This window comes from Schistocerca serialis, chromosome 3 (genome assembly GCF_023864345.2).
Source record: "Schistocerca serialis cubense isolate TAMUIC-IGC-003099 chromosome 3, iqSchSeri2.2, whole genome shotgun sequence".
Lineage (NCBI taxonomy): Eukaryota > Metazoa > Arthropoda > Insecta > Orthoptera > Acrididae > Schistocerca > Schistocerca serialis.
This window is the reverse complement of record NC_064640.1, coordinates 169,175-241,263: the sequence shown is the minus strand read 5'-3', so window position 1 is coordinate 241,263 and position 72,089 is coordinate 169,175.

Sequence of the window (72,089 nt, the reverse complement as noted above, 5' to 3'; positions counted from 1 at the left end):
TAACATCCCAGACTGCCTTGCTTTTATTCCCTGCATTATATATAACTGTGTAATTAAACGACTTTTTTGCAGCTATCAGCACCTTCCTATAGATCTTTTTGTATCTATGATAGAAATTTAAGAATTCTGGATCATTGTGACTCTTTTTCATGGAAGTGAGGTATTTAAGTGTTTGGGAGGACTTCTTAATACCTGCTGTTATCCATCTACTTTTGTGTGACATTGATACAGACATGCATACTTTTGGAAATGCCTTTTCAAAGTTCAATTTAAATAATGTGGATTCTTATTCACATTGGTTTCCTTATACACTTCATCCCAGCATTGTTTTGCTAGTTCCTTTGAAAAATCTTTTATTTTCATTTCTGATGGATGTCGTTCATAGGTTTGTAGTTTAGGGAATGATTTGATGTCTCATTTTACTGTTGTTATTTGACAGAGATGGTCTGATAATCCGAGATCTTTTACAGCTACATCACATTTTTCCCTGTCCATATTTGTGGCCACATGGTCAATTACTGATGAAGTCATTGTAGTAACCCTTGTTGCACTATTGACCAATAGGGACAGGCCAAAACTTTGAATTATATTTATGAGGGTGCTGCTGGATTCATTTATGATATTCATGTTGATTTTAATGTCCCCACACAGAATTGTGCTGAGCTTTGTACTTGAGACTTTATTTAGAAATTCTTTTAATTTATTGAAAAACAGTGTCCACACTATCACTGGGAGATCTATACACACACAAAATTATTAATATCTAGGTGATATCAAGCCCTGTTAATTCAAACTGCTGGAGATACTCTTTAGGCAGGGGAACCTGTTGTCTGGATTTATCCTAAAAAACTCCTACTCCTCATACTGATGACAACAGGTATTTGACCATGTGTGGCCTGAGATCCACCCCCTATACTTTCACGAATCAGCTGTACCAATCTTTCTTTGCCAGTCCTGTTTAGGTATAGGCCACACCTAGTGAAACCCCCTCTGGCGATAGTCCCGACGGGCACCAGAGAAATGTGAGCAAAGTTGGCTACCCTCAGAGCAATCCCTAACCCCACATTGATTCGCCTCACATCTCCATCAAGGTGTGGCCAACTGTGACACTGGAACAGCTCAACAAAGTGTACGTCGGTGCCATGAGTCAGGGAAGCTTTCTTGCCCAGGTCACCACCTATGTCATATGCACCATCCCTGTCCAAACTGTTTCCCGCCCCACCCACTATCACTACATGGTCTTCTTTTGTAAAGTCCTTACATAAATACCCTAAGTCCTCTATTGCATGACTTAGCCCTGCATTTGGCTGGAAGATACTGGTGGTCTGGTATGCTGCCCCTAAACTTTCCTGTAACTCGAGGCCTACAACTCACCCATGGCTACCATGGCTACTACCTAGCAGCAGCACTTTCTTCTTCCTAACATTTTGTATATTTCTAAGCTTCTTGGCCTCATTTGAAGTGTGCTGCACATTTCTTGCTCCTCTTTCTACCAGAGGCTGTGGCAGTGGTAGACACACGTTTTTGGGGTTGATGATAAAACTATCATGATCACTTTCTCTTTCTTCCTATCCTCCTACAAGCTGCCAGTTCGCAACCACCCTCCTCCTCCCTATCTCTCTTGATCCTTATCAGTTCCATCCTTGCTTCCTTCAACTGTGCCTCAAGGGCGCAGATTTTCCTTTCCTGTACCCCAATCAATATGTTCCTTGCATACTCTGCAGTTCTAGGAGAGAGGCTCTTCTCTTCTCCCAACATTCTCCCCACTGCATCTCCCCCCACCTCTCCCTCCTCCAGTGAAAATATTTCCTACAAGATTAGCAACAAATCCCTCTACTCACAACGCTATAACAGCTTCGACATTTCTCACTCATGATCAGTTTTGAAAGAATAATTAAGTTTTAAATTTGTCAAGGACACAAGATTGGCTATATGTAAACAAAAACAACACGAAGGTCTTACGTGCCGTTATTGTTGTTTTTGTACTGATTTAGAGATACAATGACAGAAGAATGTATTAGTAATTACGTTGCTGTTAGAGAATTTACTTTAGTGTTTGGTCAGGCTTTAAATGTATATAACTCCAAAAATTTATGCCTTGATCACCTCTAACTAGTAAACAATATGAAATGTGTTAGTTAAATACAATTTTAAAAAATTTAATTATTCTTTTATTGTGACAATAGACAATGATAAACTAGTAGCTGTCTTTCTTAAACGAATTTTGTACTATCAAGAAAACTTGAATAGAATTTTTTGTGTTTTGGCATGCAAAATTTCACATTATGTCGCAATTATCGGGACTTAAGTTTCCACGAAGGTGTTTTTTTTTTTTAAGAATAAGCTTTATGGGGACGCAAATTTTCAGTTGTGTGACAAGAATGGACACTACAAGAAATATACAGAACAAAGGAAATTTAAATTTGACACTATTTCCTCAGTACCGCAGGTTTGCATGTTGGCCAGTGGGTATTTGGAGCAAATCCATTAATACTCAGATATGAAGATTTGTTTACCTTTGACATTATGGAATCATGTTTCTATATCTGCTCCATCCCTCCATACCCCCTCCCCACTCCCCAGTGGAAGGGGGTCACAATTATTTTGGGAGTTTGTGCATGGAGCACATGAGGCTTCTAGTAATTGGATCCTTTCTACTTTTCAAATCTGCATTAACTTTCCCATGCCCGTCCATCCCTGTCCTCAATCCCTCCCCTCTTCCCCTTCTTTACATCTCTGTTTCCTTGCTTACATTGGCCTGGCTATCTTTTTTTTCTATCCCTGACAGTATTATTATTCTTGCTTTACACTTTCCTTTTTGGAGTTTTTGGTCCCTCTTTGGGGATTCAACTCCTCTAAATTTTGTCTCCATGTTGTGAGCCAGCTGAGGAACAACACCATACATGAAGTCTTTAGCATGTGGTCTACCACCTCTTCCATTTTTTACCTGAAGCCATTTTCCTTTTTGTGCTATACAGCTAGCACAGTAGTCATTTCATGTGCTTGGAGTGTTGTGTACTCTTCTGATGGAGACCTCTGAAAACACAGGGATGACAGTTCTGATACATGAGCTGCTACCTCCCTGTGTATGCCTAGGAGTAGTGGCTTGTCATTCTGGAGCATTGGAACTCCAAGCAACAGCCCCTATGCCATGTGGGCCTTGGTGTGGCTGAGTAGTGCACAAGGGGAGAGCCCTCGATTGCTTTTGGTGCTATCAGGGTGTACACTTTGTGTGCTGCGGCTCTTCCGAAATACGATCAGCTTCGCCTTGTGTCTACGACATCTTCCATTGACTCTGTTACATCCTTTCCCCCTCCTCCTCCTTACCCCAGTGATGCCTCACTCTTCTCTCCCTCTCCCCTGAACACAACTTCCTCCGCTCCAACTGTTGCTCCTTTCATCCAGCAGAGAAGTGCCTCTTCTCTGGTGTCTGCTGGTGATAGGGCCTCTTGTCAGTCCAAGAGTCTGCTGGTACACATGGGCCGTGGAGCCGTCAGTGCTAGCATCCCTAAGGTTGCCTGGTCTCTCTTTATAGAACTAGCAGAAGTGTGTGTGTGTGTGTGTCTCTCTCTCTCTCTCTCTCTCTCTCTCTCTCTCTCTCTCTCTCTCTCTCTCTCTCTCTCTCTCTCTCTCTCTCTCTCCAGTGTTAAATATCCTTTTCCTCATCACTATTAAAGGACTTGTGACCTCCGTCAAACTGTTGGTCACCCCTGCTCTGCATGTGGATGACTTCTGTGTCTGAGTTATTTAACACTTGGTGGCCTTTGTGAAGTGACAGTTCCAGGGTGCCAAGTGGTATGCTTCTGCATGTACCTTCTCACACAGTTTTCAGTTATCTCCTCTTAAATTGTGCGTGGTGCATTTGTGTCGCCATATTGTGTTCGATACCTTCTGGAGCTCTATCTCGAGACCCGTTTCTGATTGTGATCCCCCAGTTCCATTTCTCGGGTCTTCTTTTTGACAGGAAATTTACTTGGTCACCCCATATCCGCCTTCTGGAAATTGGCTGTCTCCATAAACTCAATGTCCTCCACTTCCTTTCCCACACCTCTGGGGGGGTGGGGGGGGGGGGGGTGCAGATTGTTTGACTCCTCACCATCTTTGTTGGGCCTTAGTTTTGTCCCATCTGCTCCATGGTTGCCAAATTTATGGCTCAGCTGCTCCTTCCATACTGATCCTCTTGGATCAGGTCCACCATTGTGGTATCTGTCTGATCATCAGTACCTTTTGCACTAGCCCTATTGTTTCCTGGTTGAAGCTGGGGTTGTCCCCCACTCGCTGCCCTTTTGGTTCAACAGTCTAAACTTCTTGTTTCCTATGCCATCACCATCTTCTCTTTCCCCTCACACCCCTTCTATTTTATATTTTAGCAGCTCCAGGACATTGCCCACCCTTCAGGTGAGTTTAGCAGTTTGGCTCCACCTTGCTGCTCCTTGCCATGATTTTTATCTTCCCTCATTGTCCTGTTCCCCATTCTCTCCAAACACCTCCTTCCCCTTGGTTAGTTCCTTGATCCCAGATTCAGAGGGATCTCTCCTGGGGGTCTTTGTTCCATAGTTGTTCTGCCAGCTTTTATGGGAGTTTCAGGCTGCTGTTGTGTTTTAATGTAATGGCTCTAGGCTCTAAATCTGCTAATCGCAAGGGATGTGCCTTCATGCCTTCTGCTGGCAAGTAACACCATCTCTTACCTGCCACATGTTGCATGTGTACTGCATAGCTAATGACCATTTACCAGACTCTTTAGTATGTTAAACAGTCCTCTCTCACCCATGTTATGTGCAGACTCGATAAGTGCCCTTGAGGCTATCAGACAGTGGTTTTCCCTCCCTCTTCTTGGTCTATGACATCTTGACCATGCTGGTTGTTCAATTGACTTTCTTTGGGTTCCCACTCATGTGGGTATCCCAGGTAATGAGCTGCTGATCCTGTGGCTTGGGGGTGTAGCCCTTTTCTGTGACCTCTTTGGTGCTGGGTTTGCAGCTTCATGTCAAATTCCTTTTTGCTCAGCCTTGAGCTGACTCTTGGAGGCCAACCCCCTGCCTAATAAACTTATTGTGATAAGGGGACTCTTGCCGCATGGCCCACTGGGAATCTACCCTCCTCTGCTATCTTTGTATTGGTCATACAAGGTTGAATCATAGCCTCTTACTCCATAATGATCTGTTCCCTCACTGTCAACCATATTTTATGAGACTCCCCTATCATTTGGCCTTTTGCACTAAATACGCTCTTCCATTCTCCATTGTCACAGATGGTAGCAGACAACCTTACATACTTACATCTATCTTTGGTTTTCATCATAAAAGTGGTTTGTCCCCTAGATTTAAGTACCTGAATTCTTTTCCACAATTGGAGACCCTCAGTTTGGAAGGCCTTCATCACTGCTTTCATGCTGGTCAGGTTTTCCTCTCCATTTTGTTTTGTATTTTGTGTTGTTTCATCCCCACCCACTCTTCTTGTGTCATCTCCCCCTGGTGTTGTCCCCATTGTGTTGCAGTCATGGTATGAAGTGGGAACTGGGGTGGGTTAGCAGCGATTCCAGCACCATGTCACACATAGCGCCATTGGGGTGTCTTATGATCTTCCCCTTCCTCCCTCCAGTTCTTTACTCTTCCTGCCACCCAAGTGTTCCATCTGCATCTTCATTTGCCTGTTTTGCTTTGCCATCGACTAGATTGTGCTGTTGGTTTGCTGCTCCCACAGTCTCTGCCACTTTGGATCTTGAGACTAATGATGTCACTGTTTGGTCCCTCTCCTCATTCAGACAATCAACCAGCATCTGCAGCCAGCAGGCAAGCAGACTAGGTATCTGATCTGTTAGCGTCTGTGTCAGGGTGTTACTAGCATTAATGACAAGTTTGAAATTATTACTTGTTTCCAAATACAAATAGGCATTTTTGTTCCCTGATAAATTAGTTCCAGTAATAAATGTAAATTTAATGAAGAAAAGTGTGCATTTTGCAGAAATGTCGGTTGGTATTGTGACCAGTTATGTATTACGTGTTATATTGTGTTAAAAGTATCTGAAAAAAACTGTGATGCATCTATAAACTGTGAAAAAGAAACCATGTTGACGATCGGTAAACAGAACAGCATGAGTTCCGCAAATAAAAGCAAACAATCCGAAGTTTGTGTGAAGTGTAAGACATTCGACGTATTTAGTGATGGGAAGTGCATCTCTTGTTATTTAATTATGAAGGTGGTAGTAAAAAATGAGAAACTCAGTGTTTGCTTAGCATCAACTTCATCATACAGCCACGAAATTGCGCTTCAAGAAATAACAAACAGCAAACTATGCTCATGCAGAAAGAAAGTCGTTACAGGTATTATGTGCTTTAAGTGTAAAATTGTTTATCATTATAACTGTGCAAAGGTGGACTCAAAACAAGAGATATGGAAATGTGATAATTGCGTAAAAGTGGGCACTATAGACAGCAAGGAAGAAATAATTTCCGTGTTGTTAGAAGAACTACAAAGACTGAAAGCTGAAAATGTCACATTGTCTGCCAGAAGTCAACAGAACAAAAGTGAATCCCAAGACGAGAGCACAAATTGTCACCAGCCCAAGAAGATACCAAAACATCTCGTTTCTCAGCAGTTATATCATCTGAATACAAGCAACCGTTTTAGTGCCTTAAGTGATAAAATTGATGAAACAGAGAAATCTACTCAGGTGGTAGGACGAGACAATGTTCCTAAAAATTCGACAAAAAGACCAATTGAGAGTCAGCCAACGAATAAGATTTTATTACTATCGGACAGTCATGGGCGAAACTGTGCATCATTGCTAAATGAATTTTTGAAACCCAAGTACTACACATCATCTGTTGTTAAACCAAATGCATGCCTCAGTGGTGTAGTTGAAGGGGCATCAGATCTTACTAGTGATTTCAATTTGGACGATGCAGTTATTATCCTTGCAGGAATAAATGACATTCGTAAGAAAAACAACTTTATTCCAGACTTAGAAAAGTTGACTGCAGCACTTGATCATACAAAGCTATTGTTATGTACCGTTCCCTACTGTTATGACAAGCCAGAAGTCAACGAAACAGTGTACAGATTTAATGAATATATAATGAATTTGTCATCTAATTTTGTTAATGTGAAAGTAATTGATGTCAATTTATTCTTGCAAAGGCCTGATTACACTAATCATGGACTACACCTGAACAAAACAGGAAAGCTCAGACTGTGCAGGAACATTGCTTCATCAGTATCAAACCCATGGAAACGGTGTGATGTAGTAAAAACACTTACAACCAGCTCTGCAAGAAAGGTCAGATTTTGTACCGGTACTGTAGAAACCAATTCATGCCAAGATAGACAGGGAACCAATGTGAATACAAGAAACAGATGTATAGCTGTGTCTCACCCTGTCACTGCCAATGACATATTAATACCATATGATGAAGTTCCACCCAAAGAACCTCAAGGACTGGAAAATAATTCCGATGCAGTATCTCCAAGGATAAAAGGTAATCCCCGATTTTCTACGAGAGAAAGAAGAATTCCAAAAAGAAACAGTGATTTTTTATGGCCAGCACCCACCAGACCTCGCCAACGACATCTAGTGAACAAATCTCCAGCTGCGACATAGGTCTTAATGTATCCAACACAGTTTTGAGTGCAACGGGGACTAACGGTGTTAATGGACAAGCAGACCAGCAGAAGGACAGTAGAGGTAGCTATAAGAATCTTATTATTCTTCATCAAAATATCAGAAGTCTCAAAAGTAAATTAGAGTTTTTATCTGTAAATTTAGGGGACATGGACACTGTTGACCGTCCTCATGTTTTATGCCTTACTGAGCATCATGTAACAGTTGGAATTGATGGGCTGCAGCTTGATGGGTATGATCTAGCTACTCATTACTGCAGAACAAGTAAGGAGAAAGGCGGTGCTGTAATTTATATAGACAGTAAAATCATTTATAAATCTTTAGATCTAAGTAAGTATTGTGTAGATCAACATTTTGAAGTTTGCGGGACTGAAATTTCTGCAAAGGACATGTTACTTACTGTGCTTGCAATTTACAGAGCTCCAGCAGGGAAGTTTTGCATCTTTATGAATAAGTTAGAATCTCTTTTGACCAAATTGTTCTCTAAAACTAGAAATTTAATAATTGTAGGTGACTTTAATGTCAACTTCTTAACTGATAACAACCTCAAAACTGACCTGGACCACTTAATGAATTCTTACAACTTGGCTGCGATGGTTACCTGGCCCACTAGAGTTACAGAAAATTGCAAGAGCCTTCTAGATAATATTTTCATTGACAAGAATAGAGTCAACAGTGCTAGTGTGAGCAAAGTAATTTATGGCCTGTCTGACCATGATGGACAACTTCTGAAAGTAAATAACATCAGTTTGTGCAATAAAATCTCCCACACCTATAGGTCCTATAGATGTATAAACACTGAAACTGTGTCTGCCTTTAACGACTATTTGTCACAGATAGATTGGGAGCCAGTGTACAGCACATCAGATGTTAATGATAAATTTAACCTTTTTTTAAATGAATTTATATCTGTATTTGAAATGGCTTTCCCAAAAAAAACTGTCAGAAAGAACAATGAGGTTTCTTCCAGTAAACCATGGATTACTGGAGGTATAAAAATTTCTTGCAGGACTAAGAGAGAGTTACATGCCTCACTAAGAGTATCAAATGATCCCCTTGAAAGGTCTCATTTTAAGTTATATTGTAAAATTTTAAAAAGGGTGATAAACAAATCCAAGAGCCTGTATATTAAGTCTGAAATTGATAAATCTGAGAACAAAATAAAAGCAGTTTGGAATGTTATAAAGAGAGAGTGTGGCAAGAGTAACAAGAATGTTAATACCACAGAGATAAGCTATAAGGATGAGGTTATTCATAATCCTGTAACAGTTTCCAACATATTCAACAATCACTTCATAACTGCAGCAGAACAAGTAGGTTGTAACGGTTCCTTAAATGCTGCTACACATTTATTACACAGAGCTAACCCTAACACGTATGACCCAATTTGTATTGCCCCAGTTACTATTACTGAAGTTAAAAATACCATCAAGGCCTTAAAAAATAAAAATTCCACTGGTATTGACAACATTTCACCAAAAATACTGAAGCATTGTAGTGACCACATATGTCAAGTCCTGTGTCACATTTTTAATGAGTCTATCCAGCAAGGTGTTGTCCCAGAGAGATTAAAGCTTGCCGTTGTGAAACCACTTTTCAAGAAGGGTGACAAAACTAATTTATCTAACTAGCGTCCAATATCACTACTAAGTAGTTTCTCAAAAGTATTAGAGAAACTAATGTATACAAGAATTGTAGAACATCTTAACAGCCACAACATACTCAACAGAAACCAGTTTGGTTTCCAAAAAGGTAGATCAACTGAGCAGGCTATTTGTTCTCTCACAAATGAAATTTTAGAGTCAATAAATAATAAAATGTCACCTATTGGAATTTTTTGTGACTTGTCTAAGGCCTTTGACTGTGTGGACCACAACATTCTCTTACATAAGGCTAATTTTTATGGCTTGCGAGGTAGCATTGGTAGATGGATAGAATCATATCTGCAAAACAGAAAACAGAAGGTGATAATTAATGGTGCCAATGATAGTCCCATTTCTTCTGATTGGGGCACATTAAAGTGTGGTGTGCCTCAGGGGTCCATCCTAGGACCTTTGCTTTTCCTTATCTTCATCAATGATCTCCCACTTTGCACAGACACCGAGTGTAAATTTACTCTTTTTGCCGATGACACCACTATTCTGCTTGAAAGTCGAACTAACAGTGACCTAGAAAATAAATGTAATGCTGTACTCGTTGACATCCTACACTGGTTTAAGTGCAACGGACTAACTCTAAACATTCAGAAAACTCAGTATATGCAATTTCACACATCTCAACAAGAAAATGAAGTATGCCACTTAAACTGTGGTAACCAAAATATACTACACTGTGAATCATCTAAGTTCTTGGGCATTCTAATTGATGGCAAGCTGAACTGGTCTGAGCATATCTTAGACCTACATAGAAGGCTCAGTGTGGCAACTTATGCTCTGCGTGTAATCACCCCCATTGGTGATGAGGACGCTACTAAAGCTGCCTACTTTGGTTATTTTCATTCTATCATGTCGTATGGCATAATATTTTGGGGCAACAAGCCTTTAGCCAAAAAAATATTTACTGCACAGAAGAGAGCTGTTAGAATCATGAGTGGTGTTCATCCAAGATATTCTTGCAGAAGTCTGTTTCATAAGTTACAAATATTAACACTTACCTCTCAATTCATATTTTCTTTGATGATTTTTGTTTCTAACAACCTATCTCTTTTTAAAACTAATAGTGAATGTCATGATCATAATACTAGGTCTAAAAATGATCTACACAGGGATCTGAAACATTTAAGTCTTGTTCAGAAAGGTGTTCATTATTCAGCCACAAAAATTTTCAACTCCCTTCCATCAGGTATTAAAGATCACATTAATGTCTTACCTACTTTTAAATGTAAATTGAGAGAATACCTAATGGTAAATTCCTTCTATTCTCTTGATGAGTATCTACAGATAAAGCAATGATTTTTTATACTGATAAAAATTTGTTTGCTATAGATCACATTAACTGTTTAATTTGGAAAATGTACTATATTTCCTTTTTAGGTATTGTTTTATATTACTTGAGCTATACCTTTGATTTGATTTTAACCTACAAACTTATTCATAATCTTATGGTACATTTTTGTCATTTTATATATGTGTATTATATCTTTTTTTTTTTTTTTTTTTTTTGTGGTTTTTGGGAGCACAACTTCAGTGGTCATTAGCGCCCTGACTACTCTAAGAATGCACCGCGAGGCACAAGTTGACAACAACAACTAAAAGGGAAAACACAATAAAAGACAGACTGACAGGCATAGGACTAAAAAACATCATCAAATGTCCTTAGCGAGGTTTGTCAAATTGATAAAACAAAGAACACGAGCAGCTGCTCGTGGGTCATCCGCTAAAATGGCATCTAAAGTATTAGGCAGGTTAAGATCGAGGCGCAGTGTGTTAAGATCTGGACAGGACATTAAAATGTGTCTAACCGTCAGCAAGTGCCCACATGGGCAGAACGGCGCCGGCGCAGCCGTCAGCAGATGGCGATGGCTGAACCGGCAGTGTCCAATTCGTAACCTTGCTAAAACGACCTCCTCCCGCCGAGAAGGGCGTGAGGAGGACGTCCAAGCCACGGGAAGAGGTTTTAAGGCCCGAAGCTTGTTGTCGGTAAGTGCAGCCCAATCGGCATGCCACAGCGACACAACGCGCCGACAAATGACCCTGCTAAAATCGGACGAAGGGACACAACAAGAAGCTGTCCGAGGCTGGAGGACCGCAGCCTTGGCCGCGGCATCTGCAGCTTCGTTCCCAGGGATACCGACATGGCCAGGAACCCACATAAAGCTAACCGGCGTACCGACGTCCACCAGCTGCTGAAGAGAGCGTTGGATCCGGTGTACGAAAGGGTGAACCGGGTACGGATCACTGAGGCTCTGGATGGCGCTCAGGGAATCTGAGCACATGACATAAGCAGAATGTCGGTGGCGGCAGATGTAAAGAACAGCCTGGTAGAGGGCAAAGAGCTCAGCTGTGAAGACCGAACAATGGCCATGGAGCCGGTATTGGAAACTTTGTGCCCCAACAATAAAGGAACACCCGACCCCGTCATTGGTCTTAGAGCCATCTGTATAAATGAAAGTCATGTCGATGAACTTCGAACGAAGTTCCAAAAAACGGGAGTGGTAGACCGAACCGGGGGTGACCTCTTTTGGGAGCGAGCTTAGGTCGAGGTGAACGCGGACCTGAGCCTGGAGCCAAGGTGGCGTGTGGCTCTCGCCCACTCGAAAGGTTGCAGGGAGTGAAAAATGAAGGTGTTGAAGGAGGCGACGAAAGCGAACTCCAGGGGGGTAGCAAGGCAGAGACATACAACCCGTATTGAAGGTCAAGAGAGTCGTCAAAAAAGGAACGATAAGACGGATGGTCGGGCATTGACAGTAGCCGACAGGCATACCGACAAAGCAGTATATCGCGCCGGTAGGTGAGTGGCAATTCGCCAGCGTCAGCATGAAGACTCTCTACGGGACTGGTATAAAATGCTCCGATCGCAAGTCGTAAACCCCGATGTTGTATGGAGTTGAGGCGGCGTAAGATGGATGGCCGTGCAGAGGAGTATACGAAGCTCCCATAATCCAGCTTGGAGCGGACGATCGACCGATATAGACGAAGTAGGACGGTTCGATCCGCTCCCCACGACATACCACTGAGAACACGGAGGACATTTAAAGAACGGGTACAACGGGCGGCCAGATATGACACATGTGGAGACCAGCTAAGTTTCCTATCAAAGGTAAGGCCTAAAAACTTGATTGTCTCCACGATTGGGAGAGCAACGGGACCGAGTCGTAAGGACGGTGGAAGAAACTCTTTGTAGCGCCAGAAGTTAATACAGACCGTCTTCTCGGCAGAAAAACGGAAGCCACTGGCGATACTCCAGGAGTAAAGACGGTCAAGAGAACGCTGAAGACAGCGCTCCAGGACACGTGTACACTGCGCGCTGCAGTAGATGGTAAAATCGTCCACGAAAAGGGAGCCTGATACATCAGCTGGGAGGCAATCCATTATTGGATTGATCGCGATGGCGAAGAGAGCGACGCTCAAAACTGAGCCCTGTGGCACCCCATTCTCCTGGCGAAAGGTGTCGGACAGGACAGATCCCACACGTACCCGAAACTGTCGATCCAGTAAAAAGGAACGAATAAAAAGAGGGAGGCGACCGCGAAGGCCCCATGTATGCATGGTGCGGAGAATGCCCGCCCTCCAACAGGTGTCATAAGCCTTCTCTAAATCAAAGAACACAGCCGCGGTCGGGCGCTTCCGCAAGAAGTTATTCATAATGAAGGTCGACAAGGTAACCAGATGGTCAACAGCAGAGCGGCGCCTACGAAATCCACATTGTACATTGGTAAGTAGGCGTCGAGACTCGAGCAGCCAAACCAATCGAGAGTTAACCATTCGCTCCATCACTATACAGACACAGCTGGTAAGCGAGATAGGTCGATAACTGGAAGGCAAGTGCTTGTCCTTCCCCGGCTTAGGAATCGGGACAACGATAGACTCGCGCCAGCATGCGGGAACATGTCCCTCAATCCAGATGCGATTGTATGTACGAAGAAGAAAACCTTTACCCGCAGGAGAAAGGTTCTTCAGCATCTGAATATGAATAGAATCAGGCCCTGGAGCGGAGGACCGTGATCGGCCAAGTGCGGTTTCGAGTTCCCGCATGGTGAATGGGGCATTATAACTTTCACAATTCGAGGAGCGGAAGTCAGGTGGCCTAGCCTCCTCTGCCTGTTTGCGGGGGAGGAAGGCAGGGTGGTAATGAGCGGAGCTCGAAACCTCGGCGAAAAAGCGGCCGAAGGCATTGGAGACAGCCTCAGGGGCCACAAGGACTTCATTCGCGACCTTCAAGCCAGAAACTGGGGAGTGGACCTTAGTGCCAGATAGCCGGCGCAGGCTACAACAGACAACAGAAGAAGGAGTAAAACTGTTGAAGGTGCTTGTGAAAGCAGCCCAGCTGGCTTTCTTGCTTTCTTTAATAATACGACGACACTGAGCACGTAATCGTTTATAATTAATACAATTCGCCACTGTAGGGTGGCGTTTAAAGGTGCATAAAGCACGTCGACGAGCACGTAAAGCGTCTCTACATGCTGCGGTCCACCAGGGGACCGGTACGCGACGTGGAGAAGAAGGAGGGTGAGGGATGGAATATTCAGCAGCAGCGAGAATGACTTCCGTGAGGTGTGCGACCTGACGATCGCAGCTTGTGAAGGTTTGATCCTGAAAGGTCGCCCTGGAAGAGAAGAGCCCCCAGTCTGCCTTGGAGATGGCCCAACTAGAGGAGCACGGAGAGGGAGTACGCTGCAGGAGATGGATAACACACGGGAAGTGGTCGCTCGAATATGTATCAGCAAGTGCATACCACTCAAACCGGCGTGCAAGTTGGGGAGTACATATAGAGAGGTCTAAATGGGAATAGGTGTGAGATGTGTCCGAAAGAAAAGTAGGGGCGCCAGTATTGAGGCAGACAAGATCGAGCTGGTTGAAAAGGTCTGCTAACAAGGAGCCCCTCGGGCAGGATGCTGGAGAGCCCCAAAGGGGATGGTGGGCATTGAAGTCTCCAGTTAACAAAAATGGTGCAGGTAGCTGAGCAATAAGTTGCGTCATGTCTGCCCTGGTAACGGCAGATGACGATGGAGCGTAAACGGTACAAAAGGAAAACGTAAAAGTGGGGAGAGTAATGCGGATGGCAACTGCCTGCAGGCCGGTGTGCAACGTGATGGGATCGTAGTAAATATCATCCCGGACCAGCAACATAACCCCTCCATGAGCTGGGATACCTACCACAGGGGGTAGGTCAAAACGCACAGAGGTGTAGTGTGCCAAGGCAATTTGATCGCATGGGCGTAGCTTCGTTTCCTGGAGGGCTACGACGAGCGGACGATGCAAGCGGAGCAGCAACTTCAAGTCCTCTCGGTTGGAGCGAATGCTGCGAATATTCCAGTGAATAAGTGCCATCGTAAGAAAAGGAAGATGATAGAAGTGGTTACCTCGAAGGCCGCTTAGGGCCTGGCTTCAAGCGAGCACTGCCGCCGCTATCAGGAGGCGGACAGTCATCGTCCATGGGGTCTATAGGGTCATCGGCCATCTCGGGAGGATGGCCGGGAGGGGGAGCTTCCTCCGCCGGTGAACGGCCAGATGTTCGGCTACCAACGGTGCGGCCAGGCGAAACGGATGACGGCCTGGGGCGGCAACCGCTGGGTGGCGCAGGAGAAGAAAGGCGCCGCGGCGGAGAAGGAGAACTGTGCTTCCTATGCGCCTTTTTAGAAGGACGTTTGGTGGAAGTACCGGTCGAAGGCTGGGAGGTCGAGGGACGGAGGAAGTCTGCACGGGATGGTTCCTTCTTGAAGGCCCGTGCATCTGACTTCGGGGTCTTCGACTTAGCAGAAACTGAGGAAGTGGCTGGTGTCTGTGGGGTGACGGGAGGAAGAGGAGACGTCGACCGCGCGATCTTAGCACTGGCCGAACGGACGACCGTGGTGCTGAAGGTCAGATCGCATGTCTGGGTTGCTACCTCCCGGGTAGTCCGAGGAGAGGCGAGGACAGTACTGGATTTCCCCGCTGGGAGCAGCGTGGGCTTCCTACTAGCCAATAGCTTGCGAGCAGCCGAGGTGGACACTTTCTCTTTGACTCGAATTTCCTGGATACAGCGTTCTTCCTTATAGACAGGACAGTCGCGGGAGGATGCGGCATGGTCACCCTGACAGTTCACACAACGAGGAGATGGAGGTGGACAGTCACCCTCATGGGCATCCCTGCCACAAGTGACACATTTAGCCGCGTTGGAGCAAGACTGTCGAGTGTGATTCAAACGCTGACACTGGTAGCAGCGCGTAGGTGTCGGGACATAGGGGCGAACAGAAATAACCTCGTAGCCCGCCTTGATGCGCGATGGCAGCTTAACACTATCGAAGGTCAAGAAAAGTGTCCGGGTCGGTACAAGGTCATTGTTGACCTTTTTCATGACCCTATGGACAGCCGTCACACCCTGCTCAGCGAGGAAAGATTGAAGCTCCTCGTCAGTCAATCCGTCGAGGGAGCTACTATAGACTACACCACGAGACGAATTCAAAGTGCGGTGGGCCTCCACCCGGACAGGGAACGTGTACAAGAGTGTGGCCCGAAGCAGTTTTTGCGCCTGAAAGGCACTCTCAGTTTCTAGTAATAAGGTACCGTTACGCAACCTGGTACAAGATTTGACAGATCCGGCTATGGCACCTACGCCCTTCTGAATGACGAAAGGGTTGACAGAGGAAAAATCCTTTCCGTCCTCAGATCGAGAAACTACGAGGAACTGTGGGGCAGGCGGTAGTACTTTTGTCACTGTTGGCTGGTCACGTTTCCGTTTTTGGGTCGAAGTCGAAAGCGATGGAGTAGAATCCATTGCGGAGGAATCCCCCATGATTGCCAGCGTCTCCGATGGCGCGCTCCTTCCTTGTGGGGACCCTCTCAGAGGGCACTCCCGCCTTAGGTGAATGTTTACACCTCAGGTCACACCTCCCGAGAAACAGACGGAGGGACCAATCGGCATGGTCAGAAGGTATCAGCGCAGGCAATCACCCCTCCCCGGGCCTGGCCTTTACCAGGGGGTACGCGCGTGCCTTACATGTCTACCCAGGGCGGGGACTTACGCGTTACCCCGTCACCGGCTACGCGTGCGAACGCGTGGGTCGGCCTTCAGACACGCACAGGGAGGAAGGAAGAAGAGGAAAAAGAAGAGAGAGAGGGAGAAAGAGGACAGACTGTCTCAAACGCCGAGGCGGAGACCAGAGAAGGCAAGGAGAAGAAGGCAATGAGAAGGCAAGGAGAAGAAGGCAATGAGAAGGAAAGGAGAAAAAGTCAATGAGAAGGCAAGGAGAAAAAGGCAAGGAGAAAAAGGCAATGAGAAGGCAAGGAGAAGGCAAGGGAAAGAGTAAGGAAGACAGTGAAGTGGAGAAGAGCAAGGAAAGGAACCAACAAAAGGAAGGAAGAAACGAGAAGTGAAAAATCAAAGAGACCACGATTATAGGTCGTGAAACCGTCCGTCTCCGGACGCAGGCGCTAACTACCCCCGTGAGGGGGATGGACTCCTTTTAGTCGCCTCTTACGACAGGCAGGAATACCTCGGACCTATTCTAATCCCCGGACCTGCAGGGGGGGTATTATATCTGTTGTATGTAATCATGACTCATTCCACATCCTTGTGATTTATCACAATACGGATTAATGGAATACGAAATAAATAAATGAATAAATAAATAAATATATGCCTAAATTTAGGAAATAATGACCAGTTAAAAACAGATCATTCTGGAATATGAGTTATTTGGTTACAGATAACTTTTGAAATAGGGGGATTTTAAAAAAAAAGTAAAATTATACTGCAAATTGGAACAAAATAGGCTTTCAGTTGAGTTATATTGCTACATTCAGAATTACTCATTCCTAATTCCAACTGCATGTGTTTATACTGATACTGAAATTATTATTTATTCGCAAAATTCATTTTTTGGTAAATGAGTTACATTATCAGGAAAATTGATTGTGAACAATCAGGTGTTAGTATATTCCTTGCTAGAATATGAAAATATTTAATCTGTTTAACAGTTGTACTAGTGTTACTCATCTAGCTAGATCAAAAATAAATATATATTACAAGTTGATGATTGCAACTCACTCTGTTGTAATTTTGGCATGGTTCTCAAATGTGTGGCCATCACCAGCAGTGCACTGAGCCTCAATCACAGTCATCACTGCCCAGCACGGCTTGGGAGGGGATTGACTCAGCGATGCTAGCATTCTAGGCTGGTGGCACAAGCCGCATCAGTTTCTGGTGGTCCCACGTGTCAGCAGAACTGCCGCACCAGAGGCTGGTGGAGAAGGAAGGAATATCGACGTTTGACATTCTTTGCAAAAACAGACATAATGTCTTATGGGATAACAGCAATCAGTGATTTTATAATGTTACTTTAAATCCGTCTTGATTGCAAATTTTTTATTATTCATATGACCAGTTTCGGTTCATTCAGAACCATCTTCAGATCTGTAAAAATAATTATACTAATTTACTATTTCACGAAAGCAAATCTTTTTCATCCTATCTAATCAATATCAAATGTACCAGAACGTACCTGATATTTAAGTTACAGGAGTAACCCGTCCAATTCAGCAGAAGATGGTTCTGAATGAACCGAAACCGGTCATATGAATAATATAAAATTTGCAATCAAGACGGATTTAAAGTAACATTATTTGACATTCTGTCAACAGTGAGGTCGTCAGAGACAGAGCATAAGCTCTGATGGTTTCAAGGATGGGAAAGAAAATCATCGGCCTTGGCCTTTCAAAGGAACCATCCCAGCATTTGCCTTGATTGATTTAGGGAAATAATGGAAAACCTAAAACTGGATGGCAGGACATGGAATAAAGCCATCATGTTCCTGAATATGAGATCAACACGCTAGCTAATGTGGTGTAAACCTTCATCCAGAAGTGTTCTCAGTAACTTTGTTTCTTCTGTATCAGGAACTGCCATGGGTAGGCAGCTTGAGGACTTTGTTTTCTTTGCTGAAAACAGTCTCCTCTGTGGTGCACGTTTTCTCTTGTGACTCCTTTGTGGGCTAATGAAAGAGATACTACTACTGGCATGAACAGCACCTACACTAGCCTTCAATGAAGTTACCATTTTGTTGGCCAGCTGAACTTGAGTAACTGACATACCAGAAACAATTTTTGCCAGTACCTCTGTGTCAAAGGAACTGACTGGCTTCAGAATTTTCTTCTCTCTCATTAATGAAAGAAATGCCTCCAACATTTGTAACTAGTACATCTGGTAATTCAGAAATTTCAAACGGGTTTTCTTCTGTACTCTCTACATGGCAAACATTATGTATATGCTTGGACATATCTAACTTAATGCTATAATCAATACATGCATAGTAATATCTATGAATGCTTACTTCACAGTCAGTGCACACTAATTTGGATTACAGTGGATAATATTTTCATCCAAAAGGCAAACTTCAAGTGATTTTGTGACTGGTACTTCCCAACCTCTGCCTACCTTTCTAGTTGAGTCTTTATTCATCAAAATACTGAATTTGTGCTTATGGTGAATGTTTTTCATTTTACTTGTTAGTTTTTCTTTCACAATGACAATGAGCCTGTCAAACAGATTTGCTGTTACAAGCAACGTGAATGCAAATATACCTTTAGCCAAATGTTTCACTGGCTTTGCATTACCATGTAGAGGAAGTGGTGGTAAAGTGGCCCCTGCAACAAATATGCCCCCCCTTAATATCTTAATAAAATTTAGCTGACCTCTAGTGGTGATAGCTGGAACTAGTGTACTAGTATGCTCACTGGCCTGTAGGAGCACTGGAAGCAGGTCAGTACAGTGGTTGAGTGACTGTGAGGTTATATTTTTCAAGCTCCTGTTCAAAATTTTGAGAGGTATGTGAATTTCACTTTATTAATGTACCATTATTGGTTAATACTTAGATGCAGGCACAATGCATACAACCTAGTAAGTATTGGCATCAGTTTCAAATAGAATAAAAGGTGTGGTATTATTGCATTTTTAAGCTGTTTACACTAGTTTACAAGATGTAAGTGATTGTAATATGGCCCCCATTGGTGCTTCTAATGTGGACCCCAGGGTCCATATTATAAGCAGACCGTAAAATATTTTTATTTCTGTTTTCAGATGCCTAGGACTAATCTGGCACCTAAATGAACTCCCAAAAGGCAGGTGTGGGATGAAAACAAAATGCGAGAGGCAGTGTCTGCTGTTGTAGGAAAAACGATGGGAGTTAAAAAAGCAAGCATCGAAACATTTTGCTGTCCCAAAAACAACCCTGCGCCAGTATGTGTATGAGGCTAATACCTCACGGATGGCAGATGTTGAAACTAAAAAGCTTGGAAGAAAACCAGCTCTACCAGCAGCCCTAGAAAGTGAACTAGAGGCTTACTTACAGTATATGGAGGCGAAAATTCTATGCTTTTACTAGTATGGATGTTAGAAAAATGGCCTACCAACTTGCAGTTAGGAATGGAATTGCAAAAAACTTCAGAAATGAAACAGCTGGAAGTGCTTGTCTTGAGCATTTTCTTCGACGTCATCAAGATAAGCTTTCAATTAGAAAGCCAACTGGAACATCATATGCTCGAGCAAAAGGCTTTTCCCATGAGAGAGTTAACTCATTCTACGACTTGCTATAAGCTGAATACTGGAAACATAAATATCCAGAAAATCGTGTATGGAATGTTGACAAAACAGGCCTTAGTGTAGTTCAGACTAAGATACCACAAGTAATTGCAAGCAGAGGTAAACGCCAAATTTGTTCTCTGACTGCTGCAGAGTGTGGGTCTCTAGTAATGGTCATCTGTTTGCTGAGTGCAGGAGGTCCTTGGTCCTTGTGTTGCCCTGATGTTCATATTCCCAAGAACGGAGGAGGGGGGAGACCATTGTTTCAACTGATTTGCTGTACAAAAAAGAGTTAGAAGCCATTATTAAGAAAAAAGAGGAAAAGAACTTTGCCAAAGACCCCCTAGTGAGATAAGCCTCTACATCCTTACATTTGTTCTCTAGCCATGCCTGCTTAGTCATTTTGCACTTCATGTTGATCTCATTTTTGAGACGTCTGTGTTCCTTGTTGCCTGCTTCATTTACTGCATTTTCATATTTTCTCCTTTCATCAATTAAATTCAATATCTCTTCGGTTACCCAAGGATTTCTAATACGCCTAGTCTTTTTACCTATTTGATCCTCTGCTGCCTTCACTACTTCATCCTTCACAGCTACCCATTCTTCTTCTACTGTATTTCCTTCCCTTGCCAAAGAGACACACTATATCATAGGATCCAACAGGTTTGCTTTCATGGAGCATCCACTGCCAAATATTCTCGCTGTAGTGAGTCTTAAGTGCACCCATAAATGTACGATCTAGTGGTTGCAGGACTAGAAAAATTAGCCTCAATAACTTGGTCATTCTTAGGCGACAGTTCATTGTTACAATTTGCTGAAACCTGCCAGCTTGATCATCCAACCTGTTGGCGTCGTCTTTTTTAGCCAGTGTGCTAGGTGAAGGCAATTCCAATCGTTCAGCTCCAGATATAATAAACCTCTTTATCTGACGGCCTATCAAGTCCGATGTCAGTCTTGTCTTCCGGGAGGAAGTCTGCATCAGTGAATACGGACGGGTCCGTGGGCCATACTCCAGTAGCTTCGAAACCTTTGATAGCGGTTTTCATTGTTGCACTTTTGATGAAAGCTGAACCAAAAACCTTTGAAATTTGAGAGACCACCGCGGCCTGCACATCCCTCGGTCCATACGCGGAGTCAGTGGAGGGGAGGGGCGACTGGTATATATACCACACCACCCGCTGGCCTAGGACGTCAGTCAACAGGAGTAACCTGATGATAATGGCACGCTACGCCGTGACTGGAACACGATAGTAGGAAAAGGAAGAGAAGGAAACGTAGTAGGTGAATATGGATTGGGGTTAAGAAATGAAAGAGGAAGCCGCCTGGTAGAATTTTCCACAGAGCATAACTGCATGCCCGAGAGACCTTCAGGCACATTCATATTATATTAATATCCAGAAAAACTTGAATTTCTTATCATTACTGAATTTCAATACAGTCTAACATGTGTTGGACTGTGACGATACGGTAACAACTTTGATACAGCTTCCAGTTTGCGGAACTGGCGGCTGTTTAGGGGAGGCCCTTTGGGCCGGACTTAATCCGGGTGAAATCCTGGCGCTAAGGGCACGTGTCGGTTATGCCGTCGGCACACGGACTGTTCATTCGAATGTAGAGCATTCAGAATGCCGAGTTTCTACCGTCATAGCATGGCAAACGCACGCTGGGAAGTCTTTCCAAACGTGCGGAGCAATATGTAGCAAGACAGATATTCTGAAAGTGTGTTTGAATATTGACCAACGAGATGGAAGAACGCCGCGTACGTCACATGCACGCCATCTTTCTTCAGTACAGACTCGCCATACGCCATACTGGCTTTGAGTTGATGTTAGTTTCAAGGTATAGTCTGTCTGTAAACTCAAGAGCGAACAGCGCTTTCCGTGGGGCAAGTGGCCTTTTCCGGAAGAACCCTGCCACTGGCCTACAGGGGCACCCAAAATCAGTTGCCCGTTACCTGTCTAGCGGCGTAGATCGGCGTGCAGTGATGTACAATGCGTCGTTTCTGTTCGTGAGGTCTTAGTTGCCAGTGTCAGTCAGTTAACTTTGTGTAGGCCCGACTCACTGATATACTTCGGTATCCGGAAGTGCTGGATATCCGCCTTGCATTGCAAGAAAATTGAAGAAAACGAAGAGGAGCTATTTGCGGAGTACATGTCCCCACCATGTTATAGTTCTGGGTGGAGATTTTAATTTGCCAGATATACCGGGTGATCAAGAAGTCAGCCGGCCGGGGTGGCCGAGCGGTTCTAGGCGCTACAGTCTGGAACCGCGCGACCGCTACGGTCACAGGTTCGAATCCTGCCTTGGTCATGGATGTGTGTGATGTCCTTAGGTTAGTTAGGTTTAAGTAGTTCTAAGTTCTAGGGGACTGATGACCTCAGCTGTTAAGTCCCATAGTGCTCAGAGACATTTGAACCATTTGATCAAGAAGTCAGTATAAATTTGAAAACTGAATAAATCACGGAATAATGTAGATAGGGAGGCACAAATTGACACACATGCTTGGAATGACATGGGATTTCATTAGAAAAACAAAAAAAAAAGAAAAAACATCAAAGTTCAAAAAATGTCCGACAGATGGCGCTTCATCTGATCAAAATAGCAATAATTAGCATAACAAAGTAAGACAAAGCAAAGATGATGTTCTTTACAGGAAATGCTCAATATGTCCACCATCAATGCTCAACAATAGCTGTAATCGAGGAATAATGTTGTGGACAGCACTGTAAAGCATGTCCGGAGTTTATGGTGAGGCACTGGCGTCGGATGTTGTCTTTCAGCATCCCTAGAGATGTCGGCCGATCACGATACACTTGCGACTTCAGGTAACCCCAAAGCCAATAGTTGCACGGACTGAGGTCTGGGGACCTGGGAGGCCAAGCATGACGAAAGTGGCAGCTGAGCACACGATCATCACCAAACGACGCGCGCAAGAGATCTGTCGGACATTTTGTGAGCTTCGTTTTTTTTTTGTTCTAATGAAACACCATGTCATTCCAAGCATGTGTGTCAATTTTTACCTCTCTATCTACATTATTCCGTGGTTTATTACGTTTTCAAATTTATACTGACTTTTTGATCACCCGGTAGACTGAAACATTCATAACGGGTGGCAGGGTCAAAGAATCCAGTGAATTTTTTTTTAAGTGCTTTATCTGAAAACTACCTTGAGCAGTTAAACAGAGAACCGACTCGTGGCGATCACATATTAGACCTTCTGGTGACAAACAGACCCGAACTATTTAAAACAGTTAACGCAAAACAGGGAATCAGCGTTCATAAAGCGATGATTTCTGCCGTAAATAGAAATATTAAAAAAGGTAGGAAGATTTTTCTGTTTAGCAAAAGTGACAAAAAGCAGATTTCAGAGTACCTGACGGCTCAACACAAAAGTTTTGTCTCAAGTACAGATAGTGTTGACGATAAGTGGAAAAAGTTGAAAACCATCATACAATATGCGTTAGATGAGTATGTGCCAAGCAAGATCGTAAGAGATGGAAAAGAGCCACCGTGGTACCACAACTGCTGCGGAAGCAAACATAAACATAGCCAAAGCCTTGCAAACAAACAAAAATTACGCGAAGCGAAATGTAGTGTGACAAGGGAGGGCTCTGCAAGAGGCGTTCAATGAATTCGAAACTAAAGTTCTATGTACTGACTTGGCAGAAAATCCTAATTTTGGTCTTATATCAAATCGGTAGGTGGATCAAAACAAAATGTCCAGACACTCTGTGCCCAAAACGGTACTGAAACAGGGGATGACAGACTAAAGGCCGAAATACTAAATGTCTTTTTCCAGAGCTGTTTCACAGAGGAAGACTGCATTGTAGTTCCTTCTCTAGACTGTCGCACAGATGACAAAATGGTAAATATCGAAATAGACGGCAGAGGGATAGAGACAAAATTAAAATCGCTCAAAAGAGGAAAGGTCGCTGGACCTGATGGGATACCAGTTCGATTTTATACAGAGTACGCGAAGGAACTTGCCCCCTTCTTGCAGCGGTGTACCGTAGGTCTCTAGAAGAGCGTAGCGTTCCAAATCATTGGAAAAGGGCACAGGTCATCCACGTTTTCAAGAAGGGACGTCGAACAGATGTGCAAAACTATAGACCTATATCTTTAACGTCGATCAGTTGTAGAATTTTGGAACACGTATTATGTTCGAGTATAATGACTTTTCTGGAGACTAGAAATCTACTCTGTAGGAATAAGCATGGATTTCGAAAAAGACGATCGTGTGAAACCCAGCTCGCGCTATTCGTCCACGACACTCAGAGGGCCATAGACACGGGTTCCCAGGTAGATGCCGTGTTTCTTGACTTCCGCAAGGCATTCGATACAGTTCCCCACAGTCGTTTAATGAACAAAGTAAGAGCATATGGACTATCAGACCAATTGTGTGATTGGATTGAAGAGTTCCTAGATAACATAACGCAGCATGTCATTCTCAATGGAGAGAAGTCTTCAGAAGTAAGAGTGATTTCAGTTGTGCCGCAGGGGAGTGTCGTAGAACCGTTGCTATTCATAATATACATAAATGACCTTGTGGATGACATTGGAAGTTCACTGAGGCTTTTTGCGGATGATGCTGTGGTATATCGAGAGGTTGTAACAATGGAAAATTGTACTGAAATGCAGGAGGATCTGCAGCGAATTGACGCATGGTGCAGGGAATGGCAAATGAATCTCAATGTAGATAAGTGTAATGTGCTGTGAATACATAGAAAGAAAGATCCCTTATCATTTAGCTACAAAATAGCAGGTCAGCAACTGGAAGCAGTTAATTCCATAAATTATCTGGGAGTACGCATTAGGAGTGATTTAAAATGGAATGATCATATAAAGTTAATCGTCGGTAAAGCAGATGCTAGACTGAGATTCATTGGAACAATCCTAAGGAAACGCAAACCGAAAACAAAGGAAGTAGGTTACAGTACGCTTGTTCGCCCACTGCTTGAATACTGCTCAGCAGTGTGGGATCCGTACCAGATAGGGTTGATAGAAGAGAGAGAGAAGATCCAACGGAGAGCAGCGCGCTTCGTTACAGGATGGTTTAGTAATCGCGAAAGCGTTACGGAGATGATAGATAAACTCCAGTGGAAGACTCTGCAGGAGAGACGCTCAGTAGCTCGGTACGGGCTTTCGTTGAGGTTTCGAGAACATACCTTCACCGAAGACTCAAGCAGTATATTGCTCCCTCCTACGTATATCTCGCGAAGAGACCGTGAGGATAAAATCAGAGAGATTAGAGCCCACACAGAGGCATATCGACAATCCTTCTTTCCACGAACAATACGAGACTGGAATAGAAGGGAGAACTGGTAGAGGAACTCAAGGTACCCTCCGCCACACACCGTCAGGTGACTTGCGGAGTATGGATGTAGATGTAACGAGCGTTCGATCGTCTGTAATGTTATGTTACAGCGTGTGTTAAGGAGGTGACACGAAAAGGACTGTTGGCTACTGTTAACCGTTCCAAGCAAAGGGCTTCAATTTATGGAAACGTCAGCCTCGCCACAATAGGACGCTTAAGGACGGAACGCGAAAATAAACCGCGTGGTTTACAGGGATCGCCACGAAGGAAAACTAGTAATTTTGGGAGGAAACCCGTCGTCGTAGACAATTTCATAAAATCGATCCTTCCAGAAACGTTGGAGGACTTTTACATAAACCAAAAAATAGTGCCGACATTACGGAAACTACTTATTGCCGCTACGGTCACAGGTTCGAATCCTGCCTCGGGCATGGATGTGTGTGATGTCCTTAGGTTAGTTAGGTTTAAGTAGTTCTACGTTCTAGGGGACTTATGACCACAGCAGTTGAGTCCCATAGTGCTCAGAACCATTTGAACCATTTTTTAGAATTCCATACACTTTTTCTTAAAACAAACTTTATTAAACATTTTCTAATCTGTTTTTACACATAACAAATAATCGTTGATGCTACCAAAACACACGTATCCTTTTTGACAGCTGACAATAGAGCAAATAGCCAATGTGTATAACATTGTACACACAGACACGTTTACGAAGGCAGTGACAAAAATGTAGTGCAAATCGGACTAGTACAACACACGAAATTGTAAATTTCTTGTTACTTTTTAAACATTCATCGTGTTGCAAGACTTGTTAAGTTTCAACGCAGTCCTTAAAGAAAACTTCTATCCTTTAGTAGAAACACAAAGTGAGAATAATTCTTAAATTCTAAAGATTCATTGCGCTTTATGGGGTAGCAGCAGAGGAACATACATTCACATGAACAGGCATTCGGTTCCCATGTTCGTAGAAGAATCCTGACTTACGTTTATATGTTAATATTATTTACTCTATAGCGTTGTGTTTCGGAAGAAGCTATCGTCTTTTGTATTCTTTACGGTATTAAAACATTTGTCTAAAAATTAACGCTGCCGGGCCGTATATGTACACGGGGTCGCCACCGATTTAAAGCGCGCGCCGAGGTAGCTGGTAATGTGATTCTTGTTTGCGCCTCAACAGATCCAAATATTTTTATTACTAGTCTTCGTTTTTTCTATTAGGATCTGATACTTTCTTTTCAGTGCAATAAAAGTATATTCTCTAATATTCGATGTTACGTAAGTATAAGTACGTTCCATCTGAGGAAGGAGTTTGTTCGAATGGTTTAATCTACAAGACAGATTGCACTACTTGCAGTAAGATATTTCACACTTTCTTGTTATAAGTTTTCTTATTTCACATGTTGTGAAGATTCTGCTGCTGAATAGGAACAGTTATAAAGTAAGACTTTGAATCGCGCTTTTTGTTACGGAACTTTTAGAAGCTGATGTCCTTTCTGACTGGACTTGACACTTCTCTTCCTGCCTTATAACATGTCCACGGATACTACAGGCAGAACAACGTGACTCTCACATGGACAAGAGAGCAAAGGCGCGTTTTAACAGCGCTAGCTTAAGAATTTTACACCCATCCATTTTGTAAAGTGGGTGATAGAGAGAAACGTGTGACGAGGGCCTCCCGACCGCTCGCCTGGTGCAAGTCTTTCGATTTGACGCCACTTCGGCGACTTACGCATCGATGGGGACGAAATGACGACGATTAGGACAACACGACACCCAGTCCCTGAGCGGAGAAAATCTCCGACCCAGCCGGGAATCGAACCCGGGCCCTTAGGATTGACAGTCTGTCACGCTTACCACTCAGCTACCGGGGGCGGACAACCGGGTGATGTGTGACCCAGATGCAGCCGACGGCTGCCGCTGGCGAGCGCTGCGATTGCGTGTACCACATTGAGACGCACGTGCTGTATGCACGAGTCACATCGTTTCAGGGCGTTCAGCACCTCTTTGAACTTGGCACGCTCAACACTGGCGTTCACAACACCGTCCGTGTAGTGACGGCATTACGCTTCCCTAGAACAGTGCGCGGAGATCAGCGCAAATACTGTTGAGTGGTACTTCTGATAGGTAAATAAATTAGTGAAATCAATGTGAAGTGGAAATTAGAAAATAAATGAAAAACTTAGTTTAGCTTAGAAGAGTTACACACTGGCAAACAGCGGGCAGAGCAGCAGAGGCAATGGCCGTCAAGTCAGCACGTTCAGGAGAAGCCATCGCCCTCCCCACATAAGCAGAAGCTGTCGATTCAGGCATTAGGGCATCGCCCGTCCGGCTCACGTGTTTCTCAGTTGTCGCATGTGATCAAAGGCCCTCGCCTACATTCCGAGAGCCAATGACCGACGTTAAGAAGATTCTTCGCGAAGCTTTTCGACGTAACAGAAGAGGCAATGACCGTGAAGTCGTTCACCTCCAGTGAACTGAAGTGAATGAATACGCGAGACGCAGTGGGCCCGACAGTAGTAGCTTTCAGTTCAGTTCCGGTACAGTCGGTACTGAAGACCGTCATGCAGGAAGAGACTACATCGTACACAGAAGCACCGAGTCCGCTGCTGTAATGGAATAGCGAGCAGCAGCCTCGGCGCCAGAAGACAGAAGTTAGAAGGTATTTGAGACCTGATTTTTATGTACTCGAGTGACTCGTGAGGACGGGAAGGAGACGGCCTCACATCAGCAGTCACGTGTGACCTGGGACGAAGATCTGACAGCCGAAGACTGGCAAGCGGGAGTCCGTTGTTCGAGTCCGGGACACTGGCCTTCTCCCGCCGCGCCGCTCCGCTGGCCGACACACGACACACGCGGCCGCTTAGAGAAGAGAAACACTGGGACGCCACATCCGAGGTATCACCGTCCGATTCACAACTTCGTCCTCAATAATTAAACGGGCCACCTTGCGATGCGCGTCTCCAGTCAACTGGGCGAAACGGCGACACGAGATACACACCACCGTGCGTAATCAGACTCCGCCGCTCACGCAAGCAGAAGGCTTTTCAAACGACACAGCTGCCGCTCTCACACCCAAAACAATCCAGTAAGGAAACCATTGTACAAAACTTTCGATAAAAGTTATCTTATGTAAAAATGCCTTTTGATTCTACCTCATACCTGAGCCAAGGAAGAACCCACCCTGCACAAATGTTGAGAGAGGAAAAGTAATTTATTTAGTGTTTTTCACCCTGACATAATGCTTTAGAATCAAATGCCCTTTGCAGTAATGCTCATCCTGACAGTTGACCAGCAGCAACAGAGAAAACCTAGTTACAATACGGAGTAGCGGGGAGCAGAGAGTATTCGTCGTGAAAGGGTACCGTTGAGAATAACGACGACTATAGATACGGCGTGTCCTCTGTGACAGGGGATGAAAAGCAGTTCGCTATAAAATTAACGAAGAATGTTAACAAGTTAGAAATTACTACAATAATAGTGATTGCGATATTTCTGTCCGCAGTTTAAAAAATGGTTCAAATGGCTCTGAGCACTATGGGACTTAACATCTTAGGTCATCAGTCCCCTAGAACTTAGAACTACTTAAACCTACCTAACCTAAGGACATCACACACATCCATGCCCAAGGCAGGATTCGAACCCGCGACCGTAGCAGTCCCGCGGTTCCGGACTGCAGCGCTAGAACCGCACGACCACCGCGGCCGGCCGCAGTTTAAACTGAGTAGGTGAGCGAGTAAGGTAACCAGGAAAATAACAATAACTGCAGTTGTGCTGTAGCATACAATGTAAAGAATTTCAGGCAAATAGTGTCAGATTAAGTAATACTACAGTTAACGGTAACAGTCGAAGACACTAGTAGGAAGACAATTGCGGAGTTACAGTTACAAGAACAATAGGTAAAGGCACAGAAACAGAGATAGTTGCAGAGTTGATACAATTTCAAGATAGTATTCAGAGAAGGAGAGATGTTGCAAAAGATTAAATTAAGGTGAGAGGTGTTAAGGTTTCGCTCTGGCTCGCGTAGTTTCTCTTAATGCTCTTCAGTCCTGACGCGTTTGTAAATGCATTCTTTTCAGGGGCTGTCTTAATTACGCTGCCGTCCAGAGTCCGTACATTCTGAAGGCCGAAATGGGGTGTGGCGCTGTTTTAAATCCTTAGACGGTACTTTGTAAGGTCTTGTCTTATTGCAAGCCCTGTCCTTGCTAATTTTTTTTTCCTTGTGGCTGAAGACCTGCGTCTTTTTTCGGTGTGAGACAAACTTGACAATTATTAGACGAGATTTCGAAGCACCTTGTAATCTACGCACCATCCAATAACTCCTACCAATGTCTACCTTACCTATGTCAGTGCCTAATATTTCTCGTGCAACCTGTATAAGGAGGTCGTCTGTGTCTTCCGGCTCATCTTCGCTACGCCAAACAGCCGCACGCTATTTCGCCTTTTTATGTAGACTGAAGGTGAAGTGAGGAGAAAGGAAATGGAAGGAACTATTAAGGTAAGCTGCCCTGGGAGCTTACGCGGAATCAGCGGTGATGCGGGAAAATGTATGCCACACTGGGACTCGAACCCGGGGTCTCCTGCTGACTAGCTGTCGCGTGAACCACTGTGGCAGCCGGACGCGGCGCCGAGTGCTGCCTCGGCACCCCCCGAGCCCGCCCACACCCCCTACCGGCAGTCCCCGGCTGTGCCCTCCGCTCTCCCTACTCTGAGATTCCCGCGGCAGGTCGAACGCAACTGTGCGTCCGCACTCAGTGTGGTAGATTCATTGCTCGTAGAGGCGAATCAGCTATATGAAAGCGTGTTGTCTGTTTATTCAAACATGTCAGAAAGAACAGACATCGCGTATCCCTAATATTTCGCCTTTACTACCCTCTCGGAAATTAGTCACACTCAAATTATTCTCGGGACCGAGAGCTGTCTGAGACTCCAAGTATAAAGCTCTGAAATGTTTACCGATTCGTGAAACGTGAATCGAAAAGACATATTCAACGCCACTGAAGGGGAAGCGTTTACCGATTGCGACAAATCGTTGTTTCTACTCAAGTCGGATTTGAGTGTGGCTGTGAAGTTATCTGGTAATGTATGACAGGTCTAGGTGAAAAGAAGGTAATGTTGGATGTTATTACCGGCCTCCCGATTCCGTCGAGACAGAGTTATTCAAAGAAGGTCTACGCTCAGTAGCGCGGAAGTACCCAAATCGTACAGTATTAGTTCCGAGCGTAGACTAGGACACCTATGGATTCGTTACAAGGTTTCCACATAAGTAGCCTTGCGAAGTACCGTTGAACACGTTTTTTCGAAAACTGTCTTGAGCAGCTAGTTCGAGAGCGCACATACATTGCAAATACACACATAAAAAAAATCTGCATGACCCCGGTTCCCAGAACTCCTGAAGATAAACGTTGACTGTGGATATCGTATCACACACACAGTCCCTTTGACTGTTTAAAGATGTCACTAAACCCGACCAAAGATGTGAGCAACCGTGTATGAGCAGCGCCTATTACACAGACGGGGTCCGACAGCCGATCCGTTCCATTCATTCCACCACAAAGTAGGTACACGGCTCGTGTTGTCTGTAGTTCAACCGTGCCTAGACCGTCAATACAGCGGTCCGCATTGTTAGTTTGTGCCAGGAAGAGCTCTCAACAAGGGAAGTGTCGAGGCGACTCGGAGTAAACGAAAGCGATGTTGTTCGGACATAGAGTAGATACAGAGACACGGGAACTGTCGATGATATATCTCGCTCAAGCTGCCTGGGGGCTACTACGACAATGGATGACCGCTGCCTACGGATTATGGCTCGGAGGAACCCCGACAGCAACGCCAACATGTTGAATAATGCTTTTCGTGCAGCCACAGGATGTCGTGTTACGACTCAAACTGTGCACAGTAACCTGCACGATGCACGTCTTCACTCCCGACGTCCGTGGCGAGGTCCATCTTTGCAACCACGACACCGTGCAGCGCGGTACAGATGGGCCCAACAACATGCTGGATGGACCTCTCAGCATTGGCATCACGTTCTCTTCACCGATGAGTCTCATATATACCTTCAACCAGACAATCGTCGGAGACGTGCTTGGAGGCAACCCGGTCAAGCTCAACCCTTTAAACACACTGTCCAGCGAGTGCAGCAAGATGGAGGTTCCCTGCTGTTTTGGGGTGGCATTATGTGGGGCCAATGTATTCTCTGGTGGTCATGGAAGGCGCCGTAGCGGCTGTACGATACGTGAATGCCATCCTCCGACCGATTTTTTAATTTTTTTTTTTAATTTTTAGTGCAACGATATCGGCAGCATACTGGCGACGCATTCGTCTTCATGGACGACCATTCGCGGCCCCATCGTCTTGTGGCTGACTTCCTTCAGGATAACGACATCGCTCGACTAGTGTGGCCAGAATGTTCTCCAGACATGTGCCGGCCGGAGTGGCCGTGCGGTTCTAGGCGCTACAGTCTGGAGCCGGGCGACCGCTACGGTCGCAGGTTCGAATCCTGCCTCGGGCATGGATGTGTGTGATGTCCTTAGGTTAGTTAGGTTTAATTAGTTCTAAGTTCTAGGCGACTCACGACCTCAGAAGTCAAGTCGCATTGTGCTCAGAGCCATTTGAACCATTTTTCTCCAGACATGTACCCTATCGAACATACCTGGGATAGACTGAAGAAGGCTGTTCATGGTCGACGTGACCCTCCAACCACACTGAGTGATCTACGCTGAATAGCCATTAGCAGTGGGGCGATCTACCTTGGTGAACTTGTGGATAGTATTCCACGACGAATACAGGGGTGTATTAATTCAAGAGGACGTGGTAGTGGGTATTAGAGGTTCATGTGTGTACATGAATCTGGGCAACCACCTCTGAAGGTCTCGCTGTATGGTGGTACAACATGCAATGTGTGGTTTTTATGAGCAATAAAAAGGGTGGAAACGATGTTTATGTTGATCTACATTCCAATTTCCTGTGCAGATTCCGGAACTCTAGGAACCGAGATGATGCAAAACTTTTTTTGATGTGAGTATTTTAGAGCATGTAGCTACAAAGATGCCTGGACTCACCGACGGTGACACTACAGAAACAGGCGTTAGTGATAATGACGTCATCGTAGCGACGATGGTTACTTAAGTTATTAAATCAATCAAGAAAGCTAGGAGAGTAGTTTTGCTAGAAAGAGCAGAAAAGCGGTTTTTAGAATCTCAGACAATGAATGGACGTTATTTAGTTCCAGTATGATGGATGTAGAGTAATTATAGGGGAACTTTGAACAGATTGTAAATCGTACTGTGGAAAAGTATGTGCCTAGTAAGTGAATGAAGGATGGAAAAGATCCATTGCGGAAAATGATGAGGAAGCAAAGACTGTTGCACTCTCAGTTCAACAGAGAGCGGGCTAACGACAAGTAAAGGTTAGTAGAGATTCGTGCGTCTGTGGAAAGATCGGTGCTCGAGCATAAAGCTGTCACCGTCATACCTTAACAAATTATCTTGAAGAGATCGCGAGACTATTCTGGTCCTACGTAAAACCGCTAAGTAGGGCGAAGCTTCTGCCCAATCGTTGACCAGCCTGGTGTGCTAGTAGAAAATAACAAAAGGAATGCTGAAGTTTTAAATTTCATGTTTAAGAAATATTTCACGCAGGAGGATCGTAGAAACATACAGTCGTTCAACTCTCATGTCGACACCATGGTAATAGACGTACCTGGCCTAGAGAAGCAGCTGGGAGATTTGGTAACAAATAAGTCGCTAGGTCCTGACGGAATACCGATTCGGTTTCACAAACAGTACTCTACGGCATTGGCCCCTTACTTAGATTGCATTTATCGTGAATCTCTCGCCTAACGCAAAGTCCCACGTGACTCCTATATACACTACACTTTTGGCTATTAAGATTGCTACACTACGAAGATGACGTGCTACAAACGCGAAATTTAACCGACAGGAAGAAGATGCTGTGATAAGCAAATGATTAGCTTTTCGGAGGTTGGCGCCGGTGGCGACACCTACAACGTGCTGACATGAGGGAAGTTTCCAACCGATTTCTCATACACAAACACTAGTTGACCGGCGTTGCCTGGTGAAACGTTGTTGTGATGCCTCGTGTAAGGAGGAGAAACGGGTACCATCACGTTTCCGACTTTGATAAAGGTCGGATTGTAGCCTATCGCGATTGCGGTTTATCGTATCGCGACATTGCTGCTCGTGTTGGTCGAGATCCAATGACTGTCAGCAGAATATGGAATCGGTGGGTTCAGGAGGGTAATACGGTACGCCGTGCTGGATCCCAACGACCTCGTATCACTAGCAGTCTAGATGACAGGCATCTTATCCGCATGGCTGAAACGGATCGTGCAGCCACGTCTCGATCACTGAGTCAACAGGTGGGGACGTTTGCAAGACAACAACCATCTCCACGAACAGTTCGACGACGTTTGCAGCAGCATGGACTATCAGCTCGGTTACCCTTGACACTGAATCACAGTCAAGAGCGCGTGCTATGGTGTACTCGACGACGAACCTGGGTGCACGAATGGGAAAACGTCATTTTTTCGGATGAATGCAGGTTCTGTTTACAGCATCATGATGGTCGCATCTGTGTTTGGCGACACCGCGGTGAATGCACACTGAAAGCGTGTATTCGTCATCGCCATACTGGCGTATCACCCGGCGTGATGGTATGGGGTGCCATTGTTACACGTCTCGGTCACCTCTTGTTCGCATTGACGGCACTTTGAACAGTGGACGTTACATTTCAGATGTGTTACGACCCGTGGCTCTACCCTACATTTCAGCAGGATAATGCAAGACCGCATGTTGCAGGTCCTGTACGGGCCTTTCTGGATACAGAAAATTTTCGACGGCTGCCCTGGCCAGCACATTCTCCAGATCTCTCACCAACTGAAAGGGCCTGGTCAATGGTGGCCGAGCAACTGGCTCGTCACAATACGCCAGTCACTACTCTTGATGAACTGTGGTATGGTGTTGAAGCTGCATGGGCAGTTGCACCTGTACACGCCATCCGAGCTCTGTTTGACTCAATGCCCGGGAGTATCAAAGGCCGTTATTACGGCCAGAGGTGGTTGTTCTGGGTACTGATTTCTCAAGATCTATGCAGCCAAATTGCGTGAAAATGTAATCACATGTCAGTTCTAGTATAATATATTTGTCCAATGAATACCCGTGTATCATCTGCATTTCTTCTTGGTTTAGCAATTTTAATGGCCAGTAGTGTATAAGAACAGTAATAGGACGGACATGCAAAATTACAGACCAATATTGTTAATACCCGTTTACTGCAGAATTCTTGAACATACACCGACGGAAAAAATCGCAACACTACAAGCAGTTGTGCGAGATAAACGAAAGTTGGTATGCGTGTTTTTATATTTGAAAAATAATGTCTATTTAAATTTCGCGCCAGGCGCATAAGAGTGGTGTTAGTAGCGGCACTATGAGGTTGAAAATCAGGTTTGCTTCAAATAGACGCCGTGAGCGTTAGTTACCTTCTAGATTGGAGGTGGTGATTTGATCTTAGTCAAGAATGCCTTTGAGGAGATAGAGACGCCATTATGATCATCTTACTGAGTTTGAACGAGGTCGTGTAATAGGGCCACGGGAAGCTGGATATTCCTCCAGCGATATTGCAGGAAGACTTGGCAGAAATGTATCCCTGTACACGACTACTGGCAGCGGTGACCGCGAGAATGTACGGCTGCAGAAAGCCCGGGCTCCGACCGGTCACGTGGCGCTTCCGAGAGGGAAGGCAGTCGTGTCTGGCGTATGGCTCTGGCGCATCACATTTCTTCTGCAGCAGCAACTTGAACAGCAGTCGGCGACATAACGAAATGTTAAAAATCGATTACTTAAGAACAGCCCCGAGCCAGGAGCTCAGTAGCATGCATTTCACTGACCCCCAAAGCACCGCCATTTGCGACACAAACTGATATCGCACACCTTTACAACACAATGCGTGCCCGTTTCAATGCTTGCATTCAACATGCTGATCGTTACATCTGTTATTAATTTACCAGCATGTCACTTTTGCAACGGCTTATTTCGCGCTTACATTGCCCTGTGATGCTGCAATGTCAATCACTTAAATATGCTATATAGACAGACGTATTCCCGAAATTTCATTACTGTACATGATTTTTTTCTTTTTTTTTTTTGTTGCTGTGACTTTTTTTTTTTTACCGCCAGTTCATTTGTCCAGTCGCGGAAGCCGTCAGGCGCTGACGCCACCCTGCAACACTCCTCTGCCAGACAGGCTGCATCAAGCACAGCCCCTGTAAATCATTAACTGCACAGTCCAGCGAGCTGAGAAATTTCCAGCTCGGTCCGCAGAGGTCCTTCATGTACACCGGACACTAGAACAGGTGGTGCACACAACCGCGGGGGTCACTCCTGCTACGGACCTTCTGCTGCATCCACCGTGACACGTGCGGCCACTCGAATGTAAATGTGCCTCCCGGGCAGTTCCGTCGTAGCCAACAACTGGTGCCCACCGCTACGAACCCAGCATCGCCCCCGACTGCATGCCGCCTTCGCTTCCAGTGGACAGTGTTAACTATACAGATGGCGCTTCTATGAAATCGGCAAAAAATTAGATACACCATTTAGAGAATATTACGTTTTTGAAGAAAACTACACTGTCAAAAATTCCCTTTAACTAACAATCAAAAATAAAAAATTTTCCATTCCTGATAATGGTAATTTCGTATCCTTTAACGTAGTTAATTGACTTACTAACATTCACATTTATGAGACTATTAAAATTACTGAAGAGAATCTTCTCCAACACAAAAACCTAATGTACAAGAAATTAAAGATGTCATTAGGTTATTACTTCTGATACTCTCCTATAACTATTTCAAGTTTAACGCTGAAATTTTTTTACGACGGGAAGCCTTTGCCACGCGCATTTGTATAGCTTGCTAACAGTTTTGTTAAACATGACAAAAGGCAGTACTTTAAGAAATTCCCCGTCAGAGCTAATAAAATTTAATATTATAGTATCTACATGGACGAAATCTTTGGGTCATTTAGAAGATCACTCAGTGACACTGTCACTACAATGACATAACGGAATAGTATATACACTAGCATTAATTTTCACTATTGCACAGATAATGATATCTACAATAATTTCTGCCTCCCACGAACCCAGAGAACGCATTTTTCCTTTCTATGATTCACACATTAGTCAGCCTTCCCCCAGAGCAGAACGAAATTGCAATGAACTAAGAATCCTTAGACATGTAGCACTGAACAACGTTTTCATTGCACAAATAACTGGTAAAACGTTCGCTGCAAAATTACTCAGTCGCAATACTACTGGTGAGATTACGTTGCAGAAAGAGCAAGAAGCTAACACTATTTGTCCCTACCATAACGTGAACCTGTTTCTGGCTGAATAGCTGAACAGTTTCGTAACAGCGAAGTAAGAACAGGCTTCTGTACCGACGACACGTTAGGCCTGACCGTACGTCACAGCCTACAACACAATAAACCTTCCACACACTCTGGGTTCCATAGGGCCTGTAGCGTAGTAAAGTCAGCATGTTACATATTTATAATGAGTGTGCACATTTACAGCTATGTGATATTAATTTTCATTTCTTTCACTTTCATTATAGATTTATTTCGGCTAAACTGCCATTATCGATTATATAAAGTCTAGATGGACTAACATACAAATAACATCTTTGGTAACAGTATTTTGACTGTCGTTCTCTATTTGTTGAATTAAGGCAGTAATTAAAAAGTTATGACAGTAATTTCACAGTTTTGGAGCTACGAGGTAAACGTATGAGACTGTGGCTCCAAAGCTGTTAATGTCGTAACAAATTAATTACTATTTTAAATCAACAGTGTACGTCAGCTTATCTAGACAATACATACGTTATTTGATAATGACGATTTAGCCGAAACAGATCTGTAGTGAAAGTGAAAGAAATAAAAATTAATGTCAAAGCAGCGAGTCTGGACGTTCCTAATAAAATCATAGTCTCGGCTTTATAAAATTAACATTCGTTTTAGAGAACAGTACACCAGTGACAGTTTTAGATCGCTGTCTGCGAACCATATTCGGACGACTAATAGAGATGGGGCCCCTCCACGCCCGCACCAACGTGGTGACCAAACCAAAAGTTCTACTGTCACCTCCGTAAACATGTTAGGTATCCAGTAAGTGGATCACAGGATGCTGGGCTGTGATGTTGTCCGTGCGTGTGGGTAAGGCTACGCATTAACACGGTCCATCAGGTGATAGATAGTGGACGAAACGCGAGTGAGGGTAGCGATTTGAAGAGCAGAGGGAAAAAAGTGCCATGGCTCGTGCCGTGGGAAAAAAAACTCTGCGACAGTGGGATGGGTAGTAAGAGCAGTAGTGGCTTACTAGCCGCGATAGCTCATGCAAGGTTGGATTTGTTAGTATAGGTATCATGCATCATTACCGTGACAAGCGATGGCGATGTGTCCCAGTTGCTGCAGCTGCTACATTCCTGGGACAATCAAGGTCGTTATACAGTAGTGGGAGATCGGCCATAGATCATCTCACTGTGTGGGGGATGTGTGGAGCTTGTTTGCATGCAGTGTACGGTACGGCTTCCCTGTGTGGTGCCAGTTATTCGGCAGTGTATTTCAGCTGGATATCCAGTAAATGCGTCTGATTAACAGGGGCTCGCCTTTGCCGTTATGTTTGCGTATGCTTGGCCATAGATGTTATGTCCTTGCAAGTATGTCTTTTGGTCTTTTATGTTTCCATCTATGGTTGTGGTCGTAGTTCCCCAGATTCAGAATAAACGGGTTCTGCGAATGTCTGGAGTTTCTGTATAGTCTTGTGGTGAGTTTGTGGATTACCTCCGTGAGAGTCTCAAGTCGGTATTCCCGGTGAAGGTCCGCGATGCGTGTGTATCGTGGAGCATTGCTTATGATTTTGAGTACTTTGTTTTGTATGAGCTGCAGACGGCGCAGGCGTGTAGGCGCGGCGTATCCCCAGACGAGAGCTGCGTACGTCATCAGGGGTCGGATGTCATGTACATGGACCTCGACACCCTTCTGTTCAGTGTGCTACGCCTGTTGAGCATAGGATAGAGCTGTTTGAGCCTCGCGCTAGCTCGGTTGGTCATGTGTGTATGTGGTCCCCCCGAGTAATTTCCGGTCCAGCCAGACACCGAGGTATTTGACTTTCTCGCGGAAACGTATTGGGCGTGCATGTAGAGTTATTGGTCTGCAGTAGCGGTGTTTGCGCAGTTGCTTCGGTCTTTTAGTGAACAGAACGGCTTCGCACTTGTCGACGTTTACTCTAACACGCCATTTCTCCAACCAAGGCTCGGCCACTCTGAGTGCAGTCTGTAAGCGTGACGTAATGTTTGATGGTTTCCAATCTTGCGCAAGGATGGCTGTGTCATCCGCGTAGATTGCTATCATTGTGTTGTGTGTGGTTGGGAGATCGTTTATGTAGAGGTTAAACAGTAGGGGCCCTAGGATGCTTCCCTGGGGTACTCCCGCGTGTATACCGTGTCGTGTTGATGTTTTCCCTGCACGTCAGTGTTGAAACTCCTGTCTGTGAGGTATGAGTGTGTTAGACGCAGCAGCCCGTCGGGGAATCCCGCGTCGCTGAGTTTGCGGATGAGGCCGTTGTGCCATAGACGGTCGAAAGCCTTTTCGATGTCCAGGAACACTGCCCCTGTAGCTTTGTTTATATTGAAGCCATGTGTTATATGTTCAACAACCCGTAGGAGTTGTTGTGTTGTGGAGTGGTGATTCCTGAAGCCGAATTACTCCGGTCTCAGGATGTCATTTGTTATGCAGTGCCTAGTGATGCGTTTGAGAATCACCTTCTCAACAACCTTACTGAGCGAGCTCAGAAGGCTGATGGGTCGGTAATTTTGTGGGAGGCTGTGGTCTTTCCCCAGCTTCCTGAACATCAGGACCTTGGCCGTCTTCCAAAAGACGGGGAAGTGTTGGTGTTTTAGTATGGCATTCGTTACGTGTGTTAGGTACTCAGTTGCTTTATCCGTGAACACCTGGAGGACACGGTTTTGAATGCCAACATGACCAGGGGCTTTCCTAGCAGCGGAATGCATTATAGCCCAGGAGACTTCGGCTGTGCTAGCATGTCGAATGTCGTCGCGCGATGGTTGGGCTACAATGCGTGTAACCTCTTGGTCAGTAGCAAGTGTGAACGCTGGATCTGATGGTACCAGGTTCGGTGTGAATGACGCTGCGAGTGTTCGGGCGATTAGTTCTGCTTTCCCTTCCGCTGAGTATGCAGGTCCGTCAGGCCCTTGAAGCGTTGGGGTGTATATTTTCTCCCTGGTGAAGTGTCGGGCTAGTTGCCACACGCCAGGTCGTGTGGTGTCCAGCCCTTCGAGTTTTTGGTTCCACTGTTGTGTTCTGTGTGTTTGTATTTTATCGTGTATGATGCCCTGTAGTCTGTTAATGTGCCGTTTGAAGTACGGGCGCCTGGTGCGCTGCCATTGTCTCCTGAGGCGATTCCTCATTGAGATTAGGCCCAGGATTTCCTGGGGCAGGGCCGCACTGCGTTGTTGTGAGGTGCGATCAGGTATGGTGCCTGCCATTGCGTCCTGAACGGCGTTGGTGAGGGTTTCTACTGCCTCGTCAATTTGAGCTGTTTCGTTAATTTCGTGTATAGGTGGGATGTGGCTATCAAGCGTTTGCTTGAACAATGTCCAATTCGCACGCCCGTAGTCCAACATCTTGCGTTGTTCCGTGTGCTGCAGTGTTTCCTCAATGTATAGTATTACAGGTTGGTGGTTTGAGGGGAGATCGTTTTCAACGGCGACGTTGAGTGTCGCTGTAATGCCCTTGATGAGGGCCATGTCTATCACGTCTGGCCTGTGTCCCCTCTGATAGGGAATGTGCGTCGGTTCAGTCGGCGCTAGTATAATGTAGTTTCTGCCTAGTGAATGTTCGTACAGTTTTTTGCCGTTGGGATTTCGTATGCGTGAATTCCATCCTGGATGTTTTGCGTTCAGATCTCCAGCGACTATTACTCGCGGTGAAATGTTGAGTAATGTGCTGATATCGCGTGTTGAGATGCCTACAGGGCTGTTGTATACCGATATCAGTGTGGTGTAGGCTCCGTTGAACTTGACTCTGACGGCCGTAGCCTCGATTTTTTCCAGTTCAGGGAGCTCTATGTTTGTGTGCTCAATGTCTTTGTGTATGACGATTGCAGTTCCACCTGCCACGGCGTCGCCCGGTCGGTCGGTACGATAGACACAATAGCCAGGAAAGTTTAATTGTTTGTGCGGTTTAAGTTTAGTCTCGCTCAGTAGCGCGACAAGGATTCCCTTGCGCTCCATGAACGCGGCAAGTTCTGACCTTTTGTTGTGGATCGAGTCTGCATTCCAGAACAGGATCTGTGATAGTGTGTGCGGGTCTGCGTTATGGGCCGGGTGTGGCATATTATTCATGTAAGAGTGTGAAAGAGTGTTGTGATGGCAGTGTGTATGACAGCCCAGTATTGCCCGGGTTCGGCGCTCATGAGCTGGGTGATGAGTGTAGTGACGGCCGTCAGCACCTTGGTAAGGATTTGAACGGTCGTGTGTCAGGGGAATAGTGTTTCCAGTATTCCCCCAGCTGGTGTGTTGGTGTTGGGTGTGGCAGCCCGAGGTGCTGTTGTGGAGTTAGCGGCCGCTTGTGCAGGTATTGGCGTGTTGTTAGGAGCGGCATTTGTGCTTTGTGACAGAGGTTGTGGCGCCTGTGTTACTTCTGTGGTGAGGGGAATGGTAGTGTGAGTTACAGTCTCGGTGTCTTGTTGACTGTTTTCCTGTGTGTTGCTGTTCTGTTGTTGCTGCGTGGCCTGTTGTGGTGATTTCGTGTTCCCCGCCCTGTGTTTGCGTGTACGTCTATTCCTCCTCTGGGCTTGGGGTTCGGGGGGTTCTTGTGTGGATGTGTTTTCCTGTAAATGGTGCGTTTCCTCGCAGCACGTGATTTCCGGGAGTGGGGTCGTGTTGTTTGGAGGCATAGGTGTTGGTACCGATGCTTGTTGGGTTCCAGGTGTTGCCTGTGGCTGTTGTGTGGCTGTTGCAGCGGTTGTTTCACGTGTGTGTGTAGGGCGCTGAGGTTCCGCAGCCTGTGCCGTTCCGCCAGGGCGTGCAACCGTGGCAAACGTTACGCCGTTCCTTACTGGGTTCGGCGCTGGCCTTGGGCGTGGTATGTCGTACAGTACCCTGCTTTTGTCTTGTTTTCGCTTCAGCGCCTGTTTGTATGAGTTGCACTGTCTGAAGTTTGCCGCATGGGGACCACCGCAGTTGACACAGCGTCGCTGGTTTGGCTGTGTTTGTGTGCAAGTGTTGGATCTGTGATTGCCAGCGCATCCGCGGCAGCGAGTTGCCAGGCCGCAGCGGAGGGCCGAGTGGCCGAACCGCTGGCAGTTGTTACATTGTTCGGGGACGTTGGATGGTTCGTAAAGTTCTACACGTACGTCCATCCGCAGAAAGCTCTTTATCTGCAGAATGGCGCGGGAATCAGCCGTGTCGGCTAACTCAACCATGTAGTGTGGTAACGGTGCGTGTGTACAGAACCCTGTCATCCGGGAGACACTTTTACGGTTAGATAACATGGAAAGCTCTTTAGAAATTCTTCACAAAATTGGAAAAGTAAGACAGCTTGATTATTTAGAAGAGACTGAAATTTATACGGCTTTTATAGACCAACCAGAACACATTTAGAATGAAACCTATCTTAAAAGTAGGTCACTACACTGCTTCAAGAACATTCTACAATATAGCGGTTTTTTTCCTATGACTGGCTTTAAGCGTTTTAATTCTGCCAAATACTCTTGACCATGCTACGCTTATTACTACTTAACATCCTTTTTTTCCTACAATTGTGTGTTAGTTGCATTTCATCACACACTGACTGCTTGCATCTGTTTTGCGTGTGTGATCCGCTGCTTTCATCCATACTTGATATTTTACACCCTATTCTATACTTTTATTTGATGGGTATTGCTTTGACCTGATAGCCACTTCATATTTTTAGCTACTTATAATTTACACACTCGGTATCATTTGGCACCTATTTCTGTCACTTTCTTCATTTCTGCGCACACGTTTTACAAACGTATCGGCTCTGTATATTAGACCCCAGCGTCTTTGCGCTGTATGGCTCATGAGCTTTGTATGTTTGCATCTTTTCTGATATTGTCAGACGTCTACCATGCCTGCTACACGAGATATTTGACTTAAGTCTTTATCATATCAGGTATTATTTCCCCAGCGTTCTAACGTAGGCTTGCACGGTGAATGGAACATGTGTTAGTTTGCTTTTACACTGGTGACAACTGTGTTCCAGCATGTCGTAGCTTTATTTTATTAAGTGGGATACAACGTCCCACGTAAGTAGCCTTGAAATTTTCATTTTCCAAAGTTTGTCTGTTTTGTGATTACGTCTATTTCATTTGGTGACTGACGGCTTTCAGGGTGCTTAAAAGTGACCAATTGTCGAAACTGCAGTCACAATAAGTAATGGTTTGACATACTAAAGTGGAATTACTTCATTCAAAAAAATTCTGCCTCACCTTCCAGAATGAGATTTTCACTCTGCAGCGGAGTGTACGCTGATATGAAACTTCCTGGCAGATTTAATTTGCCAGGAAGTTTCATATCAGCGCACACTCCGCTGCAGAGTGAAAATCTCATTCTGGGAACATTGCCCAGTCTGTGGCTAAGCTATGTCTCCGCAATATCCTTTCTTTCAGGAGTGCTAGTTCTTCAAGGTTCGCAGGAGAGCTTCTGTAAAGTTTGGAAAGTAGGAGACGAGATACTGGCAGAAGTAAAGCTGTGAGGACGGGACGTGAGTCGTGCTTGGGTAGCTCAGTTGGTAGAGCACTTGCCCGTGAGAGGAAAGGTCCCGAGTTCGAGTCTTGGCCCGGCACACAGTTTTAATCTGCCAACAAGTTTCAACTTCGGGAAGGATTACGCGAAGTTCAATCTGAACTGCCCGCATCCCTGGAGCTACTACTGACATTAACAGACGAACACTTATCTCTGTACTACAAAATGGCCATTGTTACCAGTACATGGACAGGTGCCCTGCTGAGAATTCATATCATAATACCATTGACATGTAAGGATTGTAAATTTGAATGTTACGCCTTGCATATGTATCCAGTGAAGTGGGAAATTTTGCAGAAATTCGTACAATTACCCGTGTGGGAAATACTGTTAGTGGCACGTAACAGACAAGCTCATGCGTTCCTCACTGCACAAGACTTCCTGTGTTGCCAAACAGGTCCAGTTACCATCTCCTCACAAAATTGTTACACACTGTTCCCAAATAATGCGAGTATTCTCTATTCCGCTCTCAAGAACCAGTCACGGAGTGCCCTAAGCAAATTATAGCAGGCACAGTGCAGTTCTTTCTGCAAGTGGGACCACATTGGGTATTTTAATTCATGGGAAACACTGTCTTTATTTGCGTTTGTTACGAGCAGGGTAAGCAAGGGAGTACGCAAAGAATAGAATTGCAGGGGGCAGGGACTGTTAATTAACGGCACACAGTGTGACATTTCAGGGCCAACTTTCCATTTACCAGCCGTGATTACTGGAGCTACAATCATGAACATAACACGCACATTGATCTATGTACCCGACCAACTGGTGCAATTCGTCACGAAAAAAAATATCACTATTCTGAATAGCATATCAGACCCGACTTTGCTCGCCTCTTTGGACCAGATACTAGCAGCTCAAATTGGATGTATAACTATGGAACATCTTTTTCAACGAGTGCACGAGTAGTGTAATGAGCATAAGCAACGCTTACTAGGTATTGGATCATCAACCACTGCCACCTGTATTTTTATCTTTGTCATAGGATTAGTGTACTATCAGCTCAAGAGGAAGGTAGCCCAAATCCCGCCCCCTTCCAACCTTTAACCTAAGGGTCCAGACAATATCACTGGACAGTTGTGGGCACTGCAGCAGAACACTGAGTAATGTTCAGAAACAAAGATTAGACTGAGGATAGAACTGAATGAACACAATGTAAATAGTGAATCAATCGCATTTTGTGTTGTTTGTGAAGTGAAATTCAGTTGTTTTGACTTTCTGGTTGAATTCGGAGACGAATTCTTTTCGTACGAGGGAGGAATTGTAGAGGACAAGGGGTTATTTTTAGGAAATACGGTGCGAAATTGTGATTTAGTGTGTTTCATTGCGCGATGCGCCAGCCTCACGGCGGACGAAGGCCGGCCAGCGCATTATGCAGGTGACAGTTTTGCAACGAGCGTCGATATGTGTGTACGTGCGCAGCAGCCATCAGAACACAGTATTAGCAGAATTAAGAAGGCGCGGGCCACTTGTGGCGCGGTTGCATTAGCCAACTCATCGAGAACCTTCTAATAAACACGTCGCCGCGTAACCGGCGGATTCAGCAGTGGCCTGCACTATTTAGGGGCATCAGAGGTGGGCGTCGGCATTCGGTTCGACCGATTGGGCGTTAGGTCGCTGTCACGTCGTTGTGACCTGTGACGCTGTCCCCGAGGACCGGCCGGTGGAGGGCGTTGCCCACTGCTGCACCGGCGACTCCCGGTGTCGTCACGAGCTGCAGTGTCTGCAGGAGGCGGGCTGGGCTGGCCTGGACTTGTGCCGCTGTCCTCCTACTGCCTGTGCAGCCGCTGACCGAGGCCATCGTCACGTTCCCCGGACTGCGTGCATCAGCACGTCTCCACCACGACAGAAGCGGTGGAGCTGAGCTACGGGAAAATGTCTTGGGAGAACCAACAATAAAGAGGAAGATTGCCAAAAACAGCCACTTCCTCCTACCCAGCCATGCCCTACAACCTCGTCCACGTCACCTGCTCCGGTCACCCTGTTACAATATGACATCGACGCCTCAATTGCTGTCACTCTACTGTGTAAGTTTACTCCTTTGATGTAAAGTAGGCGTTAAATTTTTGCTGGAGCAGTTTATTAAATAAGGACGTTACTTGGAAACTGTACTGACTGGTGATTCAGCAACGTTAAATGGTTACACCTTGTGGATATCAAATAATATTCCCAGAGCGAGGTCGAGGTGGAAACACTATTAAGTGCTGAGCTCTGCGTCGCTTACAGCCAGGACAAAATTAATCTCAGCGGGAGCTATCATTAACCCCCGCCCCCACCACAAGCTGCTTCCCCCTCCAATGATCAAACCCATTTCCAGGCGACAGCTCGCTATCCTAATCCTCTGCCGCAACAACTCGCTACAGTTCACGTTTGAACTATCTCTCAACCGATTAAGGTTAACCACTCTGATGTCCTAGAGCTCTTGACTTTAGCACAAATTATACGAAAGACTGCAGCAGTGATACACTGGCGGAAAAAATATGGCGACACCAGGAAGGAGTTAGGCGACATAAATCAAAGTTGGTACGCTGAAAGATCACGTCTGTTCAGATTTCGCGCCAGCCGCGTAAGAATGGCACTAGAAGTGCCGCTATGAGCATAAATATCAGGTTTGCCTTAAATACACGCTGGAAAGGTTGCGAGCGTTACCAACTTTGGAGGTGGACGTGGTGAGTTGATGTTAGTCAAGAATGCCTTAAAGTGACAATGAGGTCATCAACAATGCCTGAGTTTGAACGAGGTCTTCTAATAGGGCTACGAGAGGCCGGATGTTCCTTCTGCGATACTGCAGAAAGACCTGGCAGGAATGTTGTCACTGTAAATGATTGCTGACAGCGTTGTTCAGGAGAATGTACAGTTGCAAGAAGACCGGGCTCCGTAAAGTCACGTGGTCCTACTGAAAGGGAAGATCATCGTGTTCACTGTAAGGCTCTGTCACATCATACTGCAGCAGTTTGTACAACAGTGACACAACTAACTGTTAAAAATGGATTACTTCAAGGTATGAGCCGAGCCAGACAACCTGTAGCGTGCATTCCACTGACCCTTGCGACTTAAGTGATGTCAAAATGGTTCAAATGGCTCTAAGCACTATGGGTCATCAGTGCCCTAGTCTTAAAATTACTTAAACCTAACTAACCTAAGAACATCACACACATCCATACCCGAGGCAGGATTCGAACCTGCGCGTGGTTCCCGACTGAAGCACCTACAACCGCTGGACCACAGCGGCCGACTGCAGTGATGTCAAATGAGAGCTCACTGGAGGGCAGGGTGGTTTTTTTTCTGATCAAATGTGGTTCTGCCCCGGTGCCATTGATGACCATGTGTTGGTTAGGAGGAGACCACTTGAGTGCCAGCAACCAACCAACCAACCATCCAGTCTGTGTGCTAGATACACTGGACCTACACCGTGAGTTAATGACTCGAGTGCAATTTAAGCTCTTGCTTAGTTATCCCACGCGCCCTGACTCTAAATTTGTATGTCAATCTGATGATTTGACCTGTTGTGCTCCCATTCATGTACAGCATTCCAGAGGGTGTTTTCCAACAAGATAACTCTCGCTCACAGACTGGTGCTGTAAACCAACACATTCTACAATGTGTCGACATATTTCACTGGCCTGCTCGATCACCAGATCTGTCTCCAACCGAGGCCATATGGGATGTCATAGGACGACAACTCCAGCTTTAACAGTCGCTGTATTGACCAACCAACTGCAGCAAGTACCACAAACTGACATCCGGTAACTCACAAACAACGCATGCACGTTTGCATGCTTGCATTCAACATTCTGGCGGTTTCACAGCATTTCACATTTGCCATGGCTTATCCCTCGCTTACATTAACCTGTGATCTTGCAATGTTCATCACTTGCATATATGCCGCAGAGCAACGTATTCTCAAAATTTCATCGCACTACGTTCATTATTTTCTGTTGCTGCGATTGTTTGCCGATAGTGTATTTCGAATTTTTTTTTTATTCCTGTAAACTAGCTTTCCAGACTTTCAAGGCTCTTCTTCAGAAGGGGCCGCAGAGAAGCTACATCTTTATCTCCGTAGTGTGATGAGAGATACTGCCTCTGCGACGAGAAGATAGATAAAGTAACGTTAATGTATCGCAATGAGTGGCAATTATACTGCAGGCTTTGTCGGAAAAGGAATTCCTTTTCTTACTCATGTTGTGTCGTACAATTTATATCCACCTGGTAGCTTCCATTTTCATAGTATACTGTCACCAGTGCAACTAATGTATATCACGAAGATACACTTTCAAATGACTATGTTACACGCCCAGAGAGAATCAGTATACAATTCAGTTTAGATTCGCATACAACATCTACATCCACGTGATTACTCCGCTGTTCACAATAAAGTGCCTGGCAGAGGGTTCAATGAACTACCTTCGAGCTGTCTCTCTCGTTTCAATCTCGAACGGGGCGCGGGAAAAACGAGCACTTAAATTTTTCTGTGCTAGCCCTGATTTCTCTTATTTTAACGTGATGATCATTTCTCCTATGTACGTCGATGCCAGCAGAATGGTTTCGCAATCGGAGGAGAAAACTGGTGATTGAAATTTCATGAGCAGATCCCGTCGCAAGGAAAAACGACTTTGTTTTAACGATTGCCACTCCAATTCACGTATCATGTCTGTGGTGCTCTAGCCCCTCTTTCGCGATAATACAAAACGAGCCGCGAGTCCCATCTGACACGGATCACACAACGCACAGCAATGCTCCAGAATAGGGCGGACAAGCATTGTGAAGCAGCCTCTCTAGTAGATCTGTTGCATCTTCTACGTGTTCTGCCAATGAATCGCAAGTCTTTGGTTTCCACTACCAGAACACAATCTATGTGATCGTTCCAATTTAGGTTATTTGTAATTGTGATCCCTAAGTATTTAGTTGAATTTACAGCCTTAAGATTTGTGTGACATACGGCGTAAAAGAAATTTGGCGGATTTCTTTCAGTACTCATGTGAATAACTTCACACTTTTCTTTATTAAGGGACAATTGCCACTTTTCACACAATACAGATACCTTATCTAAATCATTTTGCAAGTCGTTTTGATCGTCTGATGACTTTACTAGGCGGTAAATGACAGCATCACCTGCAAACAATCTAAGACCGTAACTCAGATTATCTCCTATGTCGTTAATATAGATCAGGAACAATAGAGGGCCTATAACGCTTCCTTGGGGAACGCCGGATATTACTTCTCTTTCACTCGATGACTTTCCGTCGAACTGTGACCTCTCTGACAGGAAATCACGAATCCTGTCGCACAACTGAGGCGATATTCCATGCGCATGCAGTTTGGTTACAAGACGATTGTGAGGAACGCTGTTGAAAGCCTTCTGGAAATTTGAAAATAAAGAATCAATTTGACATCCCCTGCCGATAAAACTCATTACTTCTTGAGCATAACAAGTGTTTCGCAAGAACAATGTGTTCTGAATCCGTGCTGACTGTGTGCCAATAAATCGTTTTCTTCGAGGTAATTCGTAATGTTCGAATACAGTATATGTTCCAAAACGCTACCGCAAATCGACCTTAGTGATATGGGCCTGTAATTCAGCGGATTAGTCCTACTTACCTTTTTGGGTATTGGTGTGACCTGAGCAATTTTCCAGTCTTTAGGTATGGATCTTTCTGTGAGCGGTTGTATATAATTGCTAAATATGGAGCTATTGTATCACCTTACTGGTATACAATCTGGACCGGAAGCCTTGCCTTTATTAAGTGATTTAAGCTGCTTTGCTACACCGAGGAGCCGGCCGGAGTGGCCGTGCGGTTCTAGGCGCTACAGCCTGGAACCGCGCGACCGCTACGTCGCAGGTTCGAATCCTGCCTCGGGCATGGATGTGTGTGATGTCCTTAGGTTAGTTAGGTTTAATTAGTTATAAGTTCTAGGCGACTGATGACCTCAGACGTTAAGTCGCATAGTGCTCAGAACCAACCTACACCGAGGATATTTACTTCTATGCTTCTCATCTTGGCACTTTCTGTTGACTGGACTTCGGGAATACTTACTTCGTATTCTTTGCTGAAGGAGTTTCGGAAAACCATGTTTAATAACTCTACTTTAGTGGCACTGTCATCAGTGACTTCACCGTTATTTTCGCGCAATGAAGGTACTGATTGCGTCTTGACACTGGTGTGCCAGAATCTCTTTGGGTTTTTCGCCAGATTTCGAAACAGAGAATTGTTGCGGAAATTATTAAGAGCATCTCGCACTGAAGTAGCCGCTATATTTAGACCTTCTGCAAAACTTCACCAGTCTTTGGGATTCTGGAGTCTTTCAGATTTGGCACGCTTTTTCGTTGCTTCTGCAACAGCGATTTCACCCGTTTTGTCCATGGGTGATCAGTACCATCACTTATTAATTTATGTGGTGTATATACAGGGCGTTTCAAAAATGACCGGTATATTTGAAACGGCAATAAAAACTAAACGAGCAGCGATAGAAATACACCGTTTGTTGCAATATGCTTGGGACAACAGTACATTTTCAGGCAGACAAACTTTCGAAATTACAGTAGTTACAATTTTCAACAACAGATGGCGCTGCAAGTGATGTGAAAGATATAGAAGACAATGCAGTCTGTGGGTGCGCCATTCTGTACGTCGTCTTTCTGCTGTAAGCGTGTGCTGTTCACAACGTGCAAGTGTGCTGTAGACAACATGGTTTACTCCTTAGAACAGAGGATTTTTCTGGTGTTGGAATTCCACCGCCTAGAACACAGTGTTGTTGCAACAAGACTAAGTTTTCAACGGAGGTTTAATGTAACCAAATGACCGAAAAGCGATACAATAAAGGATCTGTTTGAAAAATTTCAACGGACTGGGAACGTGACGGATGAACGTGCTGGAAAGGTAGGGCGACCGCGTACGGCAACCACAGAGGGCAACGCGCAGCTAGTGCAGCAGGTGATCCAACAGCGGCCTCGGGTTTCCGTTCGCCGTGTTGCAGCTGCGGTCCAAATGACGCCAACGTCCACGTATCGTCTCATGCGCCAGAGTTTACACCTCTATCCATACAAAATTCAAACGCGGCAACCCCTCAGCGCCGCTACCATTGCTGCACGAGACACATTCGCTAACGATATAGTGCACAGGATTGATGACGGCGATATGCATGTGGGCAGCATTTGGTTTACTGACGAAGCTTATTTTTACCTGGACGGCTTCGTCAATAAACAGAACTGGCGCATATGGGGAACCGAAAAGCCCCATGTTGCAGTTCCATCGTCCCTGCATCCTCAAAAAGTACTGGTCTGGGCCGCCATTTCTTCCAAAGGAATCATTGGCCCATTTTTCAGATCCGAAACGATTACTGCATCACGCTATCTGGACATTCTTCGTGAATTTGTGGCGGTACAAACTGCCTTAGACGACACTGCGAACACCTCGTGGTTTATGCAAGATGGTGCCCGGCCACATCGCACGGCCGACGTCTTTAATTTCCTGAATGAATATTTTGATGATCGTGTGATTGCTTTGGGCTATCCGAAACATACAGGAGGCGACGTGGATTGGCCTCCCTATTCGCCAGACATGAACCCCTGTGACTTCTTTCTGTGGGGACACTTGAAAGACCAGGTGTACCGCCAGAATCCAGAAACAATTGAACAGCTGAAGCAGTACATCTCATCTGCATGTGAAGCCATTCCGCCAGACACGTTGTCAAAGGTTTCGGGTAATTTCATTCAGAGACTACGCCATATTATTGCTACGCATGGTGGATATGTGGAAAATACCGTACTATAGAGTTTCCCAGACCGCAGCGCCATCTGTTGTTGAAAATTGTAACTACTGTAATTTCGAAAGTTTGTCTGCCTGAAAATGTACTGTTGTCCCAAGCATATTGCAACAAACGGTGTATTTCTATCGCTGCTCGTTTAGTTTTTATTGCCGTTTCAAATATACCGGTCATTTTTGAAACACCCTGTATATCTCTCAATTGCAATCGATACTATCTCTTTGAAATCGTTCCACATCTCTTCTACGCTTACATGATCAGATAGGAAGGAGTGGAGGCTGTCTCTTTAAAAAGCGTTCTACATCTACATTTATACTCCGCAAGCCACCCAATGGTGTGTGGCGGAGGGCACTTTATGTGCCACTGTCATTACCTCTCTTTTCTATTCCAGTCGCGTAAGGTTCGCGAAAGCGTCCGTGCGCCCTCGAATCTCTCTAATTTTACATTCGTGATCTCCTCGGGAGGTATAAGTAGGGGGAAGCAATATATTCGATAGCTCATCCAGAAACGCACCCTCTTGAAACCTGGTGAGCAAGCTACACCGCGATGCAGAGCGCCGCTCTTGCAAAGTCTGCCACTTGAGTTTGCTAAACATCTCCGTAACGCTATCACGGTTACTAAATAACCCTGTGACGAAACGCGCCGCTCTTCTTTGGATCTTCTCTATCTCCTCCGTCAACCCGATCTGGTACGGATCCCACACTGATGAGCAATACTCAAGTATGGGTCGAACGAGTGTTTTGTAAGCCACCTCCTTTGTTGATGGACTACATTTTCTAAGGACTCTCCCAATGAATCTCAACCTGGTACCCGACTTACCAACAATTAATTTTATATGATCATTCTACTTCAAATCGTTCCGCACGCATACTCCCAGATATTTTACAGAAGTAACTGCTACCAGTGTTTGTTCCGCAATCATATAATCATAAGATTAAGGATCCTTCTTCTATGAATTCGCAATACATTACATTTGTCTATGTTAAGGGTCAGTTGCCAGTTGCCACTCCCTGCACCAAATGCCTATCAGCTGCAGATCTTCCTGCATTTCGCTACAATTTTCTAATGCTGCAACTTCTCTGTACACTACAGCATCATCCGGGAAAAGCCGCATGGCATTGTCAGCTTTTTAAAAATAGATGTACTTTGAGTTTCTTTTTGATGGTTGTAGGTGTTACAGTATTCAGTCTAGCAGCAACTGCCTTGTGGTCGCTAATCCCTGTATTCGTCATGATACTACCTATTCATCCAGGAATATTTGCTGCTAAGAGGTCAAGTACGCTTTCGCAACCATTTATGCTTCGAGTGGGCCCGCGAACTAATTGTTCAAAATAATTTTTTGAGAAAGCATTCAGTACAATTTAGGATGACGTTTTAAGCCTGCCGCCGGCTTTAAACGTATAAATTTTCCAGCATATCGACGGTAGATTGAAATCACCACCAACTATAATAGTGTGAGTGGGGTACCTATTTGAAATGACACTCACGTTTTCTTTCAACTGTTCAGCAACTATATCCTCTCAGTCGGGGGTCGTAAAACTAGCCAATTAATAGTTTAGTCCGATTGAAAAGCATAGCCTCTACCCATACTATTTCGCAGGAACTATCTACTTCAGTTTCACTACAAGGTAAACTACTTCTGACAGCAATAAATACTCCAGCACCAACTGCATTTAATCTATCCCTTCTGAACGTAGTTAGGTCGTTTGAAAAAATTTCGGCTTAACTTATTTCCGGCTTTAACCAGCTTTCCGTACTTATAACTGTTTGAGCTTCAGTGCTTTCTATTAGGGCCTGGAGCTCTGGTTCTTTCCCAACACAGCTAAGATAATTTACAACACCGATCGTTTTTATAACCACCTTACTGTGTATTACCTGCCCCCTTTTAGACGGACGCTATTTCTATGGTTTCCTGAGAACCTAAAAATCCGCCCCCGCTACCCATGTAGCCGCTTCCTGTGTGTAGTGGACTCCTGACCTATTAAGCGGAATCCAGAAACCCACCACCCTATGGCTCAAGTCAAGGAGTCTGACGCCTACACAGTCACATAACCGCCTGAGCCTATGATTCATACCTTCCACTCGGCTCTGCACCGAAGGACCACAGTCGGTTCTGTCGATGATGGTGCAGATGGTGAGCTCCGCCTTAATCTCGCAAGCAAGACTGGCAGTCTCCAGAATGAGATTTTCACTCTGCAGCGGAGTGAGCGCTGATATGAAACTTCCTGGCAGATTAAAACTGTGTGCCCGACCGAGACTCGAACTCGTGTCCCGAGTTCGAGTCTCGGTCGGGCACACAGTTTTAATCTGCCAGGAAGTTTCAAGACTGGCAGTCTTTAGCACATCCGCTAACCAAAACCAGAGAGAATCTCCTCCAATCCAAAGCGACACACGTCATTGGCACCGACTTGTGCCATCACCTGCAGTTGGCTGCACCCTGTACTCTTTACAAATCAGGAATGACTCCCCCACCTTATGCACACGGAGTACACACTGCCGTACTACCCCTCCTTGGCAGCCATGTTACTAAGGGGGCCCAATTACGCGCCTATTGATGCTAACTACCAGCAAACTCACCTTCTGTGAACGCCCGGAATTTGCGTTCCATGAAGCTTCCTCTGGAGGCCCTACAATCGGCCCGTCGCAAAGTCTTTCGCTGCCTGCCAGACTTTGGAGTCATCTCTCGCTCGACCACAGGTGAGGGATCAACCTCAGCGCTGCAGATCAACATAAATTTAGGCTAATGACATCAGTGCTGCTCAAAAATCTGCAGTCAGAGAAGACAATTCCAAATGCAAGGGGAAAAGACACAAGAATGCTGTAAGTAAATATCAGAAACTCATCTATTGCAAAGAACGTTCCTAGATGTAGAAAGCGACCAAAATTATGAATACCACTGACGGTTTGTTAAAAGAATTAAACGAAATGAGTACTGATATGGTAAAATAAACGAAGTCTGGTTTTCTTCATGGTTACGTGATGTTACGTATATATCTGTTTTGTATTTTTATTCGTCCATGACTTTCGTTTAAGCACTCACTCAACAGGTCTCTGCTGCAAAGTCATTGGTCGCGGTGGCCGAGCGGTTCTAGGCGCTACAGTCTGGAACCGCGCGACCGCTACGGTCGCAGGTTCGAATCCTGTCTCGGGTATGGATGTGTGTGATGTCCTTAGGTTATTTAGGTTCAAGTAGTTCTAAGTTCTAGGGAACTGATGACCTCAGAGGTTAAGTCCCATAGTGCTCAGAGCCATTTGAGGGGTGAAAATCAAAGGAAAGAATATTCACTTTCTTCTGCCTGATGGCGGGTTTAGGGAGTGGGGATGCATGACAGAAGCGGATTCTTACGCAAATTTGGTGAAAATAAACGTACGTTTATACCGTAACAGCGTTGCGTACGTTGATTAGGACTCTAGAATCATACTGATATACTGAAAAGAACAACCAAATCAGCAGCCACTGCAGCGTGGATAGTAGCACGAGAAGATTTATTTTTACTTTTTAGACATTAATGCAGACTCTAGAAAATTCGAAGCTCAAGGGACCGTTACAATCGAGTCCACACAATTCGAAGATCAAAGGATCTAAGAAAAAGTTCGAATAATTAAGAGAAAAAGTTCGTATAGTTAATTCTGTTTAACTCGACTTTACTCTAGATGAAATCAGGAAAAATCGAAATATAATTTTGATATTTTTTTTTTTACTATTGTATTCCCAGTTTTCTTACATGTTATTTGCTTTAGTATTTGGAACGTAAGGCACACACAAATGTTCGAAAATACAATAATTCAGCTTCATTCATTTTTCAATGGTGAACAAACTGTCACGAATGGATGCATTTTGTGAACTAAATTTCTCATAAACGAACTTATGTCTTTGGAGTTGGCGTGTCACTCCTTATTTGTATCTGAGACTTCGGTTCTCAGACTAACCGTTAATGATTTAGCGTTCCGTTAAGCTATAACCTCCGACAAATACCTTTTGTACCCTGCATTGAGTGAGCCAATTCCATAAGCTTTCACAAAGAGGCGGGGACTCGCCTCGCCCGGTCTGCTTGCTCCCGCCTTTTGATGCTTATCAGCAACATTATCTTTCCGCTTGATCATCGTTTGCAGCATGGATGGTGGAATCCCGAAACAATTCGTTACCTGTTACTTCTTGTTGCATTCCTCAGCGTCGAAACTCGTTTCTGTTTTACGAAAGTCGAAAACTTCCTGGAAGTTATTCTGACGTGAAAACGTCTACTTTCTCCTTGGTCGAAGTTTCTTGTGTGACAAAATGGCGTCAGATTTGAATCACTAATAACTACGAGACCGATAGTGCGCAAACAAAGGTTAAGTCCAGGCATATGCGCGTCATTGTTACAAATTAGCTTTGTGTGAAGTTATAGTTATAAACTGGTGTAGCTGTAAGATAGGATACTGATTTGGGTGTCACTGCGATGAACAGCTTATGGAGCGCCGCTGGGAGTCAGAGACAAAATGAGAATGTTCGCCGGAATATAAGCGAAAATCTATATTGAGTTTAAACCTATGACACAAAGGAAGAGTTCGTCTCATAGGACGTAAATATGCTCTTAATTACAAGAAAAGGCGAGAAAAGCCCTCCCAGAAGCCTAAAAAGTGCAGCGCTGAGCGAATGCGACAGCTCCCGCAGAGTCGGAAAAAAAAGGAGGAAACGGGGCAACGCGATAACGTAGTCAAAGGCTATATCGTACACCGGCCACTGAAAGTCCAAAATTGTGAGTAACCGTGTGACCACTGTATTAAAGATATTGATAATTAAATTACATATTAATATGAAACACATGTTACGATTTTATCCCGACGTTTTCACGAAAAATCTACGGCGCAGACCTGAACTGCACACACAGATATTTATTTGCAACTTATTAATAATATGCTGTGGTATTTTGTGCATTGTTAAAACAACTTATGAAACAAATCGAATTATCCGGTTTAAGCTAGGCGTTGACTTGTAATCATAGAATGTCTGCTGGTCCTTCTGCTATGACAGTCGCCTGGATTAGTGAAGAAATTTCTTCGGTTTTCTCGAGGCATTTGGGAATAGGTTGAAACAAACGATTAACAAGTGTCGACTGCATACAGTCGCAAAGGCTGATTTCAAATGTCTTCGAAAACTGTAAAGCAACTACAGCCACGCAATAAAACTTCAGCTGGGTAAAGGGGACAGCGAGCAGTCGGAGGTAAACACTTCCCCCTCACAGCATTCTAATGTTGCCGGCTAGAGTCCGCCACTCAGCGTCCGATGTAAACACAGCCGACAACAGGAAGTGTGACACGACTACCAGATCGAGTTCAGAGCAGCAAATGGCCGGGGTCCGCGGTGGTCTAGTGGTAAGGGGTCTGGAACGTTCCAGCGCCTCGGCTGGGGCTATTCGCCCCAGCCGGGCCGGGGTTCTATCCCCGGCCGGGGCTGGAATTTTCAGACTTCCGAACACTAGCCTCCACCTCTGCCCTGGCATGTGGCGCACGCCGGGTACCCCCGTGGGGTCCGTGCTTCGGATCCCACATGGAGCTCACTCCCACACTACAAAATAAACCTGATTATGCTGTTGCAAACATTTTAAATTTTAATACTCACACTTTCTTCACCAGATCACATCTACATATATTTTCTACATAATATATCTCACTGTCAAATGAAACTGCATAGTATCATGAACATTTGTAGGATTACAACAACGAAATAGCGGCCTTACTAAAAAAACTAATACGCTTTATTTTCGTTTTTGTGCTAAATTCTGCTAAGATAAATACCAAAACAGCTTCCGTTTTCTTGTAGTTAACAATCAGTAATTGGAAAAATAAGTTTGCATATAATACTGATACATATATTACATATTTACTTAGCACATTCTCAGTGCTGAAACAGGATAAATTATTTCAATGTCAAAAGAAATGCAAAATATTATATCAATACCATGACAAGTGAATAGTGAAAGAAAAAAATATTTTCAGGTGTCTCAGTCTGCCTTTTCTTTTTAGCATCCTGATTGATTATATGATAATAAATAAATTCTGTATCAGAAATCGTTTCGTAACAGTTCACACTCAATACCTTTTATAAATGTATATTGTCACAAATTGTATTTTCAAAACGAACACAGGCCTTCTCTTTTTTTTTTCTTCAAATTATTCAAGTGTCAAAATGAGATTATGATATGACACAGGTCACTAATGAGATAAACTCTTTCTTTGTATGAAAGAGGATAATTCTACTGGTTTCACGTGAGCTGAATACTAAATTAAACAGATAACATTTAACATTTAAAAAACGAATTTCTTAACGATTTTACGATTTTACTATAACTTTCATTTAATATTTCTGTTGGTAGTTACATGACAACCTCTCAGGCTCAGCTTTATATTAAAGTATCTTGCAGTTCAGAAAAGAAATTATATTACTACCTCTTCAGATTCAGTTGGTCTATTATTGTTGTATCATTGACGTTGCATTGCAAGAGAGAGACTGCTACTATGGCTGTTTTCTTTTGCTATTAACTTCCGTGCCGTATCTCCATTCTAAATGTTAAAGGCGTGGATGAAACTTCCTATTCACCACGTCGCTGCTAGGTGTCGCTACTAGTCCCTCACACAGTCAGTTGTCTATAGCGCAGGGCTTCGCTACCAGAGGGCTGCAGCGGAGCTGGCGACGACTCACTCTGCCGGGATTTGCTGCTTCATTCCTGAACGTCTATGCCAGCAGAAATAACCGCTAATTCCTCACACTAAACGAGAGACGTAATAACACCCATACCAAATAAGGCAAATCGTGGTCAGTGCGAATATTGCGAAACCACCACTATGATAACTCCTAGCTGAAAATACTGATACAAACTATTTACAGAGGAATGGAGCACCTTACAGAAGCTGATCTAGAGGAAAATCAATTTGGAGGGAACAGAACCCACATTTATAACATCTTTATATACAGAAAAAACTTTTGACAATGTTGACCAGAATATACAGTTTTAATTTAAGATGCAACCAGGAATAAAATATAGCGAGCGAAACATTACTTAGAACTCCACCAGAAATTAGACAGCAGCTGTACGAGTTGAAGGAAATAAAAGAAAGGAAATACATGAGAAGTGAGTGAGACAGCGTTCTAGTCCATTCCCTGATGTTATTCATTCTATATACAGGGTGTTTCACAAGTCATGCTTCACACTACTCGGGGCTGTGCAGGGGACTTAACTGATCAAGTTTTACATAGGAATCTACTTTTGAAAACGTCATCTAGCGACGCTACAAGTTATAGGCACCGGCGCTTACAAAAATAGAGGGATCTCACGAAGATGTTACAAACTTTCTAAGATGATGCAGATGGATAAATGTATAAATTTGAGATTATGTCCTTGTACTGGAAAATTATAACAGAAAACCTTTCTGTTACCTCTGACAGAATGTACCGTTATCGTTGTTGCTAAGATGTAGGACAGGAAACTTTCAGGTGGTGGTGGTATGGAACGAAAGAAGAAAACAAAGTGCAGTACACATAGGCTGTAAAATGCATACATCATGAACCATGAGCACTTGTTCATCTTCGCTAGCGTGAAACCCATCTTCACTATTGAACAAGTGCTTATAGCTCCAGGAGCATGCAGTTTAGAGTCCATGTATACTGCACATTTTTTCTTGTTTTGGTCTATACTGCCGTCGATGAAAGTTGCCTACCCTACAATCCTAGCAACAACAGTACCAGTACTTGTATTCCACTGTCAGAGGTAGGATAACGATTTTTTCACTTACAATTTTCGACACGTTTGTTTCCGGTACAGGGGCCCTTACCTCAAATCGATACATTTGTCTGTTTCCATCATCCTAGAAAGTTTGTAACACAATCACGGATCATCCTGTATATACATACATTTACCGGAGGTAGCGCCTGTAACTTTGATGCTCCACGGCGTCGTTGGGTGACGTTTGCCGGCATCAGTTTCTAAGTGAAACTGCAAGCTCTAGAAATGTGTAACATTAGTTGTGAAACACCTTGTATAAAGACAGCAACATATAAAAAGGACGAGGAATTCGGGAAATTAATCAAAGGTGAAGAAGAAGAAATAGAAGTTGTTCCCTAATAGAACTCTCACTTTGCAATGGAGTGTGCACTGATTTGAAATTTCCTGTCATTTAATCGCCCTGAAGAGGATCGCTGAAAAGATGGTCGAAATGTCGGTATTTTCGTTTTTCAGTGTTTTATAACGACATGGCGTAGTAGCCAAAATGATTTTCTTCAAGTTCTTTGTAGGAACTATATCGCTTCTCTCCGATATTTTGAGAATGATACACTTATTTTTTCCTAAAACCTAGCAACTGAAATAGTTGGGTTGTTTTTGGGGAAGGAGACCAGACAGCGAAGTCATCGGTCTCACCGGATTAGGGAAGGATGGGGAAGGAAGTCGGCCGTGCCCTTTCAAAGGAACCAGCCCAGCATTTGTCTGGAGCGATTTAGGGAAATCACGGAAAACCTAAATCAGGGTGGCCGGACACGGGATTGAACTGTCGCCCTCCCGAATAACTGAAATACTGCTTGAAATGATATAAGTGGTACTTATGCTTTATGGTATGGAGACAGAAACGGTACTTGGCTTTAATGATAATATACAGGAAAATTCAGTAATGTTTCTGCAAAGTGCCATAACACCGAAATCCTGAAATAAAATCGGATATTTCGGATGTGGTACGACACCAGCTGTACAGTTTGCTGGACAGATACAAGTTTTACGAAATTCTAGCACTTTTAGAGGGAACTAAGAGACAATATTTTTAATTGGAACCCACGTACGGAAACGTATACTTTCCTTGCTACAGCCGTTTGAATACATGTTTGCTAGGTGGGTATGCAACAGGGTATCATCGTGGGAGGCGGAGGGAGTGGGGGGAGGTGTTTACGTCGGATGTCATTTACCGTCTGTCCTACCACTCTGACAAGGCTCGTGCGTCACTCACGTGTCTGTCAGTATTAGAGCAACATTGCGGAGCGCCCTATTGCCGAATACACCGACATGATCCTTCTGTGTGGCGAAGCTCGTCGCCTTTATCAAGCTCGTTCTTCGCAGCGTCCGACTTCATCGCATACGCTTTTCGCCACAACTGCGCAACGACTTTGAGACAATGGTGCGTTCACCGTCAGCAGGGGTGACGGCAGTGCTTCAAAGAGACGCAGCGCACCCGAGTTGGAAAAGGCCGTATTGTAAAGAACAGTGTTTCTGAAAACTTATTGAGTTTCCTTTTAATGAGTGGTATTGGTACTGGGTCATACCGAATAACTTACTTGCACAAGTGGCCACGTTGCCAACATGTTTTCAAATGGCTGCAGCGAGGAAACGGTGCGTTACAGGAGTTTGTAACGGGGATTTCGGAACATCCTGCATGTTTACGGTATATTGTACAGTTGTTGTCCCATCATAATTGAAATCTGCGAACACATCTCATAATTTCTGAGAGCTCATCAGGCGCGACTACGGTGTCCGCAGTATAAAACCCAGGGGCGTCATGGCTACGGCGGCTCTGACGCCCACGAGAACAACTGTAGGTAGAGAGCGCAACACAGCTACTTTGATGGACATTTTCCTCTAATGCTGGCAGATGTCTCTACTTTTAGAGGTATCTTGACCCGCCCCGCACCAGCCTTAAGCGGAAAGCCAAATATCCCAACTTCTGGCCACTGCTAACATTCTGAAATACACTGTCCAATCAAAAGTATCCAGACACCTAGTAGTGGACTTCAATATGCGGTATGACCACCTTTTGTCTTTACGAGGGGTTAAACTCTGCTGGAAACGCTTTCAGTGTCGACGATATTTTACGCACCACACATGGTGAGAGTTTCATTTGTGTGTACCTACCAGACAATACACTGGCCAGCAAGATCGCCGCCTCTCTCCCCAATTTTGGAACAATATGGGCAGCTCCTTGCAACCAGGTCGGGAGTTTGACGATGTAACGAATCAATTGAACTGAATATGGTACGACAACCGTCAGGAGGACATCCACCAACTTTATCAATCAAGATCAAGCCGAATAGCTGCTTGCTTAAGGGCCAGAGGTGGACAACGCGTTATGACTTTCTCCTGAATGAATCACCCAATTTTCATGCAATTGTTATCATTTGTTTGCCTCTACACGTACATCACATCTACCGATTTTCTTCACACTGGGGTAATTTCTTGGTGGTACGGTTTAGAGTGTAAATATACAGGGTGTATCAAAAAGAATCAACCGATTTAAAAAAAGTAACTATTATGTTATTCGACATATGTGCGTGAATAGCGTACTGCTGGAAAGAGCAAACCCTCGGGCTTTACATGGTTACCGCTTGGCAGCTGAACTGTCCGGCCATTTCAGTCCTAGTAAAAATGGTGTCGCGACGACAGAAAGCGTTTTGTGTTCTGCATTTTGCGCAGTGTGGGCAGTAAAAAGTGTTCGGCGTGACTTTCGTACAAGGTACGGTGCGGATCCTCCTACAGTACAGAGCATTAGACGATGGCATCAACGATTAAGAGAAACAGAATGTTTGCGGAAAGGCAAATCGCCGGGCCGTCTCTGAGTGCCTGACACAGACGTCGAACGCATCCGCCACAGTTTCACAAGGGGTCCGCAGAAATCCGTTCGCCGTGCAGCTCGACAGCTCAGCACGCCCCCGATGTCCGTCTGGCGTCTATGCGTCGACGTCTATGAATCAAATAATATTAAATTCAGCTACTGCGAGCTCTTCATGAAGGTGATAACATCGTGTGAAGTTCCGTAATTTCACCCTTGGCAAGGTGGAGGATGGCTGTTTTCTCCCACAGTTAGTGTTTAGTGACGAGGCAACATTCCATTTATACGGAAAGGTGAACTGTCATAATGTGACAATATGAGGTACGGGACAACCACATGAAGTTTTACAACATAAAACAGAGTCTCCTAAATGTAATGTGTTTTGTGCAGTTTAACGGGAAAAGGTGTATGATTCATTTTTCTTTGCCGGAAACACTGTTATAGGAAGCATATATCTCGATATGCTTGAAAACTTTCTTTTCCCACAGTTTGATTCGATCGACTTCATTTACCAATGGGATGGGGCACCGCGACAGTGGCATCTGGAAGTGCGGGAATTTCTAAATCAAACGATTACTGAACGATGGATCGGTCACACTGGACTAAATGACTCAGCCTTAGATTACTGGCCTCCAAGGTCACCGTACCCGACTATATGTGATTATTTATGTATGGTTTTGTAACAGACTCTTTATGTACCTACGTTACCAACAGCAATAAATGAACTGAGACATCGGATAACAGCACCTGTGGAAACTGTCACTCAAGACATGCTTGCTGCAGTGTTGGTACAATTTGAACACCGCATTGACACATTCTGTGCATCTCAAGGATGCATATTGAACACCAATGAAAAGAATGAAAAACTTTTTCAGTTTCCGTTCATCAAAAAACTAAATTCATTGTATATGTTTCTTAGTTCCAGAAATATAGACGGCCCAGATCGGATGATTGTTTTTAATACACCCGGTATAGATAACGCACTTCAAAACCTCCCAATAATTAGGGCACTACCAAGATGGGAGATAACAAGTACACACACATGCGTCTTTGCATGTGTTGGATAAAAAGTAGTAGCACAATGCCGTAACATGAAGGATGTGAGTCATTTGGTACTCACGCATTCTGTTGCTGATAGATGGTGGGCTGAAGTTGTAAAGTCAGCGGCATAGGTCGTGTTTGAGTCAGTTGCGGTGTATACTATCTCAAAGTTGGAGAGGCTAGCTCAAGTGCCTTAATAGTATGTTTGGGAAACACGAAAAATGTGCTTGGGTCAAGACTGAAAGGGCACGTGGTCGGAGCGCGCAACAATCTTTGCTTCCGGCGCTGCATTCCACCAACTTTCACGACAATGCACGACGCCAAACGACGAGCCCTGTGCAGGAGCTCCGCGTATGTGGCAGCGGGACGTACTGGAACATCCACCGTATTCATCCGGTAGAGTCACCCCAATTACGACCTGATCGCCCAAATGAACGAAGTATTTCGTGGCACGCGTTACAGTAAATGATAAGACACCCTATGGCGGTCCTAGCGAGACATCATCACAGATGGATGCACTGACAGTGTATGAAATCTTTCATGTGGGTGCGGAAAGTGATCGAGACGCGAGACGGAAATGTAATAAAGTGAATTTTAGTCAATGAAGTTTGGCATGAATTACAACCGAACTGCCACTACTTTTCATCCACCACATGTATATTACAATACCCCGTCATTTTTAGTCATAAAAATTTATCGGTAGTCTTGTATGAAATGTTTTCACAATTTTGGTTTGTTTTCTAGATGTATAGCAATTCTTTACGAAAGATGGAAGAGTTTGATTTTTACTTAGAGCATTAATGTCCGATTTCCACTTACAGTACTGCCCTGGCTACACATTTTCTGGATTAGAAACTGATGCCCTTAGCATGAATTTACTTTGGCTTGCACCACAGCACATTTACTTGACGTAAAATACGACGAAATACTCCGCCAATACAGTTCGATTACCATATCGTAACTGTTGGAGCTGGTGGTCTACCGGCACAGCGCGTGGCTGCAAGTCGAGAATCGCGGGATTGAATCCCAGTTGAACCAATAAATTTTTCAGTCTGCGTTTAATCCAGCCTTCACCTCTCAATGATATGAGGAGTTGGTAGAAACAACACGTGGTGCGGATTCCACGTTAAACTGCCGATTCCCTTTCCCCGGTTGGACAACTGGTGTACGTTAATGATAAGCAAGTCGCCAAAGTGCCGTCCAATTGAAAGACAAGGGGGGGCACTGAAATACGCGAAATTTGTTAGTATTATTACACTGTCGAAACGCAGTAATGTGACCACGTGTTAAAATCCCGAATAAACGCCTTTTGCAGCATGAGATGTACAGGAATAGAGTCAATGAGGTAATGACAGTTATAAGAAGCCATTCCGACTGCACTACTTGTCCAGCTGCGATAGAATTTTATCGATTGAGGATCCGTGGCACAAACTACTCGATCGAGGTGGCCCCTCAGATTCTCGATTGGGTTTAAAGCCGGGAAATTTGGCGGTCAGGGCAGTACGGTAAATTCATCCTAGAGCTTTCAGAACCACGCACATACACTGCGAGCTATGTTACACGTGCATCTAAGGGTGGATATGGTCCCCAAGGATAGGTACGTACTACGGTTGATCCATTGTGCCTTTAAGAATAACGAGATCACCCAGGGAATGCCGCGAAAACATTGCCCACACCATAACGCTCCCTCAGGGTTGCAGGGCGTTTGCTTTCAGACGTTACACGCCAATGGAAATCCGTCCGATGGAGCATAAAATGTGATTAATATGGAGAGGCCACCTGCAGCACTCAGTGGACTTTCAGTTGTGGTACCGGCATACAAATGCAAGCTTTGAACGCCAATGAACAGCAGTCAGCATGGGTGCAGGAACCAGGTGCCTACTGCGGAAGCTCATACGTTGTCGAGGAAACATTGGTGGTAGCCCTAGGTTCGTCTGGGCGGTCAGCTGCACAGAAGATGCACGTCTATCCGCAAGCACACATATCTGCAACTATCGTTCACCTGTGTCGCCTACTGACCGAAGTGCAACACAGTTGCCTCGGAGCCGGATTAGAATACCGAGATTTTGCCACGCACGGTTTACTTTACATACAGTGGCATGTGAAAAGATCACAGATTTTGCCGTTTCGGAAATGCTTCCGCCCTTGGGAAGAAAGCCAACGATTATGCCCTGTTGGACGTCACATAAATCGCCCCTTTTACGCATTATGACAACGACTTCACTGTTTGCAGCCTCCCACCACGCCCCCCCCCCCCCCCCATTCATCACCTACTAATGCTATCACCTGGCGTCTATGACTTATTACACGTTAACCTCAAAAATAGGAGTTGGTCACATTAATGTGACTGGACATATTATTATTATTATTATTATTATTATTATTATTATTGAAACTTCCTGGGCAGATTAGAACTGGGTGTCGGACCGAGACTCGAACTCGGGACCCTTGGTTTTCCCGGGCAAGTGCTCTAACAACTGAGCTACCCAAGCACGACTCACGCCCTGTCCTCACAGCTTTGCCAGTACCTCGTCTCCTACCTTCCAAACTTTACAGAAGCTCTCCTGCGAAACTATTATTATTATTAGTATTATTATTATTATTTCGTTGTTGTTCTGTTGGCTAAAAGTGTGTGTAGCGTTGCCAGGTTACTCGCTACAGTAAAATTTTCTTTGCCGTTGCTAGAGTCGTCTTTCAAGTTTGCAGGGGCCACCGCTAGTTGGCGCTATTGGACTGCGACATTACTGTTCTTTCAAAATATGCCGTTTGTTACTCTTAAAACTAACAAGGAGAGCTCCCCAGCGGTGGGATCGACTTTTTGAAACCAAATAGGCGGTAGTGTAACTTAAGATCCCCCGTATCAGACCCTGCATCCAGGTGGGCCTCCGTTTGCAAGTAACTGACGGAAAAGATTTCGGAATTTGGCGTGATGCTACATAGCGTTAAGGAAGTCGTATTCCATAGTCTGGTTACGTGTCATAATGGTTAGAATAGAAGCTTAACCATGCCTCGTCAGGTGCAGTAATTTCTTTTATTGTTAAATCTTTATCGAAATGACTTCGATGCCTATTTTTACTCAATTTATTGGTTTAAATGAAATTTCTTTCGTTCTATTCCTTTGTCACATCGTTTTAAGCACCGTATGAACTTTTCCATTTGTTCAATTTTTCTTTGTATCATTCTTCTTCCAATCGGAATTTTTGTGAATGTGTATTTTATTATACCTATCTGTTTGACTATTCAATTATTTCAAAACTCCGATATATTAACTAGAAAACAAAAGACGAAATAATCTATTTATATTGACTGTGCATTAGTGTGTTAAAAATGTATTTTTCATTACATGACGTGCCTTTTTTGCATGGTAATCGACATACAAATATTTAAAACAGAACCTAAATTCTTGCTGCACTATGGAAATAATAGTGTAGATGAAGATTTAAATGAGAGAACTTTTTATAAGTAAAATAAAATTCAAGCCAAGTGAGAAATCGATATAATGAACACAATAACGTAGACGAAAATACAGGGTCATAAAAACAGGAGAAATTAAATCGGAATTGATACATGAAGATAATTAAAAGTTCACGAACAAATATTTCCAGTGGAGAAGGGATGATAAGAAGAAAAATTAGAAGTTCATATCACTATTGAATCACGTGACTGAGAAGTGGAAATAAAAAATAATAATATTTACATCAATTGAACGAAAAAGATTATCAATGTCACTTCGATAAAGACCTAAAATATATTTCTTTCTCTGGAGAGATTCATGCATGTGAAGCCAGTATCCTTTCTATTACCCTCACAACCAACTTAGGTCATTCGGCTTTCTTCATGCTATATGCTTTCACCAGTCAAATTTTGAATGATCTGAATAACTGAACACCACCCATTGGGATTCTTTGTGATCTCTCAAAGGCTTTTGATTGTGTAAATCATGAAATTCTGCTAGACAAGCTCAAGTATTGTGGCATGAGTGGGACAGTGCACAAATGGTTTAATTCGTACCTAACTGGAAGAGTGCAGAAAGTTGAAATAAGTAGTTCTCGTAACATGCAAAGATCAGCACATTCCTCAAACTGGGGAACTATCAAGAATGGGGTTCCACAAGGGTCAGTCTTGGGTCCTTTGTTGTTCTTATTATATATTAATGACTTGCCATTCTATATTCATGAAGAGGCAAAGTTAGTTCTCTTTGCTGATGATACAAGTATAGTAATCACACCTGAGAAACAAGAATTAACCGATGAAATTGTCAATACTGTCTTTCAAAAAATTACTAAGTGGTTCCTTGTAAACAGACTCTCACTGAATTTTGATAAGACACAGTACATACAGTTCCGTACAGGGAATGGTACAACACCATTAATAAATATAGACCATAATCAGAAGCATATAGCTAAGGTAGAATATTCCAAATTTTTAGGTATGTCCATTGATGAGAGATTAAATTGGAAGAAACACATTGATGATCTGCTGAAACGTTTGAGTTCAGCTACTTATGCAGTAAGGGTCATTGCAAATTTTGGTGATAAACATCTTAGTAAATTAGCTTACTACGCTTATTTTCACTCATTGCTTTCATATGGCATCATATTTTGGGGTAATTCATCACTGAGGAATAAAGTATTTATTGCACAAAAGCGTGTAATCAGAATAATAGCTGGAGTCCACCCAAGATCATCCTGCAGACATTTATTTAAGGATCTAGGGATATTCACAGTAGCTTCTCAGTATATATACTCTCTTATGAAATTTGTTATTAACAACCAAACCCAATTCAAAAGTAATAGCAGTGTGCATAACTACAATACTAGGAGAAAGGACGATCTTCACTATTCAAGATTAAATCTAACTTTGGCACAGAAAGGGGTGAATTATACTGGCACTAAAGTCTTTGGTCACTTACCAAATAGTATCAAAAGTCTGACAGATAACCAACAAGTATTTAAGAAGAAATTAAAAGAATTTCTGAATGACAACTCCTTCTACTCCACAGAGGAATTTTTAGATATAAATTAAGAAAAAAAAGAAAAAACAAAACAAAAATATAAAAAAATAAAAAATAATAAAAAATAAAAAATAATAAAAAATAAAAAATAAAGAAAAACAAAAAAACACAAAAAAATAAAGTTGTTCTATTAACTTAAGTATGTTGTTAAATTAACCTAACTATGTCATGTATTGGAAAATTCGACTCGTTCCACATCATTACGAAATATCGTATTCATGATCCATGGAACTAGTATTAATCTAATCTAATCTAATCTCTAATCTATAGAGTCTCACACAAAATTCCGAATTTATTTTCTCGTCAGTTCCTCGCAAACGTCGACCCACCAGGATGAATGGCTGCAGTGTGTGATACTTGGGTGCTTAACTTACATAACCGTATAGATGGTTTCAAAAAGTCGATCCTAATGCTGGAGAAATCTCCTTGTAAGACATAACGAAAGATGGCCGCCGTTTCATCATATCTACTGATATGGTGGTGGACACACATTTAATAGTGTAGCCATAGTAACATAAACGGTCTGAAACCTGCGCGATCTAAGCAACGAAGAACGACCTCGTACTTAGTCCAAAGGAAAATCTACAGAGTTACTAGAAAACTTATAGCCAATGCAGTCATTTAGTCCGCGGCGACTGCTGAGAACCAACAGACCAGTCATCAGGATTCGCACTCGACTACTTTGATGTGACACGTTCGGTGTCCTACTCTATGGAGATGAGTCATGGACTGTATTAGGCATTTGAAATGCGATCGTATCGAAAAATATTAAGGATACCATCGACAGATATAGTCAAAACTACGGCGTTACGAAGACGCAGAAATTCTCAACAGCATCCAGAGAGCAAAACTCGATTGTTTTGGTAGCGCAATTCCGCAACAATAAATAAAACCTGTTGAAAATAATAATTCAAGGAAACATTAATGGCCGGCCAGTGTGGACGAGCGGTTCTAGGCGCTTCAGTCTGGAACCGCGCGACCGCTACGGTCGCAGGTTCGAATCCTGCCTCGGGCATGGATGTGTGTGATGTCCTTAGGTTAGTTAGGTTTAAGTTGTTCTAAGTTCTAGGGGACTGATGACCTCAGATTTTAAGTCCCATTGTGCTCAGAGCCATTTGAAAGATTAATGGCATACGTGATCCACGACGCACAGGATTATCCTGGATAAATAACTCAAACCAGCAGTTTGGGTTCAGCACTGAATCAATGTTCTGAAAAACCATGGACGGACAACAGATCATGCTACCGATCAGCAGTGTTATTGGAGGACGAGGCACTTAGAGAGGAAGAATGGCAATACAGACAATGCTTAAAAATTATATTAATGCTCACCATTAAATCTAATACTCCTCCACTCATATAATCGCGCTAGCTACAAATAAAATTAATATGCAACTGCCATACAGTTAAAAATTTTTTAACCTAGTGCTGTTAACAGCATTCATGTCAACACTTAGTTTGATCAATGTACGTATATTCTCAGACTTCCACTGTACGAGGACGTACTGAAAAGTAATGTCGACAGATGTTTTATGTGAAAACTCTCAACGCTTTTTAAATAAAACAAACTTCATTAACCTTATACATCTGTATTCTTAACGTCTATAAATTTATTTCTCAACACACACACTCTGGAAACCAGCACAATTTCCCCAACTAGATACTATTTTGTTGATACCGTCACAGTATATTGTTTGACTATGTTAACAGAGCCACAACCTTACCTCTGCTAGCACCGCTTGAAACAATTGAAGTGCTCGAAGGTTTTCTTAGTTTTGCAGAAAGACGAAAATCGAGACTGTGTGTAGGATGATCGACGACAGTGAACCAAGGACGTCGGATTGCTGCAGATGCCGCAGCGCTCGTGTGTAGTTTGGCACTGCCGTGCTTAAGGAGAGTGCGCTCCACATGCGGACGAAGTCTTCGAATTCGTGCTTTTAGTTTTGTGAGCTCTTTCTCACCCACAAACATAGTCACGTCACACACCGCTATGTTACGCAAAATCCGAGCCCTCTAGCAGCAGAGGGCTGCAGATATCTATAGTAAAGATGTAGAATGTTACTGACTTTATCAAATAAAACAGATCGAGTCATTATCTTCTCAGCACGCTGTCGTGTTATACGCACAAAAATCAAAAAAATTGTTTCCGAGAAAAGTATGCTGTATTTTGAAGTGAAGATCTTTGTAATGTACATCTGTAGTAAACATTATGCTGGTGATATATGGTGACAATTCGTATTTATATTTACAATGAAAAGAGATTGACCAGTGGGCAACAGGCAACTAAAACGCAAGTTGCCAGATGCATATTAACTGCAATACCGCCCATGCAGCCACGGTAAGTAGGAGGTTTGGTTTCCCGATTCATGTCGCCGTGTAACTGCCGCTCGTGGCGATACATTAAAGAGCTCTCTGTCTTCTTGTCAGAGAGCCAGTACCCAGATTCACTCTAAAGAAATAAAGACGCGAATTCTGTGCGCCACATTTGAAGATGATCCTGAAACGGCTCCAAAACTAGTTAACTCGAATTTAAAAAATTCAAAAAGTGAGTTGTTGCAGTTTTCCACATTTATGTTCAGTACACATTCACAGGCACTTTAACAGTGGTTCCCAGCCTTTCTTAGACCATTGCTCCTGAGTGCAATCAGACATTTGCCAGTACCCCCCACCCTGCCGTCTGTGGCCTTCCCTCCCCCTCCCCCACATTATCATTAACTTTGGCACATAAATAAACTGTAGAGTGAACAACTTTTCTAGGAACACTTTTATTTTTAAAATCATGAGAGGTGGAGGGTATTTAGTTAGTTTGTGTGTGCGTGTGTGTGTGTGTGTGTGTGTGTGTGTGTGTGTGTGTGTGTGTGTGTATGTAGGGGGTGGGGGGCGATATTAGACTGAATGACGAAGGAATTCGTGATGCATTTCAAGTGCTACCCACAACTACTTCTAAGATAAGAAAGCACACTATCCAAAATAAGGATAAACACTTGTTACAAAATCGCTCCTCTTGCTCAAACACTCTACAGTACGGCACTTGCTTGACCAGCACATTGCAACCTCAATTAAAATCAACCAAGCAAAAATGTGTACACTTACTGGTTATGAATCACTTGATTGTTGCGCTCCTTACTTCTGAAATAGGAGACTTCAGGCTTTTAAATCTCGGTATCCGTACACAACATGTGAAGCTATTATCCTTTCCATTACACCTCACAACCAACTAATGTCACTCAGCTTTCTTAATGCTACCGAGTGTCACACAAAATTCAGAATTTCTTTTCTCGTCAGTTACTCGCAAACGTGGACCCACCATTATGAGTGGCTGCAGTGTCTTAACCTACATAACCGTACAGATGGTTTCAAACGAAGTGTTACTTGCAGAGGAGTAGGATAACGAGCTATCGGCTTGGCAATTGAGTTGGAGTTTGGCCGAAGCAACTCTAGGCACGAAGGAGATAATGATGTGTCCCTCCGAGAATAAATTTGCCTGGGCTGTAAGCGGCGCACAGCTCAGCGTTTACAGAGTTGCCAATTACATCTCACACCGGGAATATTATTATTAAGCCCAGTTTCCACAGCAGCGAATGGAAGCGAACGCAACCGTACGAACATTTGCAGACCACTTGCCAGTATTCACTACCTTTCGTCTAAGAGGTCTGTTCAAAAAATTCCGGAACTTTGTCCACAAAATTTTTCTACGCTTACCTTCACTTATTTGCATATGATCTCCCCCACGACTGATGCACCGCTCCCAACACCGTTTCCACTTCCGGGAGCAGACTTGGTTCGCCTTTCGCTGGACCGCGCGTCTATCGTCACAAATCTTCGTCCTCTCAACTTGGTTTTCAACTTTGGAAATAAAAAAAATGTCTGCAAGGGCCAAGCTGACCTGACAAGCTTTTTTATTTTTTGATCGTTGAGAACATTTCCCTACCCATTGTGAAGACTGAACCTTGTTCTCAACGTCATAACTGCAGACCCACGTCTCGTCACCAGTTGTAATTTTCTTAAGGAACATCTCGTTCTCATTTGGGTGATCCTAAAGCTCTTCTCAGGTTGCGAGGCGGAGGTCTTTCTGCTCTTAACTCATGAGCCGTGACACGAACTTGGCGGCAACACGATACATTCCCAGATGCTGTATTAGGATTTCACGATCCAACTGCAATGTTACATTCTTCTGCAATCTCTCGGACAGTCAGTCTTCGTTCAGCACGCACAGTTTCGTTGACGTTCCTGACACAAGCGTTGGTGGCAGAAGTGGAAGGACGTCCTGAACACAGGTCGTCTTTAACTTCTGTCCGGCCGTTTTTCAACCGTGTGAACCATGCGTAACACCGAGTACGGCTTAAGCACTCATCACCATAGGCTTCCTGCATCATTTGGTGTGTGTCTGTAAAGGTGTTCTTGAGTTTAGCTTTGAAGTTCCTATGCGACCAAACTGCTGAGGTCATCTGTCGCTAGGCTTGCACCACTTACACACACCCATGGCCGAGGGAGGACTCCAGCCTCGGGCGGGGGCAGCCGCACGAACCGTGGCAAGGCACCTCAGACTGCGCGGCTACCCCTAGCGGCGGTTTTCTTGAGTTTCACGCAAAATTTATTGCAGGCGCATTGCTCCTCTAACTATCCCCTCTCGAAGTTCGCCAACTGTGCGACACAGCGTTCTACTCAATACAGCACTGAACAATAA